At 46.5% G+C, this 72089-nt stretch overlaps 1 long non-coding RNA gene across 1 annotated transcript; it reads left to right on the plus strand.

Moving 5' to 3' along the window:
• The first annotated feature begins 1659 nt into the window (after window positions 1-1659).
• LOC148773594 (uncharacterized) lies at window positions 1660-48013 on the plus strand. Its single transcript, XR_016036693.1, has 4 exons — window positions 1660-5124; window positions 9166-9278; window positions 25877-26001; window positions 44055-48013. It is a non-coding gene; the product is annotated as an uncharacterized LOC148773594 (long non-coding RNA).
• The last annotated feature ends 24076 nt before the right edge of the window (window positions 48014-72089 follow it).

Raw genomic sequence — 72089 nt, forward strand, 5'->3', positions numbered from 1 at the left:
GCCCCCGCGGCAGGCTGCTGCTGGCCTGCGCCCCGCAGGAGACCATCACGCGCTCAGAGGTGGGTCTGCGCAGTCTCTGCGGGCCCCTGGGTCCTGGTGCGGAGGTTGTATTTGAGCCTCAGCGTCTCCGCCGGGCACGGGGTTTGATTCTAAGCATGATTTCGCCCCCCTGCCGTCTTGTTTGGGCTTCTCCGTTGCCCGTGGACGTGGGGCGTCTTTTCTCGGTGGATCCAGCATGCTCCTGTCATTGCTGTTGTTTCGCAGTGAGTTTCGTTTTGGAGTTCTCGCAGGAGAAGGTGACCACACGTCCTTCCACTCTGCCATCTTTCCCCTTTTAAGGTATTACAAAATGTTGAGTGCAGTTGCCTGTGCTATACAGTAGGTCCTTGCTGATTATCTATTTTACTTTAATTTTTTAAGATGTTGATTTCACTTATTTCATCTATTTTTGGCTGCACTGTCTTTGTTGCTGCGCATGGGTTTTCTCTAGTGTCAGTGAGTGGGGGCTACTCTTCCTTGCGATGTGAGGGCTCCTCATTGCAGGGTCTTCTCTTGTGGAGCACAGGCTCCAGGGTGTGCGGGCTGCTGTAGCTGCAGCACATGGGCTCAGCAGCTGTGGCTCCCAGGCTCTCGCGCACAGGCTCAGTAGCTGGCTGAGAAGCCCTCACACTGCAACCAGGAGAAGCCCACACGCTTCAACTGGAGGAGAGTCCACGCAGCGTAGAGACCCGGCGCAGCCAAAATAGACAATAAATGAATAAAATTATAAAATATCAGCAGCAATAACCCCCACAGAAATCAGAGCTGGTATCAGGTAGCCCGGTCATTAGGTCCATTTGTCTCTAGTTCATTGCACTGCTGCTTTCTTTCTGAAATGCAAAAGGAAGGAACACTACAAGGGGTGGTCTGTGCGAAAGGCAAGCACTGGGGTGTAAGTAGCATGGGGTTAGAGGAGACTAGGTGCAGGATGTAGCTCAAGCAGACTTAGGGAGCAGAAAAGCAGACTTAGCTACAGAGTGCAGATTAGGAGCAGTGAAGGAAAATCTAGGAGGGATCTGGCCTGCTCGCTGTTCTCTTTATCTTCTTTGTTCTCAGGAAAGAAAAGAAAATCATTTCTCTCTTTTCACTGTGAGAGGGTAACAGGGAGGAAGGCCAGGGGTCTCCAAAAGGAGGAAATAGCCTGCAAGTGTCAGACATTTTAATCTCTCTTAAGCGGCAGAAGGAAACAAACTAGCGATATTGTTTTCTTCTCTTTACAAATTTAAAAGGAGGTTGCTCTTAAAATACTGTGTTGTCATAATGACACCTGGTTTCACCTGAAGTTACCTATTCTCAAACCTTGAGTTAACCAATGCATTTTTCTTATGGAAATGTTGGTCTTTAGTTAATGTACTATGTATGAGGTGGCCAAAGTATTGGAGTTTCAGCTTTAGCATCAGTTGACTCACTGGAAAAGACTCTGATGCTGGGAGGGATTGGAGGCAGGAGGAGAAGGGGACGACAGAGAATGAGATGGCTGGATGGCATCACCAACTCGATGGACATGAGTTTGAGTGAACTCCGGGAGTTGGTGATGGACAGGGAGGCCTGGCGTGCTGTGATTCATGGGGTCGAAAAGAGTCGGACACGACTGAGCAACTGAACTGAATGTTCTATGCATTTACGCCAGACTCTGTCTTCAAGTCGGTTCCACCTAACAGCTCAGAACCTACTTTTCAAACCAGTATGTTATACTCAGATATTGTTCCCCTAGTCTATGTAAATGAAGCTATTTGTATGGTAATCTGCCCTTCTACAAGATTCAAGTCAACCGTTTTATGGCCCGGGATGAATGATCTGGGGCCAAGATTATCCCAAAATGCATCTTATGGATTGTTGAGAAACTGAGGAAGACGTTGCCAGAGAAAGTCCTCACCAGAAGCAACGGCAAAGGGCCGGCCTCGCTCAGCAGGTCTCTAATGTTCTCATAAACATCTTGTTCTTTGAAGTTGTTTCATTCAGTTCAGTTCAGTTTAGTTCAGTCGCTCAGTCGTGTCCGACTCTCCGCGACCCCATGAATCACAGCACGCCAGGCCTCTTTGTCCATCACAAACTCCCGGAGTTCACTCAGACTCATGTCCACAGAGTCGGTGATGCCATCCAGCCATCTCATTCTCCGTCGTCCCCTTCTCCTCCCGCCCCCAACCTTTCCTAGCATCAGAGTCTTTTCCAGTGAGTCAACTCGTCGCATGAGGTGGCCAAAGTATTGGAGTTTCAGCTTTAGCATCAGTCCTTCCAATGAACACCCAGGATTGATCTCCTTTAGAATGGACTGGTTGGATCTCCTTGCAGTATAAGGGACTCTCAAGAGTCTTCTCCAACACCACAGTTCAAAAGCATCAATTCTTCGGCGATCACCTTTCTTCACAGTCCAACTCTCACATCCATACATGACCATGGGAAAAACCATAGCCTTGACTACACGGACCTTTGTTGGCAAGGTAATGTCTCTGCTTTTTAATATACTATCAAGGTTGGTCATAACTTTCCTTCCAAGGAGTAAGCGTCTTTTAATGTCATGGCTGCAGTCACCATCTGCAGTGATTTTAGAGCCCCCAAAAATGAAGTCTGACACTGTTTCCACTGTTTCCCCATCTATTTCCCATGAAGTGATGGGACCAGATGCCATGATCTTTGTTTTCTCAATGTTGAGCTTCAAGCTAACCTTTTCACTCTCCTCTTTCACTTTCATCCAGAGGCTTTTTAGTTCCTCTTCACTTTCTGCCGTAAGGGTAGTGTCATCTGCATATCTGAGGTTATTGATATTTTTCATTCAGCCCTTAACAATTCTTGGCATTAAGCCTAAGGAACACTCCCTGCCTTTTCCATTTAGCCTAAAGAACACTCCCTGCTCTTACTATTCAGCGTAAGGAATACTCCCTGTGCCTGTAGTCCTTAAGATAATCAAAAGCTATGCTGGGAGCCATGATTAATTGCTAACTTGGGGGCTTGGGAAACTGATTACGCTTATAAGTAGAGACATCATGTCTAGTAAAACCACGTAAACCTGATATTATTAACATTCCGCAGATGTCCTGGTTTTCGTCGTGTTGCTATTGCTTTTGAAGTCTTCAGTTCAGTTCAGTTCAGTCGCTCAGTCGTGTCCGACTCTTTTCGACCCCATGAATCACAGCACGCCAGGCCTCCCTGTCCATCACCAGCTCCCGGAGTTCACTCAAACTCATGTCCATCGAATCAGTGATGCCTCCAGCCATCTCATTCTTTGTCGTCCCCGTCTCCTCCTGCCCCCAACCCCTCCCAGCATCAGAGTCCTTTCCAGTGAGTCAACTCGTCGCATGAGGTGGCCAAAGTATTGAAGTTTCAGTTTTAGCATCAGTCCTTCCAATGAACACCCAGGATTGAGCTCCTTTAGAATGGACTGGTTGGATCTCCTTGCAGTATAAGGGACTCTCAAGAGTCTTCTCCAACACCACAGTTCAAAAGCATCAATTCTTCGGCGATCACCTTTCTTCACAGTCCAACTCTCACATCCATACATGACCATGGGAAAAACCATAGCCTTGACTACACGGACCTTTGTTGGCAAGGTAATGTCTCTGCTTTTTAATATACTATCAAGGTTGGTCATAACTTTCCTTCCAAGGAGTAAGCGTCTTTTAATGTCATGGCTGCAGTCACCATCTGCAGTGATTTTAGAGCCCCCCAAAATGAAGTCTGACACTGTTTCCACTGTTTCCCCATCTATTTCCCATGAAGTGATGGGACCAGATGCCATGATCTTTGTTTTCTCAATGTTGAGCTTCAAGCTAACCTTTTCACTCTCCTCTTTCACTTTCATCCAGAGGCTTTTTAGTTCCTCTTCACTTTCTGCCGTAAGGGTAGTGTCATCTGCATATCTGAGGTTATTGATATTTTTCATTCAGCCCTTAACAATTCTTGGCATTAAGCCTAAGGAACACTCCCTGCCTTTTCCATTTAGCCTAAAGAACACTCCCTGCTCTTACTGTTCAGCGTAAGGAATACTCCCTGTGCCTGTAGTCCTTAAGATAATCAAAAGCTATGCTGGGAGCCATGATTAATTGCTAACTTGGGGGCTTGGGAAACTGATTACGCTTATAAGTAGAGACATCATGTCTAGTAAAACCACGTAAACCTGATATTATTAACATTCCGCAGATGTCCTGGTTTTCGTCGTGTTGCTATTGCTTTTGAAGTCTTCAGTTCAGTTCAGTTCAGTCGCTCAGTCGTGTCCGACTCTTTTCGACCCCATGAATCACAGCACGCCAGGCCTCCCTGTCCATCACCAGCTCCCGGAGTTCACTCAAACTCATGTCCATCGAATCAGTGATGCCTCCAGCCATCTCATTCTTTGTCGTCCCCGTCTCCTCCTGCCCCCAACCCCTCCCAGCATCAGAGTCCTTTCCAGTGAGTCAACTCGTCGCATGAGGTGGCCAAAGTATTGAAGTTTCAGTTTTAGCATCAGTCCTTCCAATGAACACCCAGGATTGAGCTCCTTTAGAATGGACTGTTTGGATCTCCTTGCAGTCCAAGGGACTCTCAACAGTCTTCTCCAGCACCACAGTTCAAAAGCATCATTTCTTCAGCAATCAGCTTTCTTCCTCCCTTGTAAAACTATATAATAGCACATGGAAAATAAAACAAATTGTCAGTCTCCAGAAGGCTGTCCATGTCCCTTCTTTCAGAAGCAACTCCGCCGAGCTCTACAATGCATGAGGGGCCTGTTTGCCATTCTGAGTTTTAAGACATTCCTTTCTTTCATTAACAGACTCCCAGTGACTATATAACATCCAGCTGAAGACTAACAGGGAGGTACTCTTTTGTCCCCTTCTGATGCCTATGTCAGACGCTTTCTCTATCTCCTTTATACTTAATATAAAGTAAGTATTTCCTTTATATTTAATAAAACTTTATTACACAAAAGCTCTGAGGGATCAAGCCTCGTCTCTGGCTCCGGATTGAATTCTTCTCCTCAGGAGGCCAAGAATCCCGGCGTCTTTTCATTCAGCCACAACCTGTCAACTGCAACGCTGATAGAAGCAACTTAGATGAGAAGAAGTGGCCTTCAGGAGCCCAGCCTCATTCTCCACTTGCTGTATAAAAGCAGTGAGTTTGAGACATCACCAGGAGAAAAGCAGACATTTAATACTTGTATACCTCCTGTGTATAGGGGAACAATCCAGAAAACCTGAGTTACTCCGTGAAATTGTTGTAGCCATGCATTCCGGGAAACAAACTCACTCAGAAGGACAGTGCAGATAGTGGAGTGCAGTTTATTACACCAGTGGGCCCAAGGCAGAGTCTCTTCTTAGCCAAGGACCCTGACCAGCATTTGTGAAAATCTTTTATACCCCATGTGTATGTGTCTGAACTCACCACGCCAAATTCCTTGAGACTTACATAAACCAAGGAAAATACAACCCCAATAACGCTATCATTCACATGCTATGTCCTCATGTGCTCAAACAGTCAAAGAATTAGCCAATAATCAATAAACCCGAGGTTACACTCCAATAGATACAGAAAAATTTATGGCCTGTCTGGAGGAAGGGGTGATTAGTGTATGTTTTCTCTTAGGCGATGAGTAACCTTGATACACTCTTCAAGGTTTCCCTGTCTGGAGGGGGTCTTATCCTTCTGTTGTCGTTTTCATAGGCACTAAACACAGAGTTCAGAGTCCATTGGAAAGATGGCCAAGCATGATCAGCATGAATAGGCCTAAGATGGAGTCCAGGCCCTATGAATTCCTTCTTCAAAATGTCCAAAGCTATCACCTCAAGCATGATCTTTAGAGAAAAATAAAAGAAAGACCTTGGGGAAAGGGGGAAGCCTGTTATGACAGGTTATCATGAAAACATAGTAAAGAAATGTATGATTGTTGCAGATTTAAGTCAGGACCTCTCCACTGATAAGAATTACTTGAGAGTTACTCGTCATCTACTTCTGGTGCAAAGAGGGATAGGCCTTAAATATGTAGAGTTCTCTGTTGTAAATGTCCTTCACAAAAGGGCAATTGCTACTTAGTTTCCTGAGATTTCTGTTTTTTTTTTTTTTTTTTTTTCCTATTTTAAAAGTTAGACTGAAATAATCCTTATGTCAAAGAGGCATATTTTGGGGTGGCATATTCTACTCATCTTATCATGGATGTAACCAACTTTGCTTATGCTTTCATCAATTGAAGGATACTTGATGTTTTTCCCAATTTTTTAGCTATTATGAATAGTGCTGCTATGCATAATTATATCCTTGTTTGAATTTGGGATAAGTTTTCAAAGCAGTTGACAACACTGAACACGATTGTTGGATCCAGTGTCTTGGCTTTGGAGAACACTGCCCAGCTGTGTTATAAAGTGGCCGTACACACATCCCACCAGCAGTGAGGGAGACTTCTTGTTCCTCATCCTCCAGCAGTGGATATTGTCATGTATATGGAGTTTAGTAGTCCTGATAAGTGCGGTGTGATACCTCATGATTTTAACTCAGTGTTCCCTAGTTCAGTTCAGTTCAGTGCTCAGTCGTGTCTGACTCTTTGCGACCCCATGGACTGCAGCACGCCAGGCCTCCTTGTCCATCACCAACTCCCAGAGCTTGCTCAACTCGTGTCCATCGAGTCAGTGATGCCATCCAACCATCTCATCCTCTGTTGTCCCCTTCTCCTCCCACCTTCAATCTTTCCCAGCATCAGGGTCTTTTCAAATGAGTCAGTTCTTCACATCAGGAGGCCAAAGGTTTGGAGCTTCAGCTTCAGCATCAATCCTTCCAATGACTATTCAGGACTGATTTCCTTTAGGAATGACTGGTTTGATCTCCTTGCAGTCCAAGGGACTTTCAGGAGTCTTCTCCGACACCACAATTCAAAAGCATCAATTATTTGGCAATCAGCTTTCTTTATGACTCAACTCTCACATCCATATATGACTACTGGAAAAACCACAGCTTCGACTAGATGGACCTTGGTCAGCAAAGTAATGTCTCTGCTTTTTAATACGTTGTCTAGGTTGGTCATAGCTTTTCTTCCAAGGAACAAGCATCTTTTAATTTCATGGCTGCAGTCACCATGTCCAGTGATTTTGGAGCCCAAGAAAACAGTTTCTCACTGTTTCCATTGTTTCCCCATCTATTTGCCATGAAGAGATGGGACTGGATGCCATGATCTTAGTTTTTTGAATGTTGGCTTTTAAACCTACTTTTACACTCTCCTCTTTAACTTTTATCAAGAGGCTCTTTAATTCCTCTTCACTTTCTGCCATAAGGGTGGTGTAATCTGAATCTCTGAATTTATTGTTATTTCACCTGGCAATCTTGATTCCAGCTTGTGCTTCATCCAGCCCAGCATTTCTCATGATGTACTCTGCATGTAAGTTAAATAAGCAGGGTGACAATATACAGGCTTGACATACTTCTTTCCCAATTTGGGATCACTCCAGTGATCCATGTCCAGTTCTAACTGTTGCTTCTTGACCAGGATAAAGTTTTGCAGTAGGCAGATAAGGTGGTCTCGTATTCCCATCTGCTTAAGAACTTTTCTCAGTTTGTTGTGATTCACACAGTCAAAGGCTTTAGCATGGTCAATGAAGCAGAAGTAGAGTTTTTCTGGAATTCTCTTGTTTTTTATGATCCAACAGCTGTTGGCAATTTGATCTCTGGTACCTCTGCCTTTTCTAAATCGAGCTTGAACATCTGGGAGTTCTTGGTTCATGGACTGTTGAAGCCTTGCTTGGAGAATTTTGAGCATTACTTTGCTAGCATGTGAAATCAGTGCAGCTGTGTGGTAGTTTGAACATTCTTTAGCATTGCCCTTCCTTGGGATTGGAATGAAAACTGACCTTTTCCAGTCCTGTGGCCAGTGCTGAGTTTTCCAAATCTGCTGGCATATTGAGTGCAGCACTTTCACAGCATCATCTTTCAGCATTTCAAATAGCTCAGCTGGAATTCCATCACCTTCACTAGCTTTGTTCATAGCAATGCTTCCTAAGGCCCAGTTGACATCACACTCTAGGATGTCTGGCTCTAGGTGAGTGATCAAATCATCTGGGTCATAAGATCTTTTTTGTACAGTTCTGTCTATTCTTGCTGCCTCTTCTTAATATCTTCTTCTTCCGTTAGGTCTATACTATTTCTGTCCTTTATTTAGCCCATCTTTGCATGAAATGTTCCCTTGGTATCTCTATTTTTTTTGCACATATTCGAGTATTTTAACTGGGATGGGTGGAGAATGTTCAGGAGCAGCTAGCCTAGGGATCAGGCAGCATTTACTTCAAGATGCCACTGCATGGTCCCCCAGCTTCCCACTGAGGAGCCTCCTTGTGGGAGTGGGGATATGGGGTTGGGAGGGTGGAAGGGCTTCTGTCTGCACATAAGTCCCCACTCCCAACCATCTTCAGAATTGCTCATTGGTGTAGCAAGCATCCTAATTGGGTTTTCACTTGTGTAACTGGTGGGTTCTTAATGAGCAATGTGAACAGTGACATTGAATGTCCTCAATCAGGACTAGATACTTACTATGCCACATACAGGTGTAAGAACCTGGGGAGGCATGTTCAGCCGTACCCCTAGGGACAGCGTTCAGACTTGACCCCTCAACATTTTGGGGTCCTTCCACTGCTTTAGCATTTCTGGGCCCAGTGCTGACTCTAAGCGTTCTGTAATCCAGCCTCCATCTTCCTTTAGCGAGACCCACACTTCTAGGATCCTACAGAGCAGGTCCTGTGTGAGTTCTCTGTGGCTTCTCTAACAAACGACCACATGTTGGGTGATTTAAAGCAACAGGAGTTCATCCTCCCCCAGTTCTGGAGACCAGACATCTGAGATCAAGGTGGCGCAGGGCTGAGGTCCCTCCAGAGGCTCCAGGATAGGGTCCTTCCTGCCTTCTCCAGCTCCAGGGGTTTGGGGCTTGTGGCCCCTCCCTCCCACCTCTGCCTCCATCTTCACGAGGCTTCTCGTCTGTGTCCTCTTTCATCTCTTATAAGGACTCTGTCATGGATTGGAGGTCAGCCTCACCCTAGATGACCTTACCTTGATATCCTTAACTACCATCTACAAAGACCCTTTTCCCAAATACGGCCCTGTTCCCTTGTACTGGGGGGACACATCTTTTGGGGCCACCATTCACCCCATTATCTGTGTATAAAATAACCCTTATTTTAGGAGATCACCACAGGCCGATATAGACGGGCACAGACAGCGGCCACACACGTGGAGTCTGGAGAGAATGAGGATGCTGGAGTCACCTGGAACGGATCAAGGTCTCGCTACATCAGGTGAGGGGGAATCACAGGGAGGAGCGGGGCATGGTCCTGTTCAGGCTTCAGAAAGACCATGTTGGGTGGGATGTGAGACGCACCGTGAGGGCAGGGAGCTTTGTAGGGCCTGATGGAGGGATTAGGTTTGGGCCTTGGATATAAAGGGGAATTAGCGTGGGGGTTGGCCATATGCCCTGCAGAAGGAGCTGAGAGTCCCTGGGGCACAAGGACCTGGGAACCAAACTTGAGTCCACACACCTGAGTGCAATGAAGCCAGTCGCCTGACGCCAGTTGCAGTAAAGGAAAGTGCGGCAGTAATTGTAAAGGCACCAATACGTGGAGATGGGTAACTCGTGCTCTAAACCCTGAAATCCCTGAAGGGTTTCAGGAAAGCAGTTTTTCAGGCCACGTGAGGGAGGGGGATCACCGAGTATGTGAATCGCTGGTGCGCAGTTCTCTGGTTGATGAGGTAACAGGCTGCTAACCTCACAAATCCTCAGGCACTGGACACCCTGGGGGTGACGTGTCATACTCATCAAGTAGTTAACTTCTTCCACTCAATGGGGCTTTTAGCAGCTGTAAAACAACTCCCTGAGTGTGCCTCAGACACTGTTATCTCCATACTTCAGAGAGGAGCTACAGCAGAGGAAACGGAAAGGGGTCTGTCCTGGGAGGGCCCCATAGGCTTCTGCTTGGTTACACCAGGTGTCTGGGCTCAGCAGCTGGAGAAGTTGGGGCTGCCTCCTGGGCGTGGGGAGCAGCAGGATCGCAGTCCTTGAGGGGCCTGTTAGTCCCCAGGATGAGATGGGAGGCCATGGATGGACAGATGCACCTGGCCTGGGAGAGGGGTGCAGGCTGGAAATGTCACTGGACGCATCGCAGGGAGGAAGGGGAAAGGCCAGGAGGGGGCAGGAAGGTTATAGCACCTACGTGCAGGTGATGGTGGTCCTGTTGGACACAACTCAGAGCCATGAGGGGTGGTGGTCAGGGGCTCAGCTTCATCCTTTTGTTCTTTGCTTATCTGTAACTTCCCACTCCTGCAGTGAGGAGCCTGGCCCCCACCATTTGCATTTGTCAACTCTTTTCTCCTCTTCAGATTACATGTACAGTGGTCTCAGAATTGCTAGCTACTGCAGCCTGGAAAGATCTCTATAAAATGAAGCCCAGTGTTTATGTGCAGGCCATTTTGCCTTTTGTGTATCCATTCATTCATTTCCAAAGTCAACACATTTTCCCCCATCTCCTACAGTGAGATATCTTTTTCGTGCATTTTTGATGTGGTTAGGTTTTATTGCATTGTGTATTCTGTCCTGCAACTCTCCTACACTCTAAATAACTATACTTGAATAGATTGTTTGATCCCTTGGGCTATACAAATCGATGAGTGTAGACAAAGGCCTGTGACAGGTGTCCATCCTAAAGCATCACTATGAATACTTCACGCCCTTCAGCAGACGATCTGCTCATCATCTGTGCAGCTCTGCTTTGCCTGGAAGGTCATGACTGAGGTCACAATGTGTGTAGCTCTGCTTTGCCTGGAAGGTCGTGAATGAGGTAACACTGTATGCTGTCTCTCCAGATTGTATCCTTTCACTGAGTGACATGCATATGAGATTTAACCCTGCTTTTCAAGGTTTGGAGGTTCATTCCTTACTACTGATGAGTAATACTCCATTGCATGTGTATAGGAGGAAAACCAATTTTCACTCTGCCCTCCATAATAAAAGACAAATTACCAGGAGAAAAAACAGAAGCATACCTCCTCTATGCTTCCCTGGTGGCTTTGTGGTAAAGAATCTGCCTATAATACAGGAGACTTGGGTATGGCCCCTGGGTTGGGAAGATCCCCCGGAGATGGAAATGGCAACCCACTCCAGGATTCTTGCCTGGAGAATCCCATGTATAGAGGAGCCTGGCGGGTTACAGTCCACGGGGTCGCAAAGAGGTGAACATGACTTAGTGATTAAAACAACAAATAGCTTCTGTATACAGGGAAGCTATCAAAGAAACCTGAATCACTCCCTGAAATGCCCAAAGTCGTCACCTTAAATGCCATCTTCAGCTAAAAACAAGACGCTTACTAACGCATATATATGGAATTTAGAAAGATGCAAATGATAACCCTGTATACGAGACAGCAAAAGAGACACAGATGTATAGAACAGTCTTTGGGACTCTGTGGGAGAGGGTGAGGGTGGGATGATTTGGGAGAATGGCATTGAAACACATATGTTGTCATATGTGAAATGAATCACTAGTTCAGGGTCAATGCATGTTATAGGATGCTCGGGGCTGGCATGTGGGGATGACCCAGAGGGAGGATAAAGGGAGGAGGGAGGTGGGAGGGGGGTTCAGGAGGGGGAACTTATGTAAACCCGGGGCGAATTCATGTCAATGTATGGCAAAACCAACCAATATAATATTGTAAAATAAAAAAAAAACAATAAAATAAAAACAAGACCCTGAAGAATGGGAGAAGCCTGTTATGGAAGGTAATTACACAAACACAGTAAAGAAGAGTATGATGGTTTATAGAATTAAGTCGGGACCTCTCCATTGATAAGTTACTGGAGTTTTAATTATCCTTTTATTTCTGGTGCAAACAGTTCAGTTCAGTCTCTCAGTCGTGTCCGACTCTTTGTGACCCCATGAATTGCAGCACGCCAGGCATCCCTGTCCATCACCAACTCCTGGAGTTCACTCAAACTCATGTCCATCGAGTCGGTGATGCCATCCAGCCATCTCATTCTCTGTCGTCCCCTTCTCCTCCTGTCCCCAATCCCTTCCAGCATCAGAGTCTTTTCCAGTGAGTCAACTGTTCGCATGAGGTGCAAACAGGGACAACCCTTAAATGCAGAGATTTCTCTGTTGTAAATGTCCATCACAAAATGGCAATTGCTACTTAGTTTACTGAGAGTCCTCTTCCCCACCACCCCCCATGGAAGGGACTTAAGCAATCCTCTCAGCAGAGAGGCATGTTTTGGGGTGGCATGTTCTACTTGCTTTGACATGGATATACCCCAACTTGATTATGCATTCATCTATTGAAGGATACCCTGATTACTTCAAGCTTTTAACTATTATGGGTAGTGCTGCTGTGTCTAAGTTCATCTTTGTTTGCATTTGGGCATGGATTTTTCAAAGCAGTTTCCTAAATACTTCAAGTACTACTGTTGGATCCCAAGGTGAGGTTTGTTTAGCTTTGGAGAAAACTGCTCAACTGTGTTACAAAGTGGCTGTGCGTGCATCCCACCAGCAGTGAGGGAGCGTTCCTGCTAGTCCTCAGCCTCCAGCAATTGGTATTGCCATATATTTAGAGTTTAGCAGCCTAATATGTGTAGTGTGATAGCTTGTGACTTTACTTTGTAATTCCCTAATGGTGTATGGTGTTGAGCGTGTTTCTGTCTTGTACTATCTGTATAACTTTTTCTGGCTGGGTGTCTGTTCAGATCTCTATTTATTTTTTTTTTTTTACTGGAGGCTAATTACTTTACAATATTATATTGGTTGGGTTTGCCATACATTGACATGAATCCGCCCCGGGTGTACATGTGTTCCCCATCTTGAACCCCCCTCCCACCTCCCTCCCCAACCCATCCCTCTGGATCATCCCAGTGCACCAGCCCCGAGCATCCTGTCTCATGCATCGAACCTGGACTGGCGATTCATTTCACATATGATAATATACATGTTTCAATGTCATTCTCCCAAATCATCCCACCCTTGCCCTCTCCCACAGAGTCCAAAAGACTGTTCTACGCACCTGTGTCTCTTTTGCTGTCTCATATACAGGGTTACCGTTAACATCTTTCTAAATTCCATATATATGCATTAGTATACTGTATTGATGTTTTTCTTTCTAGCTTACTTCACTCTGTATAACAGGCTCCAGTTTCATCTACCTCATTAGAACTAATTCAAAAGTATTCTTTTCAATGGCTGAATAATACTCCATTGTGTATATGTACCAAAGCTTTCTTATCCATTCGTCTGCAGATGGACATCTAGGTTGCTTCCGTGTCCTTGCTATTATAAACAGTGCTGCAATGAACATTGGAGTATACGTGTTTCTTTCATTTCTGGTTTCCTCGGTGTGTATGCCCAGGAGTGCGATTGCTGGGTTGTATGGCAGTTCTATTTCCAGTTTTTTAAGGATTCTCCACACTGTTCTCCATAGTGGCTGTACTAGTTTGCATTCCCACCAACAGTGTAAGAGGGTTCCCTTTTCTCCACACCCTCTCCAGCATTTATTGCATGTAGACTTTGGATAGCAGCCATTCTGACTGTTGTGTAATGGTATCTCATTGTGGTTTTGATTTGCATTTCTCTGATTATGAGAGATGTTGAACAATCTTGAAGAAGAAGAATGGAACTGGGGGAATCAACCTGCCAGACATCAGGCTCTACTACAAAGCCACAGTCATCAAGACAGTATGGGACTGGCATAAAGACAGAAATATAAATCAATAGAACAAAAGGGAAAGCCCAGAGATAAATCCACGCACCTATGGGCACCTTATCTTTGACAAAGGAGGCAAGAATATAAAATGGAGAAAAGACAGTCTCTTTAACAAGTGGTGCTGGGAAAACTGGTTAGCCACTTGTAAAAGAATGAAACTAGAACACTTCCTCATACCATACACAAAAATAAACTCAAAATGGATTAAAGATCTAAATGTAAGACCAGAAACTTTAAAACTCCTAGAGGAGAACATAGGCAAAACACTCTCTGACATAAATCACAGCAGGATCCTCCATGACCCACCTCCCAGAATATTGGAATTAAAAGCAAAAATAAACAAATGGGACCTAATTAAAATTAAAAGCTTCTGCACAGCAAAGGAAACTATAAGCAAGGTGAAAAGACAGCCTTCAGAATGGGAGAAAATAATAGCAAATGAAACAACTGACAAAGAATTAATCTCAAAAATATACAAGCAGCTCCTGCAGCTCAATTCCAGAAAAATAAACGACCCAATCAAAAAATGCGCCAAAGAACTAAACAGACGTTTCTCCTAAGAAGACATACAGATGGCTAACAAACACATGAAAATATGCTCAACATCCCTCATAATCAGATCTTTATTTATTGTTTATAGGGTTGTTCAAGAGGTCTTTGCCTATTTTGTGTCAAAATCCTGTATCAGATATGAATTTTGCAAATATTTTTCTCCCAGTTTGTGGCTTGTATTTTGATTTTCTGAATGAGGTCTATCGGAATAGACATCTTTATTTCTATGAAGTCTACAATATTTTTCTTTTGTGGACTGACAGCTTGTGTGTTAAAACTCAAAGCTCATGATATACAGGCGAAATCCAAGGTCATGTAGATTTTCTATGTTTATGTACACGTTTTTGATAGTTTCAAAATTTAAATGTCTGTTAATAAATTTGAGTGAATTTGGTGACTACATTTCATTCTCTACAATTTCAAGTTAATTATTCCTTAACTATTTTGGAGAAGTTTTGGATATTGGCGATGTTTCAGTTTGAATTTTCATAGTTTAATGGACCTAGCAGAATTGCCCTGAGGGGCGGAGTCTCCGCTTGGCTGCGCCTGCGCGAGTGAGGGAGGCTAGATCTGCAGTTTTCATTGGCTGGCAGGAGCGCGGAGCCCGCCTCCCGCCCCGCCCCCACCCCAAGCGGATTTCTCGCTCTGACCGAGTGCCAGGCTGCCTGTGGCTGCCGACGGGAGTCTGTTTTCATCAGGACCCACTGGGGCTTCAGCTTCGGGACGTTGTGGGGTTCAGTTCAGGCTGAAGGGAGTCTGGTCTCCTCAGGACCCATTGGGGCTATAGCTGCGGGACATTGTGGGGTTCAGTTCAGGCTGAAGGGAGTCTGGTCTCCTCAGGACCTGCTCAGGTTTTGGCTTTGGGACATTTGTGGGATTCACTTCAGGCTGACAGGAGGTGGATCTCCTCAGGACCCATTGGTGTTTCGGCTTTCGGACATTGTGGGGTTCAGTTCAAGCTGACGGGAGTCTGGTCTCCTCAGGACCCACTGGGGTTTCAACTTTGGTACATTTAGGGTTCAATCCAGGGTAATGGGAGTCTGGCCCCTCAGGACCCATTATGGCTTTGGCTTGGGACATTGTGGGGTTAGTTCAGGCTGACAGGAGTCTGGTCTTTTCAGGACCCACTGGGATTTCAGCTTTGGGACATTGTCGGGTTCAGTTCAGGGAGACGGGAGTCTGGCCATTGAGGACCCACTGGGACTTCGGCTTTGGGACGTTGTGGGGTTCAGCTTAAGCTGACGGGAGTCTGGTCTTCTTGGGACTCTCTGGGTTTTCAGCTTTGATAGATTTGGGGGTTCAATCCAGGGTGATGGGAGTCTGGCCCCTCAGGACCCATTAGGGCTTTGGCTTTGGGACATTGTGGGATTCAGTTCAGGTTGACAGCGTGGTTTCCTCAGGACCTGCTGGGGCTTCATCTTTGGTACATTGTGAGGTTCATTCGAGTCTGACAGGAGTCTGGTTTCCTCAGGACCTGCAGGGAGGTGGTGCCACTGAAGGAAAAGGTGAGGAAAATTGGGAAGAGACTTTCTGTGTGTGGCTGTTGCTGAATGTGTCTTCAGAGGATCCAGGACAGTTAGGGCTTGATGTGGGTTTTTAGTCAGTTTTTGTCTGTGGTATAGAATGGTATCCAGTGTCATTCCTTGGTGTGTGGTGTCCATTTCCCCCAGCATGGCTTACTGAGGGGACTGCCCTTTCCTGGGTGTATGTTCTTAGCTCCTTTCTTGTAAATTAATTACCATGAACCTGCAGATTTATTTCTGGGCTCTCTGGTATCTGTGCCTGTTTCTGATACAGTTCCACACGTCTTGTGGTGCCTTTAGGTGCGTAATATAGATTGAAATCAGGGATGGAGATGCTGCCAGCCTGTTCTCCTTTCTCAGGGTCACTTTGGCTCTTCTGGGTCCTTTGTGGTTCCACACGGATGGTAACATTGTTTTTGTTTCTGTGAAAAATATCAATGAGATGTTGGTAGTGATTGCATGAATGTGTATGTTACTTTGGTTAGAATAAAGGTTTTAACGGTACTGTACCCATAAGCATGGGATATCTTTTCATATCTGTTCAGTTTAATTGAGCACTATGTCTTGCAGTTTTTAGCTTGCAGCTCTTTCAAGTCCTTGGTTAAATTTCTAGTTTTGGGGGGGATGCAATTGTACAGGGGATTATTTTCTTAATTTTTCTTTCTGATAGTTCATTATTAGTATAGAAAATCACACGTGATCTTGCAGTTCTACTGATTTATTTTTTGGCCATGCAACTCAGCATGTTGGATCTTAGTTCCCTGATCAAGGATCAAACCCGCACCCCGTGCATTGGATGTGCGGAACCTTCACCACTGGACAGCTAGGGGAGTCCCTGAATTCACTTTATAGTCTGACAGTTGCTTTGGTGTAGTGTTACATGGAAAACTAGAATTCAGACATCTCATAGTTTCAGTTCCATCAGGGCCATCCACAGCACTCAAGGCGTGATGGCCTACTCTTCCTCTCAATACCATGTGGACTGCTACAAGCCCATTCGCATCACTACTTTAGTTGACTTTGTCTGGTTAAGCCTTGGACTCTATTGCAATGTTTGATGCCATCTCTGATTTTCTGGCATGTGACTTATATGGTTGTACTGAAAAGTAATTTACTTTCTAGTAAAATTTCAAAAGCTTCAAGTTTAAATAGTGGTACAAAGTTTTCTATATTCACACCGAAAAATGCAATGTGTTTTACCTAAAACAGGGTCACTTTCCCAGGGTACCAGTCCATAACCCCCAAATGGGCGATAGTTATGGTGTCCACATTACAATCCTATCCATAGGACCACTTCAACTTGCATCAGCTGCCCAAAATTTGTGCAAATGTCTTTCTCCATTCTAATGCACTTTTCTTTTTCTGGGACCACCACTGGGGCTTTCCCTCAGGTCAGAAACTTTCGTGGATTTAAAGTGACAAGATGACTATGATCTGCATGGCTTTTTCTATGTGGTTTCTTTCACTGAGGATGTTTTCAGTGCTTTTCCATGTTGTAACCTGTATTGTTTTTTAATTGTGATTACAAGCATATAATATTTACCATGAGTCATTTTACGTATGCACTTCTATAGCATTAACTGCGCTCACGTTGTAGAATATCCTCACCATTTATCTCCAGAATCTTTTCTTTTTCCTGAAGTGACACTGTAACCATTAAACACTCACCACCCTCAATCCCTGGCTACCTTATTCTACTTGGAATTTGTCTTATACGGATATCTCGTACTAGTGGAATCATGGGACATTTTTCCTTTTGTGTTGGCCTTGTTTCACTTCAAATAATGACTTGAAGATTCATTCACATAAGAGCATGTGTGAGAGTTATCTTGTTTTTTAGGTTGAATCATATTCCTTTGTGTATATACTACGCTGTGCTTATCCATTCATCTGTTGAATGCTTGTGTTGCTTCCACTTTTTGGCTACTGTGAATAATGCTGCTGTGAACACGGGATACGAATATCTGTTCCCATTCTTGGTTTTAAATATTTTGGGTGTATTCCCTAGACCGAAATTGTCATGCTCAAAATTCTCCAAGCCAGGCTTCCGCAATATGTGAACCGTGAACTTCCAGATGTTCAAGCAGGTTTTAGAAAAAGCAGAGGCACCAGAGATCAAATTGCCAACATCCGCTGGATCATGGAGAAAGCAAGAGAGTTCCAGAAAATCATCTATTTCTGCTTCATTGACTATGCCAAAGCCTTTGACTGTGTCGATCACAATAAACTGTGGAACATTCTGAAAGAGATGGGAATCCCAGACCACCTGACCTGCCTCTTGAGAAACCTGTATGCAGGTCAGGAAGCAACAGTTAGAACTGGACATGGAACAACAGACTGGTTCCAAATAGGGAAAGGAGTACGTCAAGGTTGCATATTGTCACCTTGCTTATTTAACTTCTATGCAGAGTACATCATGAGGAACGCTGGGCTGGAAGAAGCACAAGCTGGAATCAAGATTGCTGGGAGAAATATCAATAACCTCAGATATGCAGATGACACCACCCTTCTGGCAGAAAGTGAAGAGGAACTCAAAGGCCTCTTGATGAAAGTGAAAGAGGAGAGTGAAAATGTTGGCTTGAAGCTCAACATTCAGAAAACGAAGATCATGGCATCTGGTCTCATCACTTTATGGGAAGTAGATGGGGAAACAGTGGAAACAGTGTCAGACTTTATTTTTTTGGGCTCCAAAATCACTGCAGATGCTGATTGCAGCCATGAAATTAAAAGACGCTTGCTCCTTGGAAGGAAAGTTATGACCAACCTAGATAGCATATTAAAAAGCAGAGACATTACTTTGCCAACCAAGGTCCGTCTAGTCAAGACGATGGTTTTTCCCGTGGTCATGTGTGGATGTGAGAGTTGAACTGTGAAGAAAGCTGATCGCCGAAGAATTGATGCTTTTGAACTGTGGTGCTGGAGAAGACTCTTGAGAGTCCCTTGGACTGCAAGGAGATCCAGCCAGTCCATTCTAAAGGAGATCAATCCTGGGTGTTCATTGGAAGGACTGATGCTAAAGCTGAAACTCCAATACTTCGTCCACCTCATGCGACGAGTTGACTCACTAGAAAAGAGTCTGATGCTGGGAGGGATTGGGGGTAGGAGGAGATGGGGACGACAGAGAATGAGATGGCTGGATGGCATCACCGACTCTGTGGACATGAGTTTGAGTGAATTCCGGGAGTTGGTGATGGACAGGGAGGCCTGGCGTGCTGTGATTCATGGGGTCTCAAAGAGTCCGACACGACTGAGTGACTGAACTGAACTGAACTGATGTTAACTCTGTGTTTGTGTTTGAGGAGCCCCCTACTGTTTTCTGCAGCTTTGCTCTAATTTACTATATGACATATATTACTATATTCCTTTCTATGGCAGAGTAATGCATCTTGTGGATGGATCTACCTTATTTTGCTTATTCATTCACCTGTTGGTGGACATTTTCATTGTTTTTACCTTGAGCTGTTGAGAACTGTGCTGCTATGAATACTGGTGTACAGCTTTATATTTGAACATCTGTTTTAAATTCTTTTTATGTTAGTCTAGGAGTGGAGCTTCCAAAACATATGATAGTTACATTTCTATATTTTTGAGAAAATGCTGAAGTTTTACACACATTGATTGCACCATTTTACATCTCCACAAGTAAAGTTTGAGTTCCAATTTCTGTACATTTTTGCCAACATTTGTTATTTGTCTTTATTGTTGATTTTCCCCATGTTCATCCTGTGTGCCTTATTAAGGAGGAAGTCATAATGCAGGACCCACACTTGAGGAGAGGGAAGTTAGCTCACATAGTTGATGGACAGCTGAGTGTCTGTATCAATTGTTTAGACTCTTTCTGCATAGAGATATTTATTCAACACTACTCTAAAACCTATGTAACTTTTTTTAAAAAAAACCAGTTTGGACACATGAAAATTATTTTAAACTTTTGGTTATAATCCAGCACTACGTTATTAAACTGCTTAGTTTTATTCCTGCTTTGGCTATTGCCTTTTCCATGCTCTCCTGTTTTTATTTTACATAATTCAGCTTTTGTGGGGTTTTTGCTACTTGTTTCTCATATTTTAAGATTATCTTGCTTTACATATTTACTTTCTCAGTCCTAGTATCAGCCACATATTTAAAGAGCCCTTGTTCCTTTTTATTAGAGAATGGTAACAAAACCTTGCATGTGGGAACTTACTATTCTCAGTAGACAATGCATGAAAATACTTATGCATTTATCCAAGACTATGCATACACACAGTTATGAAGATTTTCACAGGGAGCTATGTGTTTCTGTATTAGGCTAAAGATAGTTTATAATTATGTCTCCAACTTGATCTGTTATGACACAGGTATTGTAACCTTCTCCCTTTGTCTGCCTGTAACTTCCCTCTCCTGTGGTAAGAAACCTGGCTTCTGCTACTTGTCATTTATCAAATTCAGTGCTTGTTCCATTCGATGACTGATAAAGTAGTTTCAGTCCTGTTAGCTACAACCTCCCATAGGAAAGAACTTACAGAGTCCATTGTTTATGCATGGTACATTTTGCCTTTGGCCTGCCGATTCCATTCATTGCCACAGTGAACTTAGGTCAGCTCATTTTGTCCTACCACTAAGAGTGGGTTTTTTCTTTTTCAGAAATATCTCTTAGCTGTGCTATATGGCATGTGGGATTTTAGGTCCCTGACCATGAATTGAACCCACCTTTCCTGCATTGGCAATGTGGAGTCTTAATCACTGGGCCACCAGGGAAGTCCTGAAGTTTTTCATATATTTCTCAATCAGTTAGATTCTTTGTTAAATTCTGCATTCCAGTCTTTGACACTCCCATAACATAAATAAATAAATTTGAATAGGTAATAATTTACTTGTTGAGCTCTAAAAACAAAAATATATGTGCTTAGACAAATGCATAGTGACAGGTGTTCATCACTACAATACCATATGAAATATTTCAACCACATGTTCCATAAACTATTTATCATGTCTGTTTAGCCTTTTCTAGAATGTCTTATAAGTTTGTACAGTGTGTAGCACTTGAGGCTGGATTCCTTCACTTAGTAATGTGTTAGATTCATGCTTTTTAAATAAATGGGTTGGTGGTTCTTTCCTTTGTATCTCTGAATACTATTGTGTTGCGTTATATTAGAGGAAAGATAGTTTTCTCTCTACCCTTCGATGTTCTTCATTGAGATCCTCATAATGAAAGGGAGATGAACTGGAGAAAAACAGTCGAAGGTTTAATATATGCCACGCATTCGTGTATACTTGAAAGATACCAGGGAAAACTGAGTCACTTCCTGAAATGGTGCAAGTTCAGTTCAGTTCAATCACTCAGTGGAGAACAACTGTTTACAACCCCATGGACTGCAGCACACCAGACTTCCCTGTCCATCACCAACTGCCAGAGCTGGCTCAAACTCATGTCCATCGAATCAGTGATGCCATCCAACCATCTGATCCTCTGTTGTCCCCTTCTCCTGCCTTCAATCTTTCCCAGCATCCGGGTTTTTTCAGATGAATCAATTCTTCACATCAGGTGGCCAATGTGTTGGAGTTTCAGCTTTAGCTTCTGTCCTTCCAATGAATACTCAGGACTGGTTTCCTTTCGGATGGACTGGTTGGATCTCCTTGCAGTCCAGGGGACTCTCAAGAGTCTTCTCCAACACCACAGTTCAAAAGCATCAATTCTTCAGCGCTCAGCTTTCTTTATAGTCCAACTATCACATCCATCCATGACTACTGGAAAAACCATAGCTTTGACTAGGCAGACCTTTGTTGGCAAAATAATGTCTCTGCTTTTTAATATGCTATCTAGGTTGGTCATAACTTTTCTTCCAAGGAGCAAGTGTCTTTGAATTTCATGGCTGCAGTCACCATGTGCAGTAATTTTGGAGCCCCCCAATATAAAGTCTCTCACTGTTTCCATTGTTTCCCCATCTATTTCCCATGAAGTGATGGTACCAGATGACATGATTTTAGTTTTCTGAATGTTAAGTTTTAAGCCTACTTTTCACTCTCCTCTTTCACTTTCATCAAAAGGCTCTTCAGTTCCTCTTCACTTTCTGCCATAAAGGTTGTGTCATCTGCATATCTGAGGTTATTGATATTTCTCCCAGCAATCTTGATTCTGGCTTGTCTTTCATCCAGCCCAGCATTTCACATAATGTACTCTACATATAAGTTAAATAAACAGGGTAACGATATACAGTCTTGATGTACTCCTTTCCCGATTTGGAACCAGTCCCTTGTTCCTTGTCCGATTCTCACTGTTGCTTCTTGACCTCCATACATATTTCTCAGGAGGCAGGTCAGGTGGTCTGGTATTTCCATCTGTTCAAGAATTTTCCACAGTTTGTTGTGACCTACAAGTCAAAGGCTTTGGCATAATCAATAAAGCAGAAGTAGATTATTTTCTGGAATTCTGTTATTTTTTTCTATGATCCAGCGGATGTTGGCAATTAGATCTCTGGTTCATCTTCCTTTTCTAAATCCAGCTTGAACATCTGGACATTCATGGTTCACATAATGTATAAGCCTGGCTTAAATAATTTTGAGCATTACTTTGCTAGTGTGTAGGATGAGTGCAATTGTACGGTAGTTTGAACATAGGTTGGGAAGATCCCCTGGAGAAGGAAATGGCAACCCACTCCAGTATCTTTGCCTGGAAAATCTCATGGACAGAGGAGCCTGGTGGGCTTCAGTCCATGGGGTCACAAAGAGTCGGGCACGACTGAACGACTAACACTTTCTTACTTACTTACTTACTTGAACATTCTTTGGCATTGCCCTTCTTTGGGATTGAAATGAAAACTGAACTTTTCTAGTCCCGTGGCCACTACTGAGTTTTTCAAATCTGCTAGCATATACAGTCCAGCACTTTCATAGCATCATCTTTTAGGATTTGAAATAGCTCAATCGGAATTGCATCACCTCCTGTAACTTTGTTTGTAGTTATGTTTCCTAAGGCTTCCTTGACTTCATTTCCAGATGTCTGGCTCTAGGTGAGTGATCACACCATTGTAGTTATCTAGGTCATGAAGATCATTTTTTGTATAGTTCTGTGTATTCTTAATATCTTCTGCTTCTGTTAGGTCCATACCATTTCTGTCCTTTATGGTGCCCATCTTTGCATGAAATGTTCCCTTGGTATCTCTTATTTTCTTGAAGAGGGCTCTAGTCTTTCCCATTCTATTGTTTTCCTCTATTTCTTTGCATTGATCACTGAGGAAGGCTTTCTTATCTCTCCTTGCTATTCTTTGGAACTCTGCATTCCATTGGGTATATCTTTCCTTTCTCCTTTGCCTTTAGCTTCTCTGCTTTCCTTAGCTATTTGTAATTCCGCCTCAGACAACCATTTCGCCTTTTTCCATTTCTTCTTCTTGGGGGTGGTCTTGATCACTGCCTCCTGTACAATGTCACGAACTTCCATTCATAGTTCTTCAGGCACTCTGTCTATCAGATCTAATTCCTTAAATCTGTTTGTCACTTCCACTGGGTAGTCATAAGGGATTTGATGTAGGTCATACCTGAATGGTCTAGTGATCTCCCCTACTTTTTTCAATTTAAGTCTAAATTTTGTAGTAAGGAGTTCATGATCTGGGCTCCAATCAGCTCCCATTCTTTTTTTTTTGCTGACTCTATAGAGCTTCTCCGGAAACTCTAAGCAAGGTGAGAAGACAGCCTTCAGAATGGGAGAAAATAATAGCAAATGAAGCAAATGATAAAGGATTAATCTCCAAATTATACAAGCAGCTCCTGCAGCTTAATTCCAGAAAACTAAGTGACCCAATCAAAAAATGGGCCAAAGAACTAAACAGACATTTCTCCAAAGAAGACATAAAGATGGCTAATATACACATGAAAAAATGCTCAACATCCCTCATCATCAGAGAAATGCAAATCAAAACCACAATGAGATACCATTTCACACCAGTCAGAATGGCTGCTATCCAAAAGTCTACATGCAATAAGTGCTGGAGAGGGTGTGGAGAGAAGGGAACCCTCTTACACTGTTGGTGGGAATGCAAACTAGTACAGCCACTATGGAGAACAGTGTGGAGATTCCTCAGAAAACTGGAAATAGAACTGCCATATGATCCAGCGATCGCACTCCTGGGCATACATACCGAGGAAACCAGAATTGAAAGAGACACATGTACTCCAATGTTCATTGCAGCACTGTTTATAATAGCCAGGACATGGAAGCAACCTAGATGTCCATCTGTAGATGAATGGATAAGAAAGCTTTGGTACATATACACAATGGAGTATTTCTCAGCCATCAAAAAGAATGCATTTGAATCAGTTTTAATGAGGTGGATGAAATTGGAGCCAATTATACAGAGTGAAGTAAGCCAGAAAGAAGAACATCAATACTGTATATTAACGCATATATATGGAATTTAGAAAAATGGTAACCTGAACCCTGTATAAGAGACTGCAAAAGAGACATAGGCATTTAGAACAGTCTTTGGGACTCTGTGGGAGAGGGTGAAGGTGGAATGACTGGGGAGAATGGAATTGTAGCATGTATATTATCATAAGTGACCAGTCCAGGTTCGACGCATACATTTTCCTCTGTTCATTTCTTTGCATTTGTGCTTTTTTAATAAATTTCTTTTTTAGAAATAAAAAAAAAAAATAGAGCTTCTCCATCTTTGGCTGCAAAGAATATAATTGATCTGATTTTGGTGTTGACCATCTGGAGATGTCATCATCCAATTCCTGTCCCAGAGAGGGACACACCCTTACCGATGGAGATATCCTTAATAAATGGAAATCTGCTTCATAAAATGGCACTTCTCCTTGGTTTTCCAGGATTCTCCTGGTGCTGCTGTTTTTAAACTAATCCGTCCAGAATCACCCTTTTGTCAGAGGCGCATGTTTTGGCTGTGCTGTACCATCCTCCCTGTGACATGTCTGTGTCCTGAGTTACTTATTAATGCATCTGCGGAAGGACATCCTGATATCTTTAAGTGTTTAGCTATCATGAATAGAGCTCTCGTACACTACTTGATGCTAGTTTTTATTTCACAGTTCTGCTAAGCACTTGTCTAAATACAAGAGATACACTTCTTGGATCCTGAGTTGAGACTGTTTAGATTTGGAGAAAAGTGCCAAACTGTCTTCCAAAGTTGACTGGACACGCATTCCACCAGCAACTGAGTGTACTCTTGTATGCTTATTTACTATCTATCTTCTTTGGCCAAGTGTATATTTCAATATTTACCAAATTTTAAAGAGGTCGTTTGGTATAATTTGAGTCAGATCCTTTTTCAGATAAATGTGTTTTGGAAATGGCACTAGTGGTAAAGAACCCACTTGCAAATACAGGAGACTTAAGATATGCGGGTCTGACCCCTTGGCTGGGAGGATCCCCTGGAGGAGGGTGTGGCAACCCACTCCAGTATTCTTGCCTGGAGAATCCCACGGACAGAGGAGCCTGGCAGGTTACAGTTCATAGGGTCACAAAGAGTCAGACGTGAGTGAAGTAACTGAGCATACATACAGTATGTGCTTTGTCTTTTGGTTTTCTGAATAAGGCCTTCCATAAAGTATAAATTTTTAATTTTATAAAGTCTACAGTATTTTTTCTTTTGTTGATAGGCTTTTTTTTAAGTTATTTTTTGTTTTATTTTTATTTTTAGCTGCACTGGGTCTTTGTTGTGCATGGGCTTTTTCTAGTTGTGGTCATGGGGCTACTCCTAGTTACAGTATGTGGGCCTCCCTTGGAAGTGGCCTCTCTTGCTGTGGCGCAAGGGCTTCTAGGCTCTTGGGCTCAGTAGAAAATATTTTAAAAATATTTTTCCTGATGCATGAGCATAGGATATTTTTCAGAAAGTTTTCAATTTCTTTATCAATGCCCTATAGTTTTCTGATTATAGGTCTTTTATGTCTTTAGTTAAATTTATTCCTAGTTTTTTTTCTTGAATTGTGAATGGGATTGTTTTCTTATTCTTTTTGATAGTTTGTTATTCATGTATAGAAACAAAATTGATTTGTGTGTATTCCATTTTTTTGTGCTGAATTTATCTTTTAAATAATGTAAAAGATTGTGAAACTAAAATCTCACTGTTTCTCCTACAATCCAGATCATCCACAGGACCCACGACTTAGTGGCTACTAACACCCTCTTCCCACGATGCCTCTTAATACTAATACCATATGGACTCCTACAAGGGAAATAAGTGTCACAACTTTGGTTGAACTTTGTCTGGTAAGTCTTGGCCTCTAATACAAAGTCTGATGCCTGTCTTATCTGATGTTTTGAGTGGCATTGTCATGGTTGTTTTGAAAAGTAACTCACTTTCCACTAATTTTAAAATGTACAGAAAGCTTTTAATAATGGCAAAAAGTACTCATATTTGCAAATTCACACAAAATGTTCAGTGTGTTTTACCCAAAACAGTGACACTCTCCTGAGGAACCAACACCTAGCCCCCCATGAGGAAATCGTGAGTTCTGTGTCATAGTTTAATACACAGGCCCACTTCCACTTTCACCTGCTGCCCCAACTGTGTGAAGAAACCTTTATCCATCCTGATCCAGTTTTCTTTTCCTGGAACCAGTACTGAGTTTCCCTCTTATTAGGACAGCCTTGATGGATTTAAACAGACAAGATGAGTATGGGATCTGGGTAGCCTTTTATGGTATGACTTTTCTCACTAAGGATGTTTTTAATATTCATTTATGTTGTAACAATTATGACCACTGCACTTTTTTTCTCATTGTCATTAAAAATACAAAACGTGACATTAGGCATTTAATTCATTTTAAGTTTGCAGTTTTGTGATATTAATTACTTTCATGTAGCTGCACAAATAAGTTAAATAGTGTGTGTACCTCGTGTGTCCATGGGAGATACTTAAATGTATATATAAAGTGAAGTGGAGTCGCTCAGTCGTGTCCGACTCTTTGCAACCCCATGGACTGTGTGTGTGTATATATATATATATATACACATACACACACACCACAGCCACACACATACATTTTTATCCATTCGTCAGTTGTTGGACAGGTAGTTTCGCATCTTTGCTGTTGTGAATAGTGCTGCTGTGAACAGAGTGGTGAATGTGTCTTTTCGAATAATAGCTTTGTCTGGATATATGCCCAGGAGTGGGATTGCTAATTCATATGGCAACTTTTTAGTTTTTTGAGTATCCTCCATACTGTTTACCACAGTGGCTGCATCAGTTTCCACCCACAGTGTAGGAGATTTCGTTTTCCCCACCAGCTCACCAGCATTTGTTATTTGTAGACATTTTATCGATGCCATTCTGACAACTATGAGGCGATACCTCACTGTGGTTTTGATTTGCATTGCTCTAATGATTAGTAGCGTGAAGTGTCTTTTTATGTGCCTGTTGATCATCTCTATGTCTTCTTTGGAGAAATGCCTATTTAGACCTGCCCATTTAAAAATGTTTCTTTTTGAGATGCATGTGTTGTTTGTGCATTTTGGAAATCAGACCTTTTCGGTGGCATTGTTTGCAAATATTTTTCCCCAACAATTAGTACAGGTGCTGGGACAACCAGATCCCACATGCAAAAGAACAAAGTTGGACCCCTACTTCCCTCACTATACAAAATCAACTCAAAATGGCTCAAAGGCCTAGATGTAAGAATCAAAATTCTTACCCCATGTAAGAAAACATATGAGGAAAACTTGACATTGGATTTGGCCATGATTTCTTAGATCTGCTACAAAAACCACAAAAAACAGAGGAAAAAGAGACAAATCAGACTTCTTCACAACAGAAGTTGTACACAAACGGAGTCAGGGAAAAGATCCGCCATCCAAAATGGCACAAGATGTATGCAAATATCGTACCTGATAAAGGACTGTAGCCTACAAGCCGAGACCCCGCTGGCCCAGTGGGGTGCCCGTGGGGCCCCTCCTGTCCCAAGTGATAAGGAGGTTTCAGGCCCCACAGCACCCTTGGGCTGGACACTGGTCATCCTCAACACCCTCAAGGAGTGAGTGCAGGATGGTTTTGAGCCCCGTTCCTTCTCATCACTGCCCTCAAAGACTGGAGGCTTCAACATGTCTCCAGAAGAACACAGAATCTTTGCAAATCTTTGAGAACCAAGGGATCATCCTTCACTGTCTTGAAAAGTGCATCTTACTTCGTAGCAGTGACCTTTTCCAGTGTGGCCCCCGTGGTGTTCTCCCACCTTCTTTCTCTCTCTGAAAGTGGCCAGGTCAGGTCGAGTGTCTCCAGTCCCCGCACCAGGTGACGAGGCCAGTGGGGCCAGGTCCTGGTGGTCCTTGCTTTCACTGGATACTAACTCAGACTCACAGGTTGACTTTGAACGTGGACGCCCCTGCTTATCCATCAAGAAGTCTCATCTCCTCACCCTCTCTTTTTCTCTTGCTTTTCTGTGAGTTATGTGACATTGCCACTCACTGTTCCTGAAGAGCCCAGATTTCTCCTGAAAGACAGGTTCTGAAAGATTCATAGGGATAAATAAAGAATGCAGATGATTCCTACCTCGTGCTGATGCCTCGAGGGTGACAAGAGTGAGTGTTTTCTCATGAGAACTGTAAAACCCTCCAAGTAATAGATCACTGGGGGCATCCTTTGTCGTTCTGCTCATTCTAATAATGTTGTTCCTGAATTTTAAATCAGTCAAAATTTATCTTATAAATATGCTAAGGGGGCGATCCATTTAAAAATGTGACAAGTAACTCCACGGGTTTTACAACAAATAGGGACACAGAACCTGAGGTCAGACACTGCCTGAGAGATTCCCACCATGAGCCACTGTTTCTTGGAGGGTGGAATGGCCATGACTGTCCTCCGGTAGGTAAGCCTCCTCAGGCATATCCTATGTGGGACCACTGCATCACAGAATCTTAGATTGGCCAATGGCAGGCAGCTGGCGAGAGATGGAGAAAACAGAAAGCTGTCCAGCAGCCTGGGACAACTCCTGTGTAAGGATCCGTATCAGGCCATTCGTTAGAGCCAGCATCAGGGCCTTAGAAACAGTGTCAGGATTTCAGAGATAACTTGATGGCCTTAGCAAGAGTCAGTTAAGGCTGTTCATTAGGGACACTTCGCAGACTTTATCAGGGACATATTCAGGGCCTTGGTTATGGACAGAATCAGAGGGATATTTGGTGACAGCATAAACTATAAGGGACCAAGACCTAAGCTAGGGACAGTGTCAAGGCTTCAGGTAAGGTTGTTCCTTAGGGATATCTCAGGGCTTTCAATAGGACCAGTGTCAGGGCTGTAGTTAGAACCAGTGTCAGGGAATTAGTTAGTGACAAAATCAGGGTGTTACTTAGGGGAAAAGTCAGGTCATTATTATTGACAGTGTCAGGGCGAAACGTTCTTGTGGAATGACTCAAAAATACCGGGATCTTGGCCTCTGGGGCCAGAGACGAGGCTTGATCACTCAGAGTTTTTGTGTAATAAAGTTTTATTAAAGTATAAAGGAGATAGAGAAAGCTTCTGACATAAACATCGGAAGGGGGCAAAAAGAGTACCCCCCTGTTAGTCTTCAGCTGGATGTTATAGTCACTAGCAGTCTGTTAATGAAAGAAAGGAATGTCTTAAGGCTCAGAATGGCACCAGGCCCCTCACCCACAACATGCATTTTGGGATAATTTTGACACAGGACGATTCATCCTGGGCCATAAAATGATTAACTTGAAATCCTATAGAAGGGCAGATTACCATACAAATAGTTTAGTTTTACATAGATATAAGGGAACGATATCTGAGTATAACATACAGGTTTGTCAAGTAGGTTCTGAGCCATTTAGCAGAACCGACTTGAAGACAGAGTCTGGGGCAAATGTGTAGTATATTAACATAGCTTAAGACCAACATTTCCATAAGAAAAGTGCATTGGTTAACTCAAGATTTGAGAATAGTTAGCTTCAGGTGAAACCAGGTGCCATTATGGCAACACAGTATTTTAAGAGAAACTTCCTTTTAAATTTGTATAGAGAAGAAAAAAATATCACTAGTTTGTTTCCTCCTGCCGCTTCAGTTCAGTTCAGGGGCTTAGTCGTGTCTGACTCTGCGACCCCATGAACCACAGCTCACCAGGCCTCCCTGTCCATCACCAACTCCCGGAGTTCACTCAAACTCATGTCCATCGAGTCGGTGATGCCATCCAGCAATCTCATTCTCTGTCGTCCCCGTTTCCTCCTACTCCCAATCCCTCCTAGCATCAGAATTTTCCAGTGAGTCAACTCGTCGCATGAGGGATAAAAATGTCTGATACTTGCAGGCTATTTCCTCCGTTGGGAGACCCCTGGCCTTCCTGCCTCTTACCCTCTCATTCCCCCCTTTTCTTTTAGGAGAATTATGTTGCCTAGGGAAAAGCGGCGTCGTTTTTGTTCCATTACTGTCTCCGAGCTGACAATGGGCGTTGTCCTTAAATTGGTGAGGCAACATATTCTCCTAATCCTCATACTGAGGATATCTGATCCAGGGGCCCCAAATAGTAGTTGGAGGAATCTGCAGCAGTAGCAGGAGTTTGAGCAACGATTTGTAACTTAAAATCTTTCACGCGACTAGAAACAAATCCAGTTACACAGTTACAGATGCAAGGCAAAATAGTCATTAAAACAAGTTAAAATCAAAACTAAAAGTCACGTTATGTCCATAGTTAAAGTACAAAGTGTTGCACCAGTCCATTTTAGGGTTGTTAGATGTCATCAGATGAAGAAGAGGCATCACATACAATTTTTGTCGAAGGTATCCGCAGACTCGCAGAAAGTCTTTTCCTTGAAATGGAGATGTCCACCACGGGAAGCCTTCCACTGATGAAGAGGGGAGCCCTCCGCAGACCCAGCAGTTAGACCGATTGTGGAATGCAGCGTAGGAGTGAGCCCAGGACAGGAACGCATTGTCTTAAGGATCAAATAGCAGACCCAGGATTTTTGGAGTCAGCAGAAATAGGCTCACACAGGTTATCAGGCCCACCTGAAAAGTACAAAGTCAGAGCATAGAAAGTAAAGACATAAAATGACATCACTTAGTTCTGGTCAGGGTGCCACCTCTTAACTCAAGTGTGATGTACCCAAGAATCAATTCCTGGCACTTTGACAGGTGTGGGAGAAGAAAGAATAACCTGATAAGGGCCTTCCCAGAGGGGCTCGAGGGATGGGCCCCCAGATCCCAATGTTTTTATGAGGACCTCGATTCCCGGGTCAAATAGAGGCTTGCTTGACTCAGAAGCTGGGTCAGGAGTCGTCTCCCGTCTCCCGGAGTTCTGTTAATGCCTGTTGAAAAGCTGAGAGTTGAGTTACATAATTAGTTCTAATGCTTCGGTGTCTATAACAATGTCTGTGCGTAACAAAGGCCTTCCCTAAATACATTCAAAGGGGGATAGTCCCTCCTTTTTGGGAGCAGTTCAAGCCCTCATTAAAAGCTATGGGTAGCACTTTAATCCAATTGTCCTGCGTCTCTTGAGTTAATTTGCGCAGATGCCTTTTGATAATGTCATTAGTTTCTTCAACCTTTCCTGAGGATTGGGGTCTCCAGGAACAGTGTAAGTGATATTCTATATTCTATTCCTAGAGCTTTAGATATGCCCTGAGTTACAGCAGCTTTATGCCCTGAGTTACAGCAGCTTTATGCCCTGAGTTACAGCAGCTTTAAAGGCAGAGCCATTGTCACTCTGAAGGCTCCGTGGCAGTCCAAACCTGGGAATAATTTCATGGATTAAAATCTTTATAACCTCCTTAGCTTGTTCACTACCAAATGGTAAAGCTTCAATCCATCCAGTAAAAGTATCTACCCAAACTTGTAAGCAAGAATATCCGTTAGCTTTTGGCATATGAGTAAAAATCTATTTCCCAGTCCTCTCCAGGATACTTCCCACTTCGTTGTATTCCAGATTTCGCTAGCTTTTCAGTCTTTGGGTTATTTTTCTGACAAACTTCACACCTTTTGATAATGTTCTTTAAAGTTTTCATTACATTTTTTCCTTCAAACAAACGAAAAGCCATCTGGTAAGTACTCTCTGCACCCAAATGAAAGCTCTGGTGTAAACCTTTAAGAATTTTCCATTGAGCACTTTCAGGAATGATTAATCGTCCATCCTCGGACTGTAACCATCCTTTATCAGTAATCTTTGCTCCTCTCTTCTCATATCTTTCTAATTCTTCCCCAGTATATTGTGGTTTTTCCTGTTCCACAGGACCTGTCCGGATCAAAGGAGTTTATAGTGAAGGGGTTTAGTAAAGTGCTGCTTTTCTGGCTTGACAGTCAGCCAACTGGTTACCTTCAGCTACTTTACTCCCATCCCTGCTGTGCCCTTTGCAATGCATAACAGCTACTTCTTTAGGACAATATATAGCAGTTAAAAGTCTCTCGAGCTCTCTGAAATGCTTAATAGGTTCTCCTGTTGCTGTTTTAAACTGTCTTTCTTTCCATATTGCAGCATGAGCATGTAAAGTCAAATAAGCATACTTAGAATCAGTGTAGATATGTACTCGCTGCCCTTTGCTTAACTCTAGAGCTCGGGTCAGAGCCACAAGCTCTGCTAACTGAGCAGTGGTTCCCTGAAGGAGAAATTTTGCCTCTAAAACCTGTTCAGCCAAGAGAAACCCAAATAAGACGGTAGGTATTGCTAGGGGGCATTAGAGGGCAGACAAACTGAAATCATAATCACAGGAAACTAGCCGATCTGATCACATGGACCACAGCCGAATGTGGCCCACTGGAGAAGGGAATGGCAAACCACTTCAGTATACTTGCCTTGAGAACCCCATGAACAGTAACAAAGGGCAAAATAATAGGATACTGAATGAGGAATTCCCCAGGTCGGTAGGTGCCCAGTATGCTACTGGAGCTCAGTGGAGAAATAACTATAGAAGGAATAAAGGGATGGAGCAAAAGCAAAACCAATACCCAGTTGTGGATGTGACTGGGGATAGAAGCAAGGTCCGGTGCTGTAAAGAGCAATATTGCATAGGAACCTGGAATGTTAGGTCCATGAATCAAGGCAAATTGGAAGTGGTCAAACAGGAGATGGCAAGAGTGAACGTCGACATTCTAGGAATCAGTGAATTAAAATGGACTGGAATGGGTGAATTTAACTCGGATGACCATTATATCTACTACTGTGGGCAGGAATCCCTTAGAAGAAATGGAGTAGCCATCATGGTCAACCAAAGAGTCCGAAATGCAGTACTTGGATGCAATCTTAAAAATGACAGAATGATTTCTGTTCGTTTCCAAGGCAAACCATTCAATATTACAGTAATCCAGGCCTATGCCCCAATCAGTAATGCTGAAGAAGCCGAAGTTAATCGGTTCTATGAAGACCTACAAGACCTTTTAGAACTAACACCCAAAAAAGATGTCCTTTTCATTATAGGGGACTGGAATGCAAAAGTAGGAAGTCAAGAAACACCTGGAGTAACAGGCAAATTTGGCCTTGGAGCACGGAATGAAGCAGGGCAAAGGCTCATAGAATTTTGTCAAGAGAATGCACTGGTCATAGCAAACACCCTCTTCCAACAACACAAGAGAAGACTCTACACATGGACATCACCAGATGGTCAACACCGAAATCAGATTGATTATATTCTTTGCAACCAAAGATGGAGAAGCTGTATACAGTTAGCGAAAACAAGACCAGGAGCTGACTGTGGCTCAGATCATGAACTCCTTATTGCGAAATTCAGACTTAAATTGAAGAAAGTAGGGAAAACCACTAGACCATTCATATATGACCTCAATCAAATCCCTTATGATTATACAGTGGACGTGAGAAATAGATTGAAGGGACTAGATCTGATTGATACAGTGCCTGATGAACTCTGGACAGAGGTTCGTGACATTGTACAGGAGACAGGGACCAAGATCATCCCCATGGAAAAGAAATGCAAAAGAGCGAAATGGCTGTCTGAGGAGGCCTTACAAATAGCTGTGAAAAGAAGAGAGGCGAAAAGCAAAGGAGAAAAGGAAAGATACAAGCATCTGAATGCAGAGTTCCAAAGAATAGCAAGGAGAGATAAGAAAGACTTCCTCAGTGATCAATGCAAAGAAATAGAGAAAAACAACAGAATAGGAAAAAGAAGAGACCTCTTCAAGAAAATTAGAGATTCCAAGGGAACATTTCATGCAAACATGGGCTCGATAAAGGACAGAAATGGTATGGACCTAACAGAAGCAGAAGATATTAAGAAGAGGTGGCAGGAATACACAGAAGAACTGTACAAAAAAGATCTTCACGACCAAGATAGTCACGATAACGTGATCACTGACCTAGAGCCAGACATCTTGGAATGTGAAGTCAAGTGGGCCTTAGAAAGCATCACTACTAACAAAGCTAGTGGAGGTGATGGAATTCCAGTGGAGCTATTTCAAGTCTTGAAAGATGATGCTGTGAAAGTGCTGCACTCAATATGCCAGCAGATTTGGAAAACTCAGCAGTGGCCACAGGACTGGAAGAGGTCAGTCTTCATTCCAATCCCAAAGAAAGGCAATGCCAAAGAATGCTCAAACTACCGCACAATTGCACTCATCTCACACGCTAGCAAAGTCATGCTCAAAATTCTCCAAGCCAGGCTTCAGCAGTATGTGAACCGTGAACTCCCAGATGTTCAAGCAGGTTTTAGAAAAGGCAGAGGCACCAGAGATCAAATTGCCAACATCCACTGGATCATGGAGAAAGCAAGAGAGTTCCAGAAAAACATCTATTTCTGCTTCATTGACTATGCCAAAGCCTTTGACTGTGTCGATCACAATAAACTGTGGAACATTCTGAAAGAGATGGGAATCCCAGACCACCTGACCTGCCTCTTGAGAAACCTGTATGCAGGTCAGGAAGCAACAGTTAGAACTGTACATGGAACAACAGACTGGTTCCAAATAGGGAAAGGAGTACGTCAAGGTTGTATATTGTCACCTTGCTTATTTAACTTATATGCAGAGTACATCATGAGGAACGCTGGGCTGGAAGAAGCACAAGCTGGAATCAAGATTGCTGGGAGAAATATCAATAACCTCAGATATGCAGATGACACCACCCTTCTGGCAGAAAGTGAAGAGGAACTCAAAGGCCTCTTGATGAAAGCGAAAGAGGAGAGTGAAAATGTTGGCTTGAAGCTCAACATTCAGAAAACGAAGATCATGGCATCTGGTCTCATCACTTCATGGGAAATAGATGGGGAAACAATGGAAACAGTGTCAGACTTTATTTTTTTGGGCTCCAAAATCACTGCAGATGCTGATTGCAGCCATGAAATTAAAAGACGCTTGCTCCTTGGAAGGAAAGTTATGACCAACCTTGATGGTATATTAAAAAGCAGAGACATTACTTTGCCAACCAGGGTCCGTCTAGTCAAGGCAATGGTTTTTCCCGTGGTCATGTATGGATGTGAGAGTTGGACTGTGAAGAAGGCTGATCGCCGAAGAATCGATGCTTTTGAACTGTGGTGTTGGAGAAGACTCTTGAGAGTCCCTTATACTGCAAGGAGATCCAACCAGTCCATTCTAAAGGAGATCAGTCCTGGATGTTCATTGGAGGGACTGATGCTAAAGCTGAAACTGCAATACTTTGGCCACCTCATGCGACGAGTTGACTCACTGGAAAAGACTCTGATGCTGGGAAATGTTGGGGGCGGGAGGAGAAGGGGACGACGGAGAATGAGATGGCTGGATGGCATCACCGACTCTGTGGACATGAGTTTGAGTGTACTCCGGGAGTTGGTGATGGACAGGGAGGCCTGGCGTGCTGTGATTCATGGGGTCGCAGAGAGTCGGACACGACTGAGCGACTGATCTGATCTGATCTGAACCTGCTTTACGGTTTCCATCCCGAACAAAAGAACTGCCATCAGTAAATATTTCCATGTCAGGGTTGTATAATGGGGTATCCGTTAAATCCTCCCAAGCTGCATAGTCCAAAGTAAGGAATTGGGAACAATCGTGATCAGGCATTTCGTTTTCCTTCTCAGGAAGGAAAGTGGCAGGATTTAAAGTTCCACAAACTTTAAGCTTAGTTACTGGTCCTGCTAACAACAATGACTGATATTTAAGAAACCTACTGTCTGTCATCCAAATAGTTTTAAAATTTAAGATTCCACTCACATCATGAGAAGTCAGTACAGTAAAGTTTCATCCATTAATTATTTTTAAAGCTTCAGGTGCTAATAAAGCTGCTGCCGCAATTACTCTTAGGCAGTGGGGCCACCCCGTGAAATTACATCTAATTCTCTACTTAGATAAGCAATAGGTTGCTGGTGAGGCCCTCGGGGTTGTGTCAAAACTCCCAAGGCCACACCTTTTCTTTCAGTGACAAACAAATTAAAATCTGACCCTGTGGGCAAGCTCAGAGCGGGAGCTTGCAGGAGAGCAGTCTGAAGAACCTTAAAAGCCTTTTGAGTATCTGGAGACCAAACCAGTTTCTCGGTTTGGGCCTGCTGAGTTTCAGCTATAAGTTTATATAAAGGCTGGGCAAGTTCCCCATAACCCGGAATCCAAATGCGACAGTAACCTGTGATTCCCCAAAATCCTCTCAATTGTCTTAAAGTCATAGGTAGGGGATGATTTCAGTTCAGTTCAGTTCAGTCGCTCAGTCGTGTCCGAATTTCCGCGACCCCATGAATCACAGCACGCCAGGCCTCCCTGTCCATCACCAACTCCCGGAGTACACTCAAACTCATGTCCACAGAGTCGGTGATGCCATCCAGCCATCTCATTCTCCGTCGTCCCCTTCTCCTCCCGCCCCCAACCTTTCCCAGCATCAGAGTCTTTTCCAGTGAGTCAACTCGTCGCATGAGGTGGCCAAAGTATTGCAGTTTCAGCTTTAGCATCAGTCCCTCCAATGAACATCCAGGATTGATCTCCTTTAGAATGGACTGGTTGGATCTCCTTGCAGTATAAGGGACTCTCAAGAGTCTTCTCCAACACCACAGTTCAAAAGCATCGATTCTTCGGCGATCAGCCTTCTTCACAGTCCAACTCTCACATCCATACATGACCACGGGAAAAACCATTGCCTTGACTAGACGGACCTTGGTTGGCAAAGTAATGTCTCTGCTTTTTAATATACTATCAAGGTTGGTCATAACTTTCCTTCCAAGGAGCAATCGTCTTTTAATTTCATGGCTGCAATCAGCATCTGCAGTGATTTTGGAGCTCAAAAAAACAAAGTCTGACACTGTTTCCACTGTTTTTCCATCTATTTCCCATGAAGTGATGGGACCAGATGCCATGATCTTTGTTTTCTGAATGTTGAGCTTCAAACCAACCTTTTCACTCTCCTCTTTCACTTTCATCAAGAGGCTTTTGAGTTCCTCTTCACTTTCTGCCATAAGGGTAGTGTCATCTGCATATCTGAGGTTATTGATATTTCTCCCAGCAATCTTGATTCCAGCTTGTGCTTCTTCCAGCCCAGCGTTTCTCATGATGTACTCTGCATATAAGTTAAATAAGCAAGGTGACAATATACAACCTTGACGTACTCCTTTCCCTATTTGGAACCAGTCTGTTGTTCCATGTCCAGTTCTAACTGTTGCTTCCTGACCTGCATACAGGTTTCTCAAGAGGCAGGTCAGGTGGTCTGGGATTCCCATCTCTTTCAGAATGTTCCACAGTTTATTGTGATCCACACAGTCAAAGGGTTTGGCATAGTCGATGAAGCAGAAATAGATGTTTTTTTGAAACTCTCTTGCTTTCTCCATGATCCAGCGGATGTTGGCAATTTGATCTCTGGTGCCTCTGCCTTTTCTAAAACCTGCTTGAACATCTGGGAGTTCACGGTTTACATATTGCTGAAGCCTGGCTTGGAGAATTTTGAGCATGACTTTGCTAGCGTGTGAGATGAGGGCAATTGTCCGGTAGTTTGAGCATTCTTTGGCATTGCCTTTCTTTGGGATTGGAATGAAGACTGACCTCTTCCAGTCCTGTGGCCACTGCTGAGTTTTCCAAATCTGCTGGCATATTGAGTGCAGCACTTTCACAGCATCATCTTTCAAGACTTGTAATAGCTCAACTGGAATTCCATCACCTCCACTAGCTTTGTTAGTAGTGATGCTTTCTAAGGCCCACCTGACTTCACATTCCAAGATGTCTGGCTCTAGGTCAGTGATCACGTTATCGTGACTATCTTGGTCGTGAAGATCTTTTTTGTACAGTTCTTCTGTGTATTCCTGCCACCTCTTCTTAATATCTTCTGCTTCTGTTAGTTCCATACCGTTTCTGTCCTTTATTTAGTATAGGTTAAATTCTCTCAGGGCCTATGGCCCTAGTCCCTTCTGATATGATTAGGCCCAGATATCTAACAGATTGTTGACAAAGCTGAGCCTTTTCTCTTGATGCCTTGCAACCGCAGCCTGCCAGAAAGTTTAAGAAATCTTCTGAGGCTCGTGAACAAGCTTCCTGTCTCAGCACAGAGCAAAATGTCATCTACATATTGTAACACCGCCGCTTCAGAGCCATTAAAGTTTTGTAGATCCCATGACAAACTTTGTCCAAACAAGTGTGGACTGTCACGAAATCCCTGGGGAAAAACTGTCCAGGTTAACTGAGAAGCTGGCTGCGTAGGGTCTTCAAAGGCAAATAGAAATTAACTTTCCTCTGCCAAAGGCACTGAATAGAAGGCATCTTTCAAATCAATTACTGAGAAATATTTGACTCGTTCAGGAATTTCAGACAATAGAGTATAAGGATTAGGCACCACGGGGTGTAAAGGAACTACAGCCTCATTTATTATTCGTAAATCTTGAACTAGTCTCCATTTACCATTTGATTTCTTTATACCCAGGAGTGTTGCATAGACTGGTACAGGGAATTAATAGTCCCTGTTTCTTTAAATTTTCAATGATGGGTTTTAACCCTTCCTTAACCTCAGGTTTCAGTGGGTGCTGTTTTTTATGTGGAAATAAGTGCGGGTCTTTGAGCTTGACAACTACAGGAATAGCATTTTGTGCTCGACCCACAGATTTTCCATCAGCCCATACCCTAGGATTTACATTTTGTTCAATTAAAGGGAGAGAAAGGGAAGGCTCCATATTCATGAAAACAGAGGCATGGACCTTGCTCAGTATATCCCTCCCCAAAAGGGGTGAGGGAGACTTTGGCACAATCAGAAACTCGTGTGAAAATAACACTGAATCCGAGTCACAACCGACAGGAACACTGAAGCGATACGTTCTGGCTCGTCCAGACAGTCCCATTGCGGAAGCGGATCAGGAAGAAAGTGGGCCAGGGGCTTCAGTAAGCACGGAGCAAGTTGCCTCAGTGTCTAAAAGGAAATCGACGGATTGTCCCCCCCACAGTTATTAATACCCGGGGTTCCTCAGTTGTAATTGGGACGGGAGCTTGTGTGGGGACCCCGGGCACCTTCAGTCCTGATTGTCTTGAGAGTCTGACCCCGGAGACCTACGCCTCTGGGGGCAGTCTCTCTTCCAGTGTGGTCCTTTGCAGATGGAACATGGTGCCAGGGGCGGCTTAGATGCCTGAGGGCAATCCCGCTTGAGGTGCCCCTCCTTTCCACAGTAATAGCAGGTCCATCCCTTCTCACCTGGGTCCCTCTGGGCGTTTTTCTCGGGCTGTTTAAGAACATTTTTCATAGCCATTGAGAAGGCTTCCGCCTTCTCCTTTCTTTTTCTGCCTTTCTTTCTTTTCCTCATATTCCTTACCTTAATAGACTGTCTGAGCCAGTTGTAACAGAGTATCTAAAGACTGGTTTGGTCCATACGCCCGTTTTAATAGCTTATGGCGGATCTCTGGAGCCGACTGAGTGAGAAATCTGTCCTTTAAGATCACTTGTCCCTTGGACTTTACAGGTCTAACTGTAAAACAGTATTATACTTAAGAGAACCTCCAACTGGCCACCGTTCACCATCCTCCAGTGGATACCGTGGCCATGCAGTATCACATAGGAAGACCAGGTGTGTCTTCTTTAAGCCCTGGGGATCAAATCTATCCCAGTTTTTCAGGATACACTTCAAAGGAGTGAGGCTGAAATTGTTGGCGCCCATCTGTAAGAGAGAAAGAAAGCGACCAGTGCCCTCTTTCTACTGGAGGTGTCCCTCCCTGCTCTAGATGGGGGTGTATACAGATTTTACACCAAAGCTATTCTTCCCTGGTCGAACTTAATCTGTCCCTTATGGACGCAGGCGCCGTACTCGTCCCTCCTGGTTCTACCACCGAGATGGGGTGGGGATGTACCAGGGGTAGACCTGATGGCATCCGTGACTGACGTCCAGCTCTTCGCCATTAACCTTCTTTGCCTCTGATGCCACCCGGGGTGTAATCAGAGTAACCTTCCAGAATGCCTCCCAGGCTAAGACCGCTGGGGAAACATTCGTCACCGAGTGCCTGTGCACAACCCTGAGTATATTCCTGACCACAGTAAGACCAATACGAACATTAAATTGAGATGTTCCTTCCAAGCGTCACCACACCAGCATAAGAGCCTTCTCTGGTCCGCTAAGAGCCCGCGCTACCAAAGGAAAAAACCCATTGCAGTCCCAATCTGAGTAACCTTTAATCTCAGAGATGTTCTTGTAGCTAGAGCTCCATCTACCTTCTGAACTTTTGATTCTTAGCGAGGCTAGGCGCTTTCCTTACTACCAATCCAAGTTTGGGACCTATGTCACAGTACACAGTTACAGCATAGATCACAAGTCCCTTGAAAGTCTATCATTCAATAGATTAGGTTAGTACTTCTAATTCCCAAGGAGTTATGAAATGTTCAGAGAGACCGAAAAGTTTGACCGAGAAAGGAGAGTTCGGTCCACACGCTTTGCCCATTTCTGGTCAGTTCCCCAAAGGACACATAGGGTGCCTCTTGGCATGGGCAGGTCGGTATAAACCCCCCGACAGGTTTCTGCCATAAGCCATATGAGATCACCGTGGAACCGCAGAGCAGGGGTCCTCACTTGCTTCACGCAGGGCATGTCATTCATTCACGCAAGCACACCGTAGAGTTAGTACAGTACAGCAGAAAACGTGTCCGCTAGGGAGAGCAAAGAACTAGCGCTCCAAGCATCCTTACCTTGTCCTGAAGAATCCCGGATGAGCCCCCAAGATGAAAGGTTGTTGCGGAATGACACAAAGACACTGGGATCTTGGCCTCCGGAGAAGAATTCAATCTGGGGCCAGAGACGAGGCTTGATCGCTCAGAGCTTTTATATAATAAAGTTTTATTAAGTATAAAGGAGATAGAGAAAGCTTCTAACATAGACGTCAGAAGGGGGCAGAAAGAGTACCCCCCTGATAGTCTTCAGCTGGATGTTATATAGTCACTAGCAGTCTGTTAATGAAAGGAATGTCTTAAGGCTCAGAATGGCACCAGGCTCCTCACCCATAAGATGCATTTTGGGATAATTTTGACACCGGATGATTCAACTTGGGCCATAAAATGACTAACGTGAAATCTTATAGAAGGGCAGATTACCATACAAATAGTTTAGTTTTACATAGATTAAGGGAACAATATCTGAGTATAACATACTGGTTTGTCAAGTAGGTTCTGAGCCATTTGGCGGGAACCGACTTGAAGATAGAGTCTGGGGCAAATGCGTAGTACATTAACATAGCTTAAGACCAACATTTCCATAAGAAAAGTGCATTGGTTAACTCAAGATTTGAGAATAGTTAGCTTCAGGTGAAATCAGGTGCCATTATGGCAACACAGTATTTTAAGAGAAACTTTCTTTTAAATTTGTATAGAGAAGAAAAAAATATCACTAGTTTGTTTCCTCCTGCCGCTTAAGAGAGATAAAAATGTCTGAGGCTTGCTGGCTATTTCCTCCGTTTGGAGACCCCTGGCCTTCCTGCCATTTACCCTCTCACAATCCTATCCATCGGACCACTTCAGCTTGCATCAGCTGCCCAAACTTTGTGCAGATGTCTTTCTCCATTCTAATGCACTTTTCTTTTTCTGTGACCACCACTGGGGCTTTCCCTTATGTCAAAAACTTTCGTGGATTTAAAGTGACAAGATGACTACGATCTGCATGGCTTTTTCTGTTTGGCTTCTTTCACTGAGGATGTTTTCAGTGCTTTTCCATGTTGTAACTTGTATCATTTTTTAATTGTGATTACAAACATATAATATTTATCATTTGAGTCATTTTAAGTATGCGCTTCTATAGCATTAACTGCACTTACGTTGTAAAAGTATCCTCACCATTTATCTCCAAAATCTTTTCCTTTTCTGAAGTGACACTGTAACCATTAAACACTCACCACCCTGAATCCCTGGCTACCTTATTCTACTTGGAGTTTGTCTTATATGGGTATCTCGTACTAGTGGAATCATGGGACATTTTTCCTTTTGTGTCGGCCTTGTTTCACTTCACATAATGACCTGAAGGTTCATTCACATTACAGCATGTGTGAGAGTTATCTTGTTTTTAAAGGTTGAATCATTTTCCATTGTGTATATACTACACTGGGCTTATCCATTCATCTGTTGAATGCTGTGTTGCTTCCACCTTTTGGCTACTGTGAATAATGCTGCTATGAATATGGGATACGAATATCTGTTCCCGTTCTTGGTTTTAAAAATTTTGGGTGTATTTCCTAGACCGAAATTGATGGATTCTATGTTAACTCTGTGTTTGTTTTTGAGGAGCCCCCTACTGTTTTCTGCAGCTGTGGCTCTATTTTACTATATGGCGTATATTACTATATGCCTTTCTATGGCAGAGTAATGCATCTTATGGATGGATCTACCTTATTTTGCTTCTTCACTCACCTGTTGGTGGACATTTTCATTGTTTTTACCTTGGACTGTTGAGAACAGTGCTTCTATGAATACTGGTGTACAACTTTATGTTTGAACACCTGTTTTAAATTCTTTGTATATATGTCTAGGAGTGGAGCTTCCAAAACATGATAATTACATTTCTATATTTTTGAGAAAATGCTGAAGTTTTACACCCATTGATTGCACCATTTTACATCTCCACAAGTCAAGTTTGAGTTCCAATTTCTGTACATTTTTGCCAACATTTGTTATTTGTCTTTATTGTTGATCTCCCCATGTCCATCCTGTGTGCCTTATTAAGGAGGAAGTCACAATGCAATACCCACACTTGAGGAGAGGGAAGTTAGCTTCACATACTTGATGGACAGCTGAGTGTCTGTATCAATTGTTTAGACTCTTTCTGCATAGAGATTTTTATTCAATACTACTCATAAAACCTATGTAACTTTTTTTTGAAACCAGTTTGGACACATGACAATTATTTTAAACTTTTTGTTGTAGTCCAACACTACGTTATTAGACTGATTAGTTTATTCTTGCTTTGGCTATTCAGAGCTTTTTCCATGCTCTCCTGTTTTTATTTTACATAATTCAGCTTTTGTGGGGTTTTTTGGTACTTCTTTCTCATATTTTAAGATTATCTTGCTTTACATATTTACTGTCTCAATCCCAGTATCAGCCACATGTTTAAAGAGCCCTTGTTCCTTTTTATTGCTGCTACTGCTACTGCTAAGTCACTTCAGTCGTGTCCGACTCTGTGTGACCCCATAGACGGAAGCCCACAAGGCTCCCCTGTCCCTGGGATTCTCCAGGCAAGAACACTGGAGTGGGTTGCCATTTCCTTCTCCAATGTGTGAAAGTGAAGTCGCTCAGTCGTGACCGACCCCTAGCGACCCCATGGACTGCAGCCCACCAGGCTCCTCCATCCATGGGATTCTCCAGGCAAGAGTACTGGAGTGGCTTGCCATTGCCTTCTCCATCCTTTTTATTAGAGAATGGTAATAAAAATTTGCATGTGGGAACTTACTATTCTCAGTAGACAATGCATGAAAATACATATGCATGTATCGCAGACTATGCACACACACACTTATGAAGATTTTCACAGAGAGCTATGTGTTTCTGTATTAAGCTAAAGATAGTTTATAATTATGTCTCCAACCTGATCTGTTAAGACACAGCTATTGTAACCTTCTCCCTTTGTCTGCCTGTAACTTCCAACTCCAGTGGTAAGAAACCTGGCTTCCTGGGCTCAGTAGAAAATATTTTAAAAATATTTTTCCTCATGCACTAGCATAGGATATTTTTCTTTTCTGTTTTCAATGTCTTTAACAATGCCCTATCGTTTTCTGATTATAGGTCTTTTATGTCTTTAGTTAAATTTATTCCTAGATAGTTTTTTTTCTTGAATTGTGAGTGGGATTGTTTTCTTATTCTTTTTGATAGTTTGTTATTCATTTATAGAAACAAAATTGATTGGTGTGTATTCCATTTTTTGTGCTGAATTTATCTTTTAAATAATGTAAAAGATTGTGAAACTAAAATCTCACTGTTTCTCCTACAATCCAGATCATCCACAGGACCCACGACTTAGTGGCTACTAGTCAAGGCTATGGTTTTTCCCGTGGTCATGTATGGATGTGAGAGTTGGACTGTGAAGAAAGGTGAGCGGAGAAGAATTGATGCTTTTGAACTGTGGTGCTGGAGAAGACTCTTGATAGTCCCTTGGACTGCAAGGAGATCCAACCAGTCCATTCTAAAGGAGATCAATCCTGGGTGTTCATTGGAAGGACTGATGCTGGAGCTGAAACTCCAATACTTTGGCCACCTCATGCGAAGAGTTGACTCGATGGAAAAGACTCTGATGCTGGGAGGGATTGGGGGCGGGAGGAGAAGGGGACGACAGAGAATGAGATGGCTGGATGGCATCACCGACTCGATGGACATGAGTTTGAGTGAACTCTGGGAGTTGGTGATGGACAGGGAGGCCTGGTGTGCTGTGTGATTCATGGGGTCTCAAAGAGTCAGACACAACTGAGCAACTGAACTGAACTGAACACCCTTTTCCCACAATGCCTCTTAATACTAATACCATATAAACTCCTATAAGGGAGATAAATGTCGCAACTTTGGTTGAACTTTGTCTGGTTAAGTCTTGGCCTCTATAACAAAGCCTGATGCCTGTCTAACCTGATTTCTTGAATGGTATTGTCGTGGTTGTTTTGAAAAGTAACTCACTTTCCACTAATTTTAAAATGTACAGAAAGCTTTTAATAATGGCAAAAAGTACTCATATTTGCAAATTCACACAAAATGTTCAGTGTGTTTTACCCAAAACAGTGACACTCTCCTGAGGAACCAACACCTAGCCCCCCATGAGGAAATCGTGAGTTCTGTGTCATAGTTTAATATACAGGCCCACTTCCACTTTCACCTGCTGCCCCAACTGTGTGAAGAAACCTTTATCCATCCTGATCCAGTTTTCTTTTCCTGGAACCAGTACTGAGTTTCCCCCTTATTAGGACAGCCTTGATGGATTTAAACAGACAAGATGAGTATGGGATCTGGGTAGCCTTTTATGGTATGACTTTTCTCACTAAGGATGTTTTTAATATTCATTTATGTTGTAACAATTATGACCACTGCACTTTTTTTCTCATTGTCATTAAAAATACAAAACGTGACATTAGGCATTTAATTCATTTTAAGTTTGCAGTTTTGTGATATTAATTACTTTCATGTAGCTGCACAAACAAGTTTAATAATGTGTGTACCTCGTGTGTGCATGGGAGATACTTAAATATATATATGAAGTGAAGTGGAGTCGCTCAGTCGTGTCCGACTCTTTGCGACCCCATGGACTGTGTGTGTGTATATATAGACACACACACACCACAGCCACACACACACGTCTTTATCCATTCGTCAGTTGTTGGACAGGTAGCTTGATTTCACATCTTTGCTGTTGTGAATAGTGCTGCTATGAACAGAGTGGTGAATGTGTCTTTTCGAATTATAGCTTTGTCTGGATATATGCCCAGGAGTGGGATTGCTAATTCATATGGCAACTTTTTAGTTTTTTGAGGATCCTCCATACTGTTTTCCACAGTGGCTTCATCAGTTCCTACCCACAGTGTGGGAGATTGCGTTTTCTCCACCCGCTCACCAGCATTTGTTATTTGTAGATATTTTGTCGATGCCATTCTGACAACTATGAGGCGATACCTCACTGTGGTTTTGATTGGCATTGCTTTAATGATGAGCAGTGTGAAGTGTCTTTTTATGTGCCTGTGATCATCTATATGTCTTCTTTGGAGAAATGCCTATTTAGGCCTGCCCTTTAAAATTTTTTTTTTTTTGAGATGCATGTGTTGTTTGTGTATTTTGGAAATCAGACCTTTTTGGTGGCATCATTTGCAAATATTTTCCCCCAACAATTAGTCCAGGTGCTGGGACAACCAGATCCCACATGCAAAAGAACAAAGTTGGACCCCTACTTCCCTCACTATACAAAATCAACTCAAAATGGATCAAAGGCCTGGATGTAAGAACCAGAATTACACACCCCATGGAAGAATACATGAGAAAAACTTCATGACTTTGGATTTGGCCATGAATTCTTAGATCTGCTACCAAAACCACAAACAACAGAGGACGAAAGAGACAAATCAGACTTCTTCACAACAGAAGTTGTGCACAAACGGAGTCAGGGAAAGGATCCGCCATCCAAAATGGCACAAGATGTTTGCAGATATTGTACCTGATAAAGGTCTGTAGCCTACAAGCTGAGACCCCGCTGGCCCAGTGGGGTGCCCATGGGGCCCCTCCCATCCCAGGTGACAAGGGGGTTTCAGGCCCCACAGCACCCTTGGGCTGGACACTGGTCATCCTCAGCACTCGAGGAGTGAGTGCTGGATGGTTTTGAGCCCCACTCCTTCTCATCACTGCCCTCAAAGACTGGAGGCTTCAACACGTCTCCAGAAGAACACAGAATCTTTGCAAGTCTTTGAGAACCAAGGGATCATCCTTCACTTTCTTGAAAAGTGCATCTTACTTCATAGCAGTGACCTTTTCCAGTGTGGCCCCCGTGGTGTTCTCCCACCTTCTTCCTCTCTCTGAAAGTGGCCAGGGCAGTTCGAGTGTCTCCAGTCCCCGCACCGGGTGACGAGGCCAGTGGTGGAGGTCCTGGTGGTCCTTGCTTTCACTGGATACTAACTCAGACTCGCAGGTTGAGTCTGAACGTGGACGCCCCTGCTTATCCATCAAGAAGTCTCATCTCTTCACCCTCTCTTTTTCTCTTGCTTTTCTGTCTCAGAGTTACCTGACATCGCCACTCACAGTTCCTGAAGAGCCCAGAGATTTCTCCTGAAAGACAGGTTCTGAAAGATTCATAGGGGTAAATAAAGAATGCAGATGATTCCTACCTCGTGCTGATGCCATGAGGGTGACGAGAGTGAGTGTTTTCTCATGAGAACTGTAAAACCCTCCAAGTAATAGATCACTGGGGGCATCCTTTGTCGTTCTGCTCATTCTAATAATGTTGTTCCTGAATTTTAATTCAGTCAAAATTTATCTTATAAATATGCCAAGGGGGCGATCCATTAAAAAATGTTAGTGAAGTAACTTCAAGGGTTTTACAACCCATGAATGTCACTCAGTCGTGTCCGACTCTTTGCGACTCCATGGATAGTCCATGGAATTCTCCAGGCCAGAATACTGGAGTGGGTAGCCTTTCCCTTCTCCAGGGGATCTTCCCAACCCAGGGATCGAACCCAGGTCTCCCGCATTGCAGGCAGATTCTTTACCAGCTGAGCCACAAGGGAAGCCCATAGGGACACAGAACCTGAGGTCAGATACTGGCTGAGAGATTCCCACTCTGAGCCACTGTCCCTTGGAGGTGGCATGGCCATGACCATCCTCCAGTAGGTAAGCCTCCTCAGGCACATTCTATGTGGGACCACTGCATCACAGAATCTTCGACTGGCCAATGACAGGCAGCTGGCGAGAGATGAGGGAAACAGAAAGCTGTCCAGCAGCCTGGGACAACTCCTGGGCAAGGACTTAGTAAGGGTCAACGTCAGACCATTCGTTAGAGCCAGCATCAGGGCCTTAGAGACAGTGTCAGGATCTCAGAGATAACTTGATGGCCTTAGCAAGAGTCAGTTAAGGCTTTTCATTAGGGACACTTTGGAGACTTTATTAGGGACATATTCAGGGCTATTTAGTGACAGCATAGACTATAAAGGACAAAGACCTAAGGTAGGGACAGTGTCAATTGTTCAGGCAAGGTTGTTTCTTATGGATATCTCAGGGCTTTCAATAGGACCAGCGTCAGGGCTGTTAGAACCAGTGTCAGGGCATTAGTTAGTGACAAAATCAGGATGTTACTTAGGGGAAAAGTCAGGTCATTATTATTGACAGTGTCAGGGCCTTTGTAAAGAGGAGGTTCTTGACCTTACAAAGGAATAGGATCAGAGAAATAAGACCATTCTCAGGTCATGAGTTAGGGCCACAATTAGGATGTTATATAGGGCAAGAATTAGGTTATTAATGACAGTGTCTGGGCCTTAGGTAGAGTCATCATCAAGTCCTTAGTTAGGAAGAGCTTCAGTTCAGTTCAGACGCTCAGTCGTGTCCACCACTTTGTGACCCCATGGACTGCAGCAGGCCAGGCTTCCCTGTTCATTACCAATTCCCAGAGCTTGCTCAAACTCATGTCCATCAAGTCAGTGATGCCATCCAACCATCTCACCCTCTATCATCCCCTTGTCCTCCTGCCTTCGATCTTTCCCAGCATCAGGGTCTTTTCAAATGAGTCAGTTCTTTGCAACAGGTGGCGAAAGTATTGGAGTTTCAGCTTCAGCATCTGCCCTTCCAGTGACTATTCAGGACTGATTTCCTTTACGATGGACTGATTGGATCTCCTTGCAGTCCAAAGGACTCTCAAGACTCTTCTCCAGCACCACAGTTCAAAAGCATCAATTTTTCAGCGCTCAGTTTTCTTTATAGTCCAATTCTCACATCCATACATGACTGCTGGAAAAGCCATAGCTTTGACTAGATGGTCCTTGGTCAACAGAGTAATATCTCGGCTTTTTAATATTCTGTCTTGTTTGGTCATAGCTTTCTTCCAAGGAGCAAGTGTCTTTGAATTTCATGGCTGCAGTCACCATGTGCAGTGATTTTGGAGCCCAAGAAAATAAAGTCTCTCACTATTTCCATTGTTTCCCCATGTATTTGCCATGAAGTGATGGTACCAGATGCCATGATCTTATTTTTCTGAATGTTGAGTTTTAAGCCAACTTTTTCACACTCCTCTTTCACATTCATCAAGAGGGTCTTTAGTTCTTCTTTGCTTTCTGCCATAAGGCTGGTGTCGTTGTGTATCCAAGGTTGTTGTTATTTCTCCCAGCAATCTTGATTCCAGCTTGTACTTCATCAAGCCTGGCATTTTGCATGATGTACTCTGCATAGAAGTTAAATTGGCCGGGTGACGATATACAACCTTGACATACTCCTTTCCTGATTTGGAACCAGTCTGTTGTTCCATGTCCAGTTCTAACTGTTGATTCTTGACCTGCATACAGATTTCTCAGGAGGCAGGTCAAGTGCTCTGGTAGTCCCATCTGTTTAAGAATTTTCCACAGTTTGTTGTGATCCACACAGTCAAAGGCATTGGTGTAGTCAATAAAGCAGAAGTAGATATTTTTCTGGAATTCTCTTTTTTGATGATCCAACAGATGTTGGCAATTTGATCTCTGGTTTCTCTACCTTTTCCAATTTCAGCTTGAACATCTAGACATTCATGGTTCACGTACTGTTGAAGCCTGGCTTCGAGAATTTTGAGGATTATTTTGCTAGCATGTGAGATGAGTGCAGTTGTGATGGAATTCCACCATCAGGGAATTAGGATGAGTCTCAGGGTGTTATTTAGAGGCAAAATGAGGATGTTAGTGAAAGAGTCAGAAAATTGGTTACAGACAGTATCAGTTCCTCAAGAAGAGACTTCTTCAAGGCCTTAGTGCCTTGAAGTGAGGGAGTGCATCAGGAGTGCATCAGGCCGTCACTTAAATACAGAGTTAAGGGCTTAATTAGGGAGAGTGTCAGAGCCTCAGAGAAAACTTGAAGATCTTAGTAAAAGACACTTTAGACCATTTGTCCCAGGGACATTTTCAGAGTGTTCGTTACAGCCAGCATCATGGCCTTAGTTAGGGAGAGAGTTAAGAGGACAGACTGGAAAAGCTCAGGTCATCATGAATAGCTCAGGGCCATAGTTAGTGTAGGGTCAGGGCCTGGTAGTGAATTTGAGCTGGACCCTGTGAGGCTCCAGAGCCCAGAAGCCTTTCCCATGTCTCCTGTTTCTCTGTTGGGAATAGATTCCCAGCTCCATGACCTACCCTGAGCTCCAAAGGGCAGATTGGAAGAGGTGGTAATCAGGGAAGGGAGGGGATGCAGAGAGAAGGAAAGAACACTCAAGAAAGAGTATTTTGTCTTGGGTCAGGGTCCTGTTTCTGTCCAAAGGGATACACATAAAAATATCTCTGAACTTTTTACCCAACTAAACATCCGCTCAGTCAAAATGGAAAATTGTAGCATTCTTTATTCCAGAGAATTTCACCAAGAGACCACCTGAGGTCCGATGAAGGGAGTTCAGGCCCTGTACACACCCTAATCCATACAACAACTCTGCCCTTTAACCATTGCTATAAAGTAAAAGTCGCTTAGTCCGACTCTTTGTGATCCCATGGACTGTATAGTCCATGGAATTCTCCAGACCACAACACTGGAGTGGGTAGCCATTCCCTTCTCCAGGGGATCTTCCTAACCAGGAGATCAAACCCAGGTCTCCTGCATTGCAGGTGGATTCTGTACCAGCTGAGCCACCAGGGAAGCCCAAGAATACTAAAGTGGGTAGCCTATCCCTTCTCCAGGGAGTCTTCCCAACCCAAGAATTGAACCAGGGTCTCCTGCGTTACATGCAGATTATTTACCAGCTGAGCTACCAAGGAAGCCCATAGGTATAAAACTCCTAAACAAATCCTCCTGCTTTGGGGCAGTTTTTGAGGGCACGAGTTTTCTGTGTCCGTCTTTGCTAGCAAAGCAGTAAAGCTATGCTTTTCTACTTCACCTGAAACTCTATCTCTGAAATTCGGTTTAGCATAGGTGTAGAGAGGTGGTGTTTTGGGATCGGATTTGGTGTTCAGTGTGGGGCTGACTTGGGGATGGCCCCTGTGGGTCCTCTGACTTGATCAGATGCTCCAAGATTTTCTCCATGCCAGCCTCTTTCAAGAGAGTGGAGGGTTGGAGAATGCCATGAGAGGGCAGATCACCTGGCATTCTTGCCTGGAAAGACTTAGACCGAGTCATACCCCATCTGGCAATTGGAACTCCAGGGCAGGAGCAGACATGAAGAGGGACTTGCCTAGCCTTTGCCAAGGCCAACTCTGCCTTGAGGACGATCCTCTCTTCATCCTGCCTGGACTGTTCCAAATGTCCTACTCCAAGGAATTAATCTGGGAAACCAGGAAAGTAGCACGTGTTGTAAGAACTCAGACAGTGTGTGATAACTCGCTGGCATGCACTGTGTGGTTCTGTTCAGTTCAGTTCAGTCGCTCAGTCTTGTCTGACTCTTTGCGACCCCATGAATCACAGCACGCCAGGCCTCCTTGTCCATCACCAATTCCCGGAGTTCGCTCAAACTCATGTCCATCAAGTCAGTGATGCCATCCAGCCATCTCATTCTCTGTCGTACCCTTCTCCTCCCGCCCCCAATCCCTCCTAACATCAGAGTCTTCTCCACTGAGTCAACTCTTCTCATGATGTGTCCAAAATATTGGAGTTTCAGCTTTAGCATCAGTCCTTGCAATGAACACCCAGGATTGATCTCCTTTAGAATGGACTGGCTGGATCTCCTTGCAGTCCAAGGGACTCTCAAGAGTCTTCTCCAACACCACAGTTCAAAGGCATCAATTTTTCGGTGATCAGCTTTCTTCACAGTCCAACTCTCACTTCCATACATGACCACGGGAAAAACCATAGCCTTGACTAGATGGACCTTTGTTGGCAAAGTAATGTCTCTGCTTTTTAATATACTATCTAGGTTGGTCATAACTTTCCTTCCAAGGAGTAAGCGTCTTTTAATTTCATGGGTGCAATCAGCATCCGCAGTGATTTTGGAGCCCCCAAAACATTAAGTCTGACACTGTTTCCATTTCCCCATCCACTTCCCTTGAAGTGATGGGACCAGATGCCATGATCTTAGTTTTCTGAATTTTGAGCTTCAAACCAAACTTTTCACTCTCCTCTTTCACTTTCATCAAGATGCTTTCGACTTCCTCTTCACTTTCTGCCATAAGGATGGTGTCATCTGCATATCTAAGGTTATTCATATTTTCCCCAGCAATCTTGATTCCAGCTTGTGCTTCTTCCAGCCCAGCGGTCCTCATGATGTTCTCTGCATATAAGGTAAATAAGCAGGGTGAAAATATACAGCCTTGACATACTCTTTTTCCTATTTGGAACCAGTCTGTTTTTCCATGTCCAGTTGTAACTGTTGGTTCCTGACCTGCATACAGGTTTCTCAAGAGGCAGGTCAGGTGGTCTGGTATTCCCGTCTCTTTCAGAGTTTTCCACAGTTTATTGTGATCCACACAGTCAAAGGCTTTGGCATAGTCAATGAAGCAGAAATAGATGTTTTTCTGGAACTGTCTTGCTTGTTCAATGATCCAGCGGAGGTTGGCAATTTGATCTCTCGTTCCCCAGCCTTTTCTAAAACCAGCTTGAACATCTGGAAGTTCTCGGTTCACGTATTGCTGAAGCCTGGCTTGGAGAATTTTGAGCATGACTTTACTAGTGTGTGAGATGAGTGCAATTGTGCGGTAGTTTGAGCATTCTTTGGCATTGCCTTTCTTTGGGATTGGAATGAAAACTGACATTTTCCAGTCCTGTGGCCACTGCTGAGTTTTCCAAATTTGCTGGCATATTGAGTGCAGCATTTTCACAGCATCATCTTTCAGGATCTGAAATAGCTCAACTGGAATTCCATCACCTCCACTAGCTTTGTTGGTAGTGATGCTTTCTAAGGCCCACTTGACTTCACATTCCAAGATGTCTGGCTCTAGGTGAGTGATCACACCATCGTGATTATCTTGGTCCTGAAGATCTTTTTTGTACAGTTCTTCTGTGTATTCCTGCCACCTCTTCTTAATATCTTCTGCTTCTGTTAGGTCCATAGCATTTCTGTCCTTTATCGAGCCCATCTTTACATGAAATGTTCCCTTGGTATCTCTAATTTTCTTGAAGAGATCTCTAGTCTTTCGCATTCTATTGTTTCTCTCTATTTCTTTGCACTGATCGCCGAGGAAGGCTTTCTGATCTCTCCTTGCTATTCTTTGGAACTCTGCATTCAGATGCTTATAGCTTTCCTTTTCTCCTTTGCTTTTCGCTTCTCTTCTTTTCCCAGCTATTTGTAAGGCCTCCTCAGACAGCCATTTTGCTTTTTTGTATTTCTTTCCCATGGGGATGGTCTTGGTCCTTGTCTCCTGTACAATGTCACGAACCTCTATCCATAGTTCATCAGACACTCTATCAATCAGATCTAGTTCCTTCAATCTATTTCTCACTTCCACTGTATAATCATAAGGGATTTAATTTAGTTCATACCTTAATGGTCTAGTGGTTTTCCCTACTTTCTTCCATTTAAATCTGAATTTGGCAATAAGGAGTTCATGCTCTGAGCCACAGTCAGCTTCTGGTCTTTTTTTTCTTGCTAACTGTATAGAGCTTCTCCATCTTTGGCTGCAAAGAATATAATCAATTTGATTTCAGTGTTGACCATCTGGTGATGTCCATGTGTAGAGTCTTCTCTTGTGTTGTTGAAAGAGGGTGTTTGCTATGACCAGTGCATTCTCTTTGCAAAACTCTTTTAGCCTTTGCCCTGCTTCATTCCGTGCTCCAAGGCCAAATTTGCCTGTTACTCCAGGTGTTTCTTGATTTCCTACTTTTGCATTCCAATCCCCTATAATGAAAAGGACATCTGTTTTGGGTGTTAGTTCTAAAAGGTCTTATCGGTCTTCATAGAATCTTTCAAATTTGGCTTCTTCAGTATTATTGGTTGGGGCATGGCTTGGATTACTGTAATAGTGAATGGTTTGCCTTGGAAACGAACAGAGATCATTCTGTCGTTTTTGAGATTGCATCCAAGTACTGCATTTCAGACTCTTTGGTTGACCATGATGGCTACTCCATTTCTTCTAAGGGATTCCTGCCCACAGTAGTAGATATAATGGTCATCTGTGTTAAATTCACCCATTCCAGTCCATTTTAGTTCACTGATTTCCTATAATGTCGATGTTCACTCTTGCCATCTCCTGTTTGACCACTTCCAATTTGCCTTGATTCATGGACCTAACATTCCAGGTTCCTATGCAATATTGCTCTTTACAGCATCGGACCTTGCTTCTATCACCAGTCACATCCATAGCTGGGCTTTATTTTTGCTTCGACTCCATCCCATCGTTCTTTATGGGTTCATTTCTCCACTGACCTCCAGCAGCATATTGGGAACCCACCATCCTGGGGAGTTCCTCATTCAGTACCCTATTATTTTGCCTTTACATACTTTTCATGGGGTTAGTGTTAGGTTCAGGGTCAGGGTCATGGTCAGGGCGCCTTTGCGAGCCCCAACCTCCCCCCGCACCCCGCTCCGTCTGCTGCCCTGGTCCCCTCTGTCCCGTGGCCGCCGGCTTGTGCTCCCGGGCCCAACTCGGCCTCCCGGTGCAGCTGCCGGCGGGTCGACCAGCCGGCTGGGCTGAACTGTGCCACCAGGTGGAGGGACTGTCGGGTTGACCAGACGGCCTCACAGTGCAGCAACCGGCAGATCAACCAGTTCCAGGCCGCACTCTGACTCGGGGTGCAGGGACTGGTGGGTTGACCAGCCAGCCAAGTCAGACGGCCTCGCAATGCAGTAACCAGAAGGTCGACCATTCAGCTGGGCCGTACTATGGCTCCAGGTGGAAGTACCGGTGGGTAGAGTTGGAACTTTATCCTGATGTCTGATGCACATTAGGACAAGAATTTGTCCTTTAAAATCACCTGTGTCTCATAAGGGTCTAAGTCCAGATTGGTAAACTTTTGGAGAGACTCTTTTAGACTTTCCAGAAAGGCAATGGGGTTCTTGTTGGATTCCTGAGTTATTGCTGAGACTGGGCACAGTCCCACAGCCAATAGGCTTACTTCTAATTCCATGGGTGGACTTCCTTAGGGGTGAGTCTTTTTAAAGCTTATCCTGCACAGTTCTGTTGCAACCTGAGAGCCAGGTGTCCCTGGGTCAGGGTGCAGATCCCCAGGCAGGCTGAGGTGTGACAGTCTCCTGGAGATTGAATCCCCGGGCAGGTCGAGGGAGGTTGGCCTCCTGAGAATTGGGTCCCGGGGCAGTTCGAATCATGTTGACTTCCTGGGACCCCTGAACTGGAGTTGAGTGTCCCCAAGGTCTCCAGCGTGACCAGTGCTGGTTAGGATTAAGGGGTTGTAACCTTAACTCATTGCTGGTTTGTCCACCATGGGTGGGAATAGATACCATGATGTAAAGCAATCCAAGCCTGTGCCCTGAGACTGGGAACTTGGTGAAACAGCCATCAGCCTTGTCCTCTTATTGCTCTGAGGGATTGTAAGTTACTGATTTCCTCCCCTAGTCCTCCATAAGAATACCTTAGGGTATCTCCAATGGTAAAGATTTCATTGTCATAGACCCACTGTAGGTAATAACAGAAGTAATGACCAAGGACACGGAACAGCAGACTGGTTCCAAATAGGAAAAGGAGCACGTCAAGGCTGCATATTGTCACACTGCTTATTTAACCTATGTGCCGGGTACATCATGAGGAACGCTGGGCTGGAGGAAGCACAAGCTGGAATCAAGATTGCCAGGAGAAATATCAATAACCTCAGATACACAGATAACACTACCCTTATGGCAGAAAGCAAAGAAAAACTAAAGAACTCTTGATGAAAGTGAAAGAGGAGAGTGACAAAGTTGGTTTAAAGCTCAGCATTCAGAAAACTAACATCATGGCATCCGGTCCCATCACTTCATGGCAAATAGATGGGGAAACAGTGGAAACAGTGACAGACTGTATTTTTCTGGGCTTCAAAATCACTGTAGATGGTGACTGCAGCCATGAAATTAAAAGACGCATACTCCTTGGAAGGAAAGTTATGACCAACCTAGACAGCATATTAAAAAGCAGAGATGTTTACTTTGTCAACAAAGGTCTGTCTCGTCAAGGCTATGGTTTTTCCAGTGGTCATGTATGGATTTTAGAGTTGGACTAAAAAGAAAACTGAGTGCTGAAAAATGGATGCTCTTGAACTGTGGTGTTGGATAAAACTCTTGAGAGTCCCTTAGACTGCAAGGAGATCCAACCAGTCCCTCCTAAAGGAAATCAGTCCTGAATATTCATTGGAAGGACTGATGTTGAAGCTGAAACTCCAATACTTTGGCCTCCTGATGCGAAGAACTAACTCATTGGAAAAGACCCTGATGCTTGGAAAGACTGAAGGCGGGTGGAGAAGGGGACGACAGAGGATGAGATGGTTGGATGGCATCACTGACTCAGTGGATATGAGCTCGAGTAAACTTCAGGAGTTGGTGATGGACAGGGAAGCCTGGCGTGCTGCAGTCCTTGGGGTTGCAAAGAGTCGAACATGACTGAGCGACTGAATTGAACTGAAGGGCATAACATAAACTGATTAAAATCAAATGGGTCTAAGATGACAGACAAATCAATTTCAGCTAAATCTTGATCCTCAATCTTCAAGCTAAATGACACACCCAGGGGTGCCAGGACAGTTCCAAGGCACTGTCAAAAGACCGAGGAGTGTGTGGTTCCCCTGTTGTTGGAATGATCCTTCCATTCATTAACATATGAAATCACCCAACTCACTAAAATTAACCACACCACATTCCACGGCCACCGCGCTGGTCCTCTGTGATGACCCACAGTCTTGGAGTGTGTTTATCTCTGAATCCGAACAAATTCACCTCTTACCTATTGCTGGGTCTCTCATGGAATTTTTTTTGAAATGAGACATCAGGAACCCGAGCTTCATTAGGTCTTGAAACCAAGCACCATGGATTTTGGCCTGGCTCAAGTCCCGGTCGGACACAACTGAATGACTAAGCATAGCACAGAGTCCCTGACATGTGAGTTTGAGTCCCAATCTTAGGTAAACAGTTTCAAGCACAATTTTTGGAAATGGAAAGATGATGACCTGCCCAATACTTTGTAAACAGTGGCATAAATGGAGAGAGGAGCTGAAGGACGGGAGGAATAAGAAATGGGAAAAAGGTGCCTAGGAATCCCCTTCATAACTTGCCAGAAAATCTGCTAAATGCCTGACCTGTGCTCACAGTTTTCATTAGCCTGATCCTTGGCATAAAGGAGGTCAAGGACAGAAGAACCTCCACCCACTTGGGCAACCGCTACCAAGGCACAGCAGATAGCCGAGCCTTCGGGATACCCTGGGGCACCTAGTGCCACTCACCCGTTTGCCGGGGGTTTGAGGAAACAAGGAATGAGAGATTGTAAAGGAATTAAGATTTTGTTAGCCATATGTCCTTCCAGCCATAGCAGCAAGAACTTCCTACCCCAACCAGAGGTCTTCTGGACTCTGAGACGGAGCCATCTCAGCTTCTGCGCGTTCATTTTTGCTGTCCCCATTTCCAGCACCCTGGGCTTCTTGTCACTTCCCCTGTGCTGGGTTTTTCTCGCTTTCAACTTCCACTGTGGGAGCTTTTGCCGAGTTGGGCCTCTGCTCTGTTTGGCCTCTGCCTCGCCGGAGCTGAGCTGAGGTTGTTTCAGCTGGGTTAAATCCGAGTCATGGCACCGTATGTGTCGGGGAAGTTTGTAATTTCCTCGGTTATCTCTCCCTGCAGCAAAAATTTGAAGCAACGGACGGACCGGTGTTACAGCTCTGTGATACAGCTCAGATTTATTTGGCAAACAAAGGAAAATACACCCTCTATGTCACCTTGCTTATTTAACTTATATGCAGAGTACATCATGAGGAACGCTGGGCTGGAAGAAGCACAAGCTGGAATCAAGATTGCTGGGAGAAATATCAATAACCTCAGATATGCAGATGACACTACCCTTATGGCAGAAAGTGAAGAGGAACTCAAAAGCCTCTTGATGAAAGTGAAAGAGGAGAGTGAAAAGGTTGGCTTGAAGCTCAACATTCAGAAAACAAAGATCATGGCATCTGGTCCCATCACTTCATGGGAAATAGATGGAAAAACAGTGGAAACACTGTCAGACTTTGTTTTTTTGGGCTCCAAAATCACTGCAGATGCTGATTGCAGCCATGAAATTAAAAGACGCTTGCTCCTTGGAAGGAAAGTTATGACCAACCTTGATGGTATATTAAAAAGCAGAGACATTACTTTGCCGACCAAGGTCCGTCTAGTCAAGGCAATGGTTTTTCCCGTGGTCAGGTATGGATGTGAGAGTTGGACTGTGAAGAAAGCTGATCGCCGAAGAATCGATGCTTTTGAACTGTGGTGTTGGAGAAGACTCTTGAGAGTCCCTTATACTGCAAGGAGATCCAACCAGTCCATTCTAGAGGAGATCAATCCTGGATGTTCATTGGAGGGACTGATGCTAAAGCTGAAACTCCAATACTTTGGCCACCTCATGAGACGAGCTGACTCACTGGAAAAGACTCTGATGCTGGGAAAGGTTGGGGGACGGGAGGAGAAGGGGACGACGGAGAATGAGATGGCTGGATGGCATCACCGACTCTGTGGACATGAGTTTGAGTGTACTCCGGGAGTTGGTGATGGACAGGGAGGCCTGGCGTGCTGTGATTCATGGGGTCGCGGAGAGTCGGACACGACTGAGCGACTGAACTGAACTGAACTGAACTGAATGCGTGAGGGAGGGCTGACCCAAAAGATGCGGAGAGAATAGAAGCTCCCAGTCTTCTAGGCTTCCTCCTTTTATGGATTCGTCTCCTTCCCCTGAACCTGCCCTGTGTAAATTGCACTAGCCAGGACAGCTGTATGTTTTACCTGAGGTCCTCACTCCGGTCCGCTGACCTTCCTTTGTTCCATGTTCATGGGCTTTTCCCTTCTTTGTCTTTTGGCCACCACCATTCTGGACTCCTTTTCCCTATTCTAACTACCAAACAGGTCAGGACTGCTCAGAGGCACCGCCGTGTGCCAGGTGCTGCCTCGGTGTTCGGGCCGCAGCAGCAAGCACACAGGGAACGACTTCGGTCCTTGGGAGCCTGCTTTCTGCCGTGGAAGATGTCACAGACAGTGGGCAGGCTCAGGCAGGAGGCGGGAGGTGGGTCAGGAGGGAGACAGGCGGGCGAGATGAGAGGAGTGGGCAGGGTGTGCTGGGGGCGCTGCGGGCGTGGGGGCAGGCCCGGGGGAGCCGCGTGGCCTTCACACGCCTTGACCTGTCCGGGCCTTGGTTTCCTCATCTGAGAAACAGGGGAGGACATGCTGGCTCCCCAGGGAGCCGCGTGGCCTCTGGACGCCTCTCCACGGCCGGCTGCCTTGGGTACAGATGGGCTCGCTGGGCTGACTGTGGGAGCCATGTGGCCTCTGGACATCTCTCCATGGCTGGCTGCCTTGGGCACAGACGGCCCTGCAGGGCTGACTGTGGGATCCTGTGGCTTCTGGACGCCTCTCCATGGCTGGCTGCCTTGGGCACAGACCGGCCTGCTGGGCTGACTGTGGGATCCTGTGGCTTCTGGACACCTCTCCATGGCCGGCTGCCTTGGGCACAGACGGGCCCGCTGGGCTGACTGTGGAACCCTGTGGCCCCGTGCTTTTCCCCCAGGTGGTGTCTGTCACTCCCAGGCTGTGGTTTGTGGGTAAATTTGAGACTCTTGTGTTTAAAAGTAATTTCTAATTCCCAGGAAGCCTTCAGGGGTTTGGCGTTTTATCTTGAAACACATAAAGCCTGGTGCGCAGATCTGCTGACTTTCCTTTCGTGTTCATTGGTGTGTTGGGGGTGTTTTCCAATGCATGAGGCCCCTTCCTCCCTGGCTTCCTGAGTTTTCTTCCAAGCTGCTCTCCCCAGGCCCACCCAGAGCCCCCTGCCCTGCTCCCCCTTGGATCCCCGCTGCCTGGGGTCCCCGCCCCCTCCAGGAGGCCGCCTGTGCCCTCACCCTTCCACCTCTGCCTGGGGACACCTGCCCCTCACCATTGCTGTTGTTGTTTAGTCACCAAGTTTTGTCCGACTCTTTGCGACACCGTGGACTGTAGCCTGCCAAGTTCCTCTGTCCATGGGATTCTCCAGGCAATAATACTGGAGTGGGTTGCCGTTTCCTCCTGCAGAGGGTCTTCCCAAACCAGGGATTGGACATGCGTCTCTGGCTTGGTGGGTGAATTCTTTAACTTCTGACCCACCAGGGAAGCCCTCCCCTCACTGAGCACTGTTCAGAGAGCCCCCCACACCCCACTGCCCTCCCAGCCACCTCAGGCTGGCTGAGCCCCACTGCCTGTCTCCCAGCCTGCGCCCATGGGGCTGTAGGCACTGTCTCTCCCCAGAAGGTTAGCTCTTTGAGGGGAGCGACTTTTGCTTCTTTTGCTCTTTGCCGCACTCCCAGCATGCCTAGTGGTGGTAAACACTCAGTAGTGACTCTTTGTTAAGAGATGGAAGGAGTCACTCGCCCTGCACACCTGCCCAGGCTGGGGTCCACCCCCAGGGGATATTCCAAGGCCCCGTGGCTGGTTCCAGCTCCAGCACTGGCTGAGACCTGGGGCTGGGGTGGGTGAGGACTGGCTGGGCCAGAGCTTCCTGCACCCCCAGGCCAGCTCCCCACACCCTCCCTGGGGGGCCTCCTCTTCCTGCCGGCTGCACCTGCGGTCCTCCCTAAGCTGTGATGGGCCCCGCGGGGCTCCTGACCCCGAGTCTCATCTCCTGAGGTCCGAGGGGTGGTCCTCCAGCTCGGCTGGGTGACAGCTGCCTGAGCTCTGGGCCCACCTACACTCGGGAGGAAAGAGGCTGCCTTCGTGAGCAGCTCCCGGGGTGCCAGACCAGGGGTGGGCAGAAGGGCGGCCTCAGCACAGACAGCGACCAGCACAGGCCTCACGGGGCTTTGCCCTCTGTTTTCCCATCATCTCCAGGTCACCAGCAAGTTCAGCCAAACTTGCAGAGAAGCAGATGCCCCACTGGTCCCCCATCCTCTGGGAAGGCTCAAGCGTGCTGCCATAAACAGCAGTGGGCACCGGGTGCTGGGAACTTGTGAGATGCTCACCTTCTTTTCAGTTCAGCTCAGTTCAGTCGCTCAGTCGTGTCCAACTCTTTGAGACCCCATGAACCGCAGCACTCCAGGCCTCCCTGTCCATCGCCAACTCCCGGAGTTCACTCAAACTCATGTCCATTGAGTCGGTGATGCCACCCAACCATCTCATCCTCTGTCGTCTCTTTCTCCTGCCTTCAATCTTTCCCAGCATCAAGGACTTTTCCAATGAGTCAATTCTTCGCATCAGGTGGCCAAAGTATTGGAATTTCAGCTTCAGCATCCGTCCTTCCAAAGAATATTCAAGACTGATCTTTAGGATGGACTGGTTGGATCTCCTTGCAGTCCAAGGGACTCAAGAGTCTTCTCCAACACCACAGTCCAAAAGCATTAATTCTTCGGCGCTCAGCTTTCTTTATAGTCCAACTCTCACATCCATACATGACTACTGGAAAAACCATAGCCTTGACGAGATGGACCTTTGTTGGCAAAGTAATGTCTCTGATTTTTAATATGCTGCCTAGGTTGGTCTTAACTTTTCCTTCAAGGAGTAAACGTCTTTTAATTTCATGGCTCCAGTCACCATCTGAAGTAGATGTTTTTCTGGAACTCTCTTGCTTTTTTGATGATCCAACAGATGTTGGCAATTTGATCTCTGGTTCCTCTGCCTTTTCTAAATCCAACTTGAACATCTGGAATTTCACAGTTCACTTCCTTTCACATTACTTTAAAAGTTATTTACAGCTTCCCTGGTGGCTCAGTAATTAAGAATCTGCCTGCCAGTGGAGGGGACACGGGCTCCATACCTGATCCAGGAAGAACCCGCATGTCGCGGGGCAACTAGACTCCGGCACCCCTACTGAGCCTGTGCTCCACAACCAGAGAAGCCACTGCCATGAGAGGCCTGTGCACCCCAACTCGAGAGGAGCCCCTGCTCTCCGGAGGCAGAATAAGCCTGTATGCAGCAACAAAGACCCAGCACAACAAGAAATAAATATATAAATAATTTTTTAAAGAAGCTCAAACTCCAATACTTTGGCCACCTGATGCGAAGAACTGACTCACTTGAAACGACCCAGATGCTGGGAAAGACTGAAGGCAAGAGAAGGGGACGACAGAGGATGAGATGGTTGGATGGCATCACTGACTCGATGTACATGAGTTTGAGCAAGCTCCAGGAGTTGATGATGGACAGGGAGGCCTGGCGTGCTGCAGTCCATGGGGTTGCAGAGAGTCGGACGTGACTGAGCGACTGAACTGAATTGCACATTTATGTGAAGTGACTGGCTGGACCCCCGTCTCCACAGGTGCAGGGCTCACTGCCATGTCCTCAGCTCTGCTTTGCTAGTAACTGGCGTGAGGAGGGCCGTTCTGTCACACAAGCTACATTCACAAATCCCGGCAATTATTTTGCCCACAAATCTTCCATTTGAGCAGGTGTGGAGGGAGCAGTCTACTTCTGCACCACTTGGAATCCGCTGGTGATTTGCAGCCTGGGGCCTGAAGTTATCTGAAAGTTTGGTGATTCACGCCTGGGAAGGATGCTGCCTCCAGGCTGAGACTTCAGCTGGCATTACCAGCCAAGACACCCACGTGCAGCCTCCCCACTGGCCAGGGCTTCCTCAGAACGAGGAAACTGGTTCCAGGGCAGAGAGTCCAGGAAAGAGAGACAGGAGGAAGCCCTCTGTCTGTCGTGCCCTAGTCACGACACTGATTCCCACGCCTAGACACTCCACCTGATTCCCACGCCTGCTGTTTGTCAGGGCATCCCGAACACCCGCCAAGGTCCGAGGGGTGTCCTGGTGGAGAGCAGCGGGGTTCTGGAAGACCATTCAGGACTGGACGTGCTGCTCTGGCCATTTCTGGAAAATACTATCTGTCATAAGGGGCTGCAAATGCCTTCAATGTCCTAGGAGAAAAATTGCTCCTCCTAGAATTCTGTGGGAGAAGGACATGGCAACCCACTCCAGTACTCTTGCCTGGAAAATCCCAGGGACAGAGGAGCCTGGTGGGCTGCCGTCTGTGGGGTCGCACAGAGTTGGACACGACTGAAGCGACTTAGTAGTAGTAGTAGCAGAATTCTGTACCCTGCCAACCTATCAATCAGGTGATTGAAAGTGCAAGCTCTGGAAAGTTCACTCCTGTGACGGTCTCAGAAAGCCTCTAAAAGAACACTCCACCAAAACAGGGGAGGAGAGCAAGGGTGCAGAAGACACTGTCCTGCAGGGAAGAAGGGAGGCAAGTCCTAAGGTGACGACTAACCAGGAGGCCAAGAGATCAGCCAGAGGACGTAAGGGCAGGAGGGCGTGGTGTCCCAGGGCATCTGTGCAGGAAAACATGCACTCGGAAGGCGCTGACGTAGCAGCCTGTGCGTCTGTCACTAGGAAGTGATATTTAGAACCGCTGTAGTGATGAGTGATCACACACAGAATGAAACAGATGACAAGGGGACTGATTGAATAAAACGGAGCTGGGACACAGGGTATGTACAGACCCTTCATATGTGGCCATGATCCAAGTGCAGATAGAGGAATCATAGACCTTAGTGTTTGGCAGGAATCCATTAGCCAAACAGGGGAAGAGTGAAACTGAGCCTCTGACATACTACAAACACACACAAATAGTTTCCAGGAGGATTAAAGACAAAAACGTGGAAGGCATGTCTGTAAAGTCTTTAGAAAATGGAGATATTTGTCACACACATAACTGACCAGGGATGGTTGTGTGGTGTTTTAATTGCTAAGTCGTGTTGTACTCTTTGGGACCCCACGGACTGTAGCCACCAGGCTTCTCTGTTCATGGGATTTTCCAGGCAAGAATACTGGAGTGGGTTGCCATGCCCTCCTCCAGGGGATCTTCCTCACCCAGAGTTAGAAACCGAGTCTCCTGCATTGGCAGATGGATTCTTCACCACTGAGCCACCTGGGAAGCCCAAGGTTTGATGCTGTTGGTTTCAGAAGTGCTCACACAGTAAAGCGTTTGCCCACACTGTGGCAGACCTGGGTTCTATCCCTGGGTCACAAAGAGCCTCTGGAGAAGGAAATGGCGACCTACTCCAGTACTCTTGCCTGGAAAATCTCATGGACGGAGGAGCCTGGTAGGCTACAGTCCATGGGGTCGCAAGAGTTTGACACGACTAAGTGACTTCACTCACTTTTCACTAAAGGGCCCAGCAGAGTTGGGGTAAAAACACCTTGGGTTAGAGTTTGGGGAGGAAGGGGTTTATTTAAACTGTGTTTCTGAAACAGGATTCTGAATAAATGAGGATTCCGGTGGAACCGGGGCTGGGGCAGGGCTGCAGGTTTCCTGACCAGGTGTAAATCATCGGGCAGGTTGGAGGGGGAGGGTGTTTGCCAGTGCGCACAGGGGCCGCATAGACTTTGATGTCCACACCCCCATCCCCCTACCCCCGCCCCTCGCGGCGGTCTGCAGCAGTCCAGGAAGGGGCCCTGGGGACCCAGCAGGACTCAGTGGACGGAGGTGGCTACGGCCTCGTCCGCGGGCGCGCAGAACAGCGACCTGGACTCCGCCGCGCGCTCGCCCGGCCACAAGGTCGCCGTTTGCGCCTGACGTCGTGGGCCCTCCGGGTAGTTTGTTTACCGTCCTGCGTCACCGGGAAACGTCCGCCGCGGCCAGGGACAAAAGGTTTTTCCCTGGTGAGTCCCGCCAGACAGAGGGCGTTCGGGGGCAGCATGTCCTGGGAACAAATCTGATCCCGGGAGCGATGACAGACCCCCCCATCACAGCGGGAACGACATGCCAACCCTCCCTGACCTGGCGGGCAGTTCCCACCCGACCCCCCACTTCACACACAGCCCGTGGGCCTCCACCCCATCCCCACCCCACGACTGCCTTCACCACCGCGCACTCTGCACCGCAGCCGCGCAGGGTCACTCCTGTTCCCTAGGCTCCGCAGCGTCCCTGCTCCCCCAGGGCCCTCCCAGGACCCTGTTAAGACCCTAGGCATCCTAGAACCCGGCCCAGACTCCTACCCTGGGCTCTGACACTTTGCCTATAGCTCTCTGAACACATTCTCCTGCAGCCAAATGTGGATGCCAAAAGCCGCCCTGTTTTCTCCCCAGGCGCCAATCAAATTACCTGCCCATTGGCGCTGTCAGGCAAGCAATCCGATGACAGTGAGGGAAAGAGCAGGCCAGGCCCAAGCACTGCCCGGACAGGTGAGGGCCCTGGGGTGGGAGGAGACTGAGGGGCAGGTGGAATGCTTCATACTCCCTTCCAGGGCCTGGTGGCCTCCCTGGATGGGCCCACAGGAGTAGTGTGGACCACAGCAGGGCTGGAGCCAGGTGGTCCCGTGTGGCAGGCCAGTGAGGTGGAAGCTGTGCACAGGGTCCGTATGGCCCACGAGAGCCCTGGCTCACCGCTAGGCAGACTTTCTCCACGTCCTGCAACCTCTGAACCTGAAAGAAGGAGAAAGGGAAATCCAGATGCAAGTGGCCGGGGCAGGCAGGCATCTGAGCGCCGCGGCGCCCGTCCAGCCCCAGTGGGTTACCGAGAGCGCCCCCTGCCGGCGGCGGGGCCGCTCCTTCCCGCTTCCACTGTCAGCCTCCAGGCTCCCGGGGCAGTCACGGAGGCGTCCCACGTGGTCCACGTCCATTCTGCAGGAGAAGATCGGCACCCGGGGGAGGGGTTCTAAACTCACACGGGCCCAGACATCAGGGCCCCTGAGGCCGAGAAGCACAGGGAGGGACCCTGCCTGGCTGAGGACGCACAGCGTCCATCCCCAGCTGCAGACCCCCTGACCTGGCCCTCCCCAGCCGCCTGGGCACCGTGTCTCCCCAGGCAGGGGCGGTGGCTGGGGTGGAGGAGGCACAGGGGTGGTCATGCGCTGGGCTGTGCAGTCAGACTGTCCAGGTTTGAGTCCCAGTTCTGCCTCTTACGGTCTGTGGTCGTGGGCAAACACCTTCCTGTCTGTCAGCTTCCTTGTGGAGAAAATGACCACCCTGCTGGGGTGCCCTGCAGACCTCCAGTCAGGACACCCCTCCGACCACACTATGACGCAGGACACCCCCCCGGCCACACTGTGACCCAGGACACCCCTCCAGCCACGCTATGACACAGGATACCCCCTCCAGCCACACTATGACGGAGGCAGACTGGCATCCTGAACTAGGTTCTGGGTTCTGTGCTATCACACAGCATCTCTCCCAGGTGTTCTTATGTCCCACTTTTTAGGTGAAGAAACTGAGACTCAGAGCACTAAAGTAAATTGTCCGATGTCACACAGCCAGAGAGGGTCAGCATGGACCCAACCCGGCCTGATGCCACAGCCTGTCCCCTTGGTCACCAAGGTCTCCTGTCTCTGAGCAGTGGGTGGGGTCAGGCTCTCATCTGGAAAACAGAAGCCCTGGGAGTTTCCAGGAAAGGAAGTTGAATATAGGAAATTTGTTACACATGTGAGGGTGTAAGAATAGGTTAGCATAAGAACGGCCATCTTAGAGGCTGGAAAAACCATTTTTACTGAGTATGTGACTTGAGGGAAGAACTAGATAAAACCTGGGAGACAAGTTAATCTTAAATACCAAGAATGTGGGCGGCTTGGACACTGAAAATTAGGTAAACAGGTCTGATAAACTTATCTCCTTAAGACCCCAGGAGAGAGATAGGCACAACTTTGGGTGTGTGTGTGTGTGGAAAATTCCTGTGAGTTAGGTAATTTAGAAATATCATGATTTGAAAATGCTATATAACCCCTTGGCTCTGAGTGCTCGGGGTCCTTGTTGAAACCCGCTGCGTCGGGCGGACACTTGGACCCCAGCTAGCTGGAAATAAACCTCGCTGTGTGTCTTGCATTATCGTGAGTGTCCTCTGTTCCTTTGAGGGAAGGGTGACTCCGGACTCTAACAAGGGAAGTAACTAGATGCAGAAATGGGAATGAGTGGTGGGGCCATGGGAAATTAGCCAGGGCTCCTGGCCAGGCTGGAACCACGCAGGCCTGCCTAGGAGGCCACAGCTGAGGAGCCCTTGAAAGCAGAGGGAGGGGACAGATGCTCTGGCTCCAGTATGTCCCCGCCCTCCAGCCTCTCCCCCGCCAGACCCCTCAGGGCGTCCAGAGGAGCCAGGGCTAGGCAGTGTTGGCGGAAGGTCCTGGAGGATGCGGGCCGTGACAGGACAGAGCAGCAGGATACCCTGTTCCAGGGGTGTCTCCCAAGAGGTCAGCCCCGAGCTGAGTCTTGAGAAATGTAGTGAAGCCAAGCAGGACCCTCTGGGGCCTTCCTGGGACAGACCTCCCCACTCGTGTCATCCACCTGCCTCTTGTCTGTAGAAAAACGTTAGCCAAAGAATAAATGTGATCAGAGAAATGAGAAAACACAGAGAGAAAGGAAAGCAGTCACGTGAGACAAGATAGTGAGAGGCCAGTCCTTAAACTGAGCGCAGCACAGAGTCGGGGCCCTTAGATCTCCTCAGGAACTGGAGACAGTGTTGTGAGCCCCGCCCCTGGAGACAGTGCTGTGAGCCCCGCCCCTGGAGACAGTGCTGTGAGCCCCGCCCCTGGAGACAGTGTTGTGAGCCCCGCCCCTGGAGGCAGTGTTGTGAGCCCCGCCCCTGGAGACAGTGTTGTGAGCCCCGCCCCTGGAGACAGTGTTGTGAGCCCCGCCCCTGGAGACAGTGTTGTGAGCCCCGCCCCTGGAGACAGTACTGTGAGCCCCGCCCCTGGAGACAGTACTGTGAGCCCCGCCCCTCGAGACAGTGTTGTGAGCCCCGCCCCTGGAGACAGTGCTGTGAGCCCCGCCCCTGGAGACAGTGCTGTGAGCCCCGCCCCTGGAGACAGTGTTGTGAGCCCCGCCCCTGGAGACAGTGTTGTGAGCCCCGCCCCTCGAGACAGTACTGTGAGCCCCGCCCCTGGAGACAGTGCTGTGAGCCCCGCCCCTGGAGACAGTGCTGTGAGCCCCGCCCCTGGAGACAGTGTTGTGAGCCCCGCCCCTGGAGACAGTACTGTGAGCCCCGCCCCTGGAGACAGTGTTGTGAGCCCCGCCCCTGGAGACAGTACTGTGAGCCCCGCCCCTGGAGACAGTGTTGTGAGCCCCGCCCCTGGAGACAGTACTGTGAGCCCCGCCCCTGGAGACAGTATTGTGAGCCCCGCCCCTCGAGACAGTACTGTGAGCCCCGCCCCTCGAGACAGTGTTGTGAGCCCCGCCCCTGGAGACAGTGTTGTGAGCCCCGCCCCTCGAGACAGTATTGTGAGCCCCGCCCCTCGAGCTGCTTTGCAGACACCGAAACCCCTGCCCGATGGGAGAACTTAACTGTGTGCTGCCCACAAGATGTGGACCCCTGACCGGATGGAACCAGAAGGTTGGTGATGCTGACCCCTGGTTGCCTCACAATCGGAAGAATGTCCGTGCGCTGATCATGGCCCCTGCAACCCTCTGCCCTGGCATAGCCCTCTCCTACGTGATCTCCAAGCAAAACCCAGGGAGTGAGGAGTTGAGTCTTTTGGACATAAGTCCACCTTCTACCCAAGACTACAGTTTCCCCAATAAAACCATCTTTCCTGTTACCTAACACTTGTCTCTCAGTATTGATTTCTTGATCGACCTGCAGCTGAACCTGAGTTTGTTAACAGTAGGAGTTTGACATCAGAATAAAGGTCATTCCAAAAACAGGATGAATAGAAGCCCAGGCACAGAGTCGGTTTTGTAGGAGTGACCTGAGACCTGCTGCCATGGAAACATACCAGCTCCTGTCCTGCTGGACCACCTGTGCCTCTGACAACGCCTGCCCCCCACCCCGGGCTGGGGACCCCTTCTTAGGAGCCCCCACTTCCTTCCTGCCTCTCTTGCAGTCAGGGTGGAGGGGGGACCCTCAGGCTCCTGCCTATCAGACATGGAGGCAGGCAGGTGACCCAGGTTCTGCAGGTCAGAAACACACATCAGGACCCCCTCATGGCCGGGGTCACACCTGCTGCCCGCTTTGGGCTCATTCCTGACACCACCATCTGAGGGTGGCTGGCTCCCACCCACTGCGGACTCAGGGAGCACCCCTGCCCTTTCCGTTTTTAATTGGCTACTGTTGACTTCTGTACCTATTCTCAAGAACTCTGTCACAGCTTCTTTCAGGAGGAAATCAGCTCACATGTTGTTAACAAGGGGTTGGCTTTTCTCCTTTTGAGATGGATATTTTCCAGACTCCTAAAGTCTAGTTAGAGAACTCATGGTGCTTGAGATGAACCCTCTCAGAACCGTGTGCTTTCCTACTCAGTCACTGGTCACACAGCTTGGACTATAGACTGTGGACCCCAGGGAGGCAGGGCTACAGGCTCAGGCTGGCAGCTGGATCATTGGGACTGTAAGAGTCTCCCCACTTTGGGCAGACCCAGAACAGACCAAAGAACTGCTCCTGCCTTGGGCAGAGCTGGGAGTTGCTGGGACTCACTGGCTCCGCAGTACTGGCGTGCAGACTGTCCAGAGGCCCCCAGTGGCCCCTAAATGCCTTATGTGTGTTAGTCACTCAGTCGAGTCCTATTCTTTGCGGCCCCATGGACTGTAGCTTGCCAGACTCCCCTGTCCACGGGATTCTCTAGGCAAGAATACTGCAGCGGGTAGCCACTCCCTTCTCCAGCGGATCTCCCCAACGCAGGGATGGAACCCAGGTCTACCTGCACTGCAGGCGGACTCTACGTCTGAGCCACCCTTGTCAATCTATAAATCCCCGAGATGAGATGTGTGGGCAGAACTGGTGGCCATGGTCACATCTCAAGGAGGGGTCTCCTGCTGTTTTGGGGGATAGGGGACCTGGCGGGGGGGTGTGGGGCGTTGGGGTGGGGGGGGTGAGTCTCGGCGATCTAGCGCGGACCCCTCCCTGCTTACTGACTGGTGTGCCACCCTGCCTTCATCATGCGTCATATGCAGCCTGTGGAGCGGCGGATCTCCACCCGAGTCAGCACTGGAGTCACCTTCGCCGGGTGGGCTTGTCGGCGCCCAGATCGCCGGGTCCGCCGCCCGGGTCCTGCATAATGTTTGCTTCTGTAACTAGTTCCCAGCACGTGGGATGCTGCTGCCCGGGACCACGATTGTCAGAGCCGCCCCTCTAGACTGTAAGGTTCGCTCGGCAGGAAGAGGCAGGTAGGTGGTGCACGTGAAAAAATCATTCAGGAGAATGAGGGAAACGGCAAGAGGGATACAGACCAGGATGGAAGCCCGCGCACGCTGGGCGGGGCGAGTCCGCTTACAGCGCAGCCCCCCTGCGGCGCGGGCGCGGCGGGAAGGCCGGAGCCTTTGTGATGTCACAGCCCCGCCCACCGGGAGAATGGTTGCCATGGCGACGTAGACCTAAGGCCTGGGCTCACGGATCCCCCGGGCAGCAACTCAGAGGCTTCGGAGCGAGCGCCGGCGTGCGGAGCCGGTGGGTGCGCTCGGGACCTGGGCGGGAGCCACGGGCGCGGTCGGGGCGGACACCTCGCGCGCCCTTCCAAGCCCCTGTCTCAAGGCTCCCTGTTCCTTCTCATCGCATAGCCAGCCGTCTAGCAATCCCTCTTCCCTCCAGGCCCATGCACCCTCGCCACACGCCCCGACGGTCCAGACGTGGGTGTGGGGAGGCCCGGCCCTGCTACAAGCAGAGTACCCAGATTCCTTTCGTGGAGGCTGCAGCAAGCATGCGGCTGGAAGGGTGCAAGCTTTGGAGTCAAGGACTCTCGGGCGGGAGTCCCAGCCTCGGCCCTTCCTGGCTGTGTGACTTTGGACAGTTTGCCACTTTGTTTCCTCCTCTGCAGAATGCAGACTAGCTCCGCAAATAGTGAAAACAAGCGCCACGGTGGGGCGGAACGCTTGATGAGCCGCCAATGAGTGCCTCCCCCGGTCCTCAGGGAGCTTACATTTTGGGGGAATTAGGTAATCGACCGTTGTTAAAGGGACACATCAGCTCTTGGAAATTGGTTAAAGGGAAGAGGATGGGGTGGTGGGAAGATGCTTCTGGGGAGGGGCGGGCCTGAGTGCTGGGCGAGGGTGGGAGGGGCCGAGGCTCGGGCTGGCGGTGGGTGGGCGGCTCTGCGGGCAGGACCAGCCCTGGGCTGCTGGAAGCAAGCGGGGTAGAGGAGGGAGGCGCTGCAGGTCAGAGCTGCAAGTGTCCTCCTGGTGAGCTTTGGGCAGGTGCCCGCTGTTCTCAGCGGTCGTCGGCGGAGGGCGTTCTGCGGGCTGGGCCTGGGCCCACCCGGCTCAGACCCTGTCTCTGCCCAAGTTGGGAGTCTCCTCTAGCCCATGTCAGGTTTCTCAGTGCACGCTTCCTCCTCGGCACCGATGTCGGAGATCCTGCCTCCTATGGTCTCCAAGAGCGTCACTTTCAACAGTAAGTGCTTGGCTGGGAGGGCTTGCGCAGCGTCAGAGGCAGCCTTAGGGGGCCTGGGGCGGCGGGTTCAAGACCAACTTCCCAAAAACTCCATGCTGTAATCCCTAGGGCTGCTGTAGCCAAGCCCATCCCAGCCTGGGGCTTAACCCCCAGAGTTTATTGTTTCACAGCTGCGGGTACCTCGAGTCCCGGGCAGGGATACTTCCATTCTGAGGCAGGAGTGGACCCTGCGCCCTGTGCGCGCGCAGCTTCCGGTGGTGTGCTGGCGCCCTCTGGTGGTGATCGGCAGAAGTGTCGCCTTGGTCTCTGCCTCATCTTCACTCCATCCTCAAGTTCGACGTGTGTGTTCATTATTTCCCCTTCTTATTAAGGCTGTGCACACTCGCCCGGCGTGACCTCACCAGAGTTACATCTGCAGCCACTCTCTTTTCAAACAGGGCTGCATGCTATGGTGCCGGGCGTTGGGACTTCAGATCTTCAAAAGCATTCATTTGAGGGGGGAACGCAGCTCACCCCAAGACAGGCCGCAGTGGATGCCGCCGTGGAGGTGGGGCTCGCTCAGCCTTCCTGCAGCCTCAGCTGCTGGCCAGCCCCCCGCGCTGGAGGCCCGCACCTCCTCCCCGGGCTCCCGCTGAGTGGCCCCGGGCGTGGCGGCGGGGCTGAGGGGCAGAACTGGCCACACACCCTCTGCTTTGGTTTACTGGTCCTGAGCTTCCGATTCCAAAGGGCGTTGAGAGCCCCCGTATGAAACTCCACCTTCTTGGAGGCTCCGCTGTGTTCGCTCTCCCTCCAAGCTTGACGCCCGCCGTGCTCACACCTTGCACACATCCACACAAATGCATGCACAGCCTGTCCTTTTCTCACACCAATGGCCACACAACAGAAACGCTCCCTGTGCCTTCTTCCCCATCAACCCAGATGCTGTGCAGACTGCTGCCTATCAAACGCTGAGCTCCTGTAAACCTAGTGCTTCCAGCAAAGGCGCTTCCACGTGTGCGGGCACCAGTCTCTGTTGGCGGCTGCTGTCCATGGCTGTCCCTCTTACACTGT

This window comes from Moschus berezovskii, chromosome 28, assembly GCF_049115385.1.
Source record: "Moschus berezovskii isolate FMDL1 chromosome 28, NW_MosBer_1.0, whole genome shotgun sequence".
NCBI classification, from domain to species: Eukaryota; Metazoa; Chordata; class Mammalia; order Artiodactyla; family Moschidae; genus Moschus; species Moschus berezovskii.